Here is a 66943-nt window from a genome sequence, read left to right as displayed (position 1 = left end):
AAGAGGAATGTTGCTTCTATGCGGATCATACTGGGGTGGTAAGAGATAGCATGGCTAAATTGAGAAAACGATTAGAACAGAGACAAAAATTCTTTGAAGAGCAACAGGGATGGTTTGAAGGATGGTTCAGAAGGTCCCCCTGGCTCACCACCCTCATTTCCACCCTTCTGGGACCCCTTCTAATTCTATTACTCCTCCTGACGTTTGGGCCCTGTATCCTAAGTAGACTTGTCCAATTTATCAGGGAACGCGTCTCTATTGTTCAGACTTTGGTATTAACCCAGCAATACCAAAGGCTCAACCAGATGGAACTCGAGTCACGTCACCAATCTTCCCCATGAATGGAGGATTCCATTCCTGAGATAAGAAAATGGGGGAATGAAAGACCCCCAGCCTCCCCGCCTAACATAGCTTAGCTCAGCTGTTTTTGAATAAAGCCTGAGAGGCACTGAGGAGTTCAGTTAACGGACATGGAATAAACAGAACATTTGTGGTTAGCCACCTGGCCCCAGAGCGAGGAACTAAAAGGTCAGAAAAACACCCTGTACCCTAGACAAAAGCTAGGCGTGGCGAGCTCGGGGAGAAACCACGAGCTGACCTGGGTTTGAACCTGGCCTCATTTGAATCATCCAATCAAAACCCTGTAACCAGGCTTCTTGCTTCTGTACCCGAGCTTCGGCTGCCCGACCCTATAAAAACCCTCTGCTCCAGCCCGTGGGCGCGCCAGTCCCTTGAGCTTCTTGAGAGACTGTGTCGCCCCGGGTACCCGTGTTCCCGAATAAAGCCTCTTGCTGTTTGCATCTGATTCGTGGTCTCGGTGTGATCCTTGGGCGAGGGTCTCTCCTGAGGGAAGACTGCCTTCAGGGGGTCTTTCAGTGAGCCACCATGTGGTTGCTGGAAATTGAACTCAGGACCTCTGGAAGAACAGCCAGTGCTCCCAACCACTGAGCCATCTCTCCAGCCCAGGAACAATCCTTTTCTATATCATGAATATGTATTACTCTCATTGGTTAATAAAAAGCTGACAGGCCAGCAGCTGGGCAGGAAGTTAGGCAGGAAAGCCAAACTGAGAATAATGGGAAGAAGGAGGGTGGAGTCAAGGGAGATGTCAGCCAGCTGCCCAGGAAGCAAGACATACTAGAGGACAGGTAAAGCCACGAGCCATGTGGCAATACATAGATTAATAGAAAAGGGTTGATTTAAATGTAGGAGCTAGTTAGTAATAAGCCTGAGCTATTGGTTAAGCATTTAGAATTCATATTCAACCTCTGAGTCGGTTATTTGGGACCAGGTAGTCCATTGGGACAGGAAACGTCCATTTACAAGAAATACCTGAGAGTTCTACATCTAGATCCACAAGAGAGCCACTGGGCCTGGCTTGGGCTTCTGGAACTTCAAAGCCCACCCCCCAGTGACATACTTCCACCAACAAGGCTATACCTACCCCCACAAGTCCATACCTCCTAATCCTTCTAAGTAGTGTCACTCCCTGATGACCAAGCAATATGTGAGCCTATGAGGGCCATTTTTACTCATACCACCACAACCTGACGATATTTGAAAGGGTTAGGAGGTGTGGCCTTCTTGGAGGAAATGTGTCAGTAGGGTTGGGTGAGTTTTGAGGTTTCAGAAGCCCATCCCAAGCCCAGGGTTTCTTCTTACTGCTGCCTGTGGATCTGGATGTAGAACTCTCAGATACCATGTCCACCACATGCTGCTATGCTCCCTGCCATGAGGATAGTGGACCATGTCCACTGCATGCTGCCATGCTCCCCGCCATGAGGATAGTGGACCATGTCCACTGCATTCTGCCATGCTCCCTGCCATCCAGATAGTGGACAAAGTGGCAAAGAATGTGGATTCTTTCTGCCCTTGTCCAAAAAATTTTGCCTGAGGCTAAATTGAAACATTTTGAATTAATAGCATAGGCAGAGAAGATTTCAGAACAGCCTAGCACTGACTCTGTTGTGTAGTTATTAGTAGTCACTCTTAAGCAGATCTATAATGAAAAGGAACAAGCTGAGTAAGGAAAAATAGAAAATGTACAGTTTGAGGAGAAAAGAAGTGTTGGAAGGCCTTGCTGGTCAGAGGTCACAGTCTACCATGGACTGGCAGCTTTTTCCAAAGCTCTGTGACATGGGGACTCCCTTCCCAGAAAAACTTCCTACTCACTACCTGCCCTTATCTGGAGAAGGTCCTCAGGCCCAGAGGACTGACCTTATCTGAAAGCTGTCTCTAAGCCTGGATGCCTGATTTATCTGTAGTGTGACCCTTGGCACAGTCTCATGCTAGCAATCTCCCCTGCTGCACGTATGGTAACTAAGACTTGTGCTAGGAGCTTTGCTATAGGACCCGACTGCCATATAGGAAGCCTTATGATGGGAGCCTGCCACTTAATTCATATTAAGTGATGCCCCAGCCACTGTCCCCAGCCTTTGTATCCCCTTTTCTTTGTGGAATAAAGCTGAGTTGTAACACTTAAACCCGGAGAGCTATCTCTGCCAACTCACAGTCTGGCCCTGTTCACTTGCTTTGGCTCCCTACCCACTCCCGGAAGGCAGCCAGTGATCCTGAAGCAGGAGCAGAGTCACAAAGAAGCACCAGGAAGGTGCTAAGTCCAGTGCTCAAGAATAAAGAAGAGTTGAAGAAAAGCCTGATGCTAAATGGAATAAAGGGAGTGGTGATCTCAGAGCAAGACACTGCCCAGCTAAACTTCCAACTTGTGAAACAAGAATGAAAGGGAAGCTTAAGTAGTGAAGAAGCAATCAACAACAGAAGGCTGAGGCAGATGTCATTGAACAGGGGCCGCGTTCCAGCCCTGGAAAGCAGCAGAACTTGGCAGCTTCGGCCACGTGGTTCTGGTCAAGGACACAAGTAAGAAGTTGTGGAATCTCCCTCTGCAGCTAAGAAAAGCTGTGGAGGCCAGGCATGTGGCAGAGGTGTCCCTGTATCTTCTAACTATATATTACATTTTAAATGAGCTGCATAAATATAATATCCTAAATAAGAGTAGAACCATACATACAGTGTAACAAAATTAACTTTAAATTTGTGTCAATAAACCAAAATCCATACCAATGTAAAATATTTTGAAATTAATAGATTTTTTTTGGATTAAAGTACATTAAATAATCTATCCTTTTATCTCATCATTTTTATATTATATCTTCCTTTTTTTCCTTTAGAAAGAGATTTTTGAATTTAACTCTTTAGCTTAGTCTTTTCTAAGACCAATAACAATAACAACCCCCTTTAAATGATAATAAACATCCATAGCCCATCTTCTCTCTTTCTTCTTCAGACATTTGCCAACACCTGGTTTTGCTTTCCTGGGTATCCTGAGGCTCCTAACTTTTTTCCTAAATTATGCCTACCCTACCCCTCCTGACTCCTTCCATCATGTGACTGCTTACAGACAGCATAACTTTGATGTTTGTTAGGTCCAGAGTCCACCCACCCCCTAAATGACAGAGTTAGTGACATTGTCCTAAACAGGACTTGGGCAGGATAAATAGAAGGATTGTTCCTGGGTAAACACACCTAAAAGCATACTTCTGTTCACTAGAAAAGCAGGCCTCTTGGGTGTTTCTGTTCACCAGGAACCTTCCTTCAAAGGTCAACTAACTCTGGCAATAGCCCCTAGTCCCAGATCCATGCAGAGAGCCTGCATCACCTCCATCCTGCTGACTGTCATAAAATCTGCTTGCTTTTTTGAAATTTTGATCTAGTTCTTGCCCCCTGCCCCAGATGACATGGGCAGTCTGATCCTCAATAAATCTTTTTCTTCCCATGGACAGCTCTAATTTGGTAGTTTCTCTGTGCTATCATTTATGTTCTCCCTCTGTTCCATCCTTCCTTCTCTGGGCAGCTGACAAGATTGAGATTTAACGGTTTGCCCACCCAGGGGTTTTGTTTTGTGTTTTCTTTTAAAATCTAATAACATTGCCCTAGAGTTTTATAAGTTAATGAATTGAAATTAGGTTCTGTCATTGACCATCTTTGCTTAACCATTTTATTTTACCATATATATTTATTTCAGCAAATATATTTCCCAGTGTTCTGATTTCAGTTAACATTACTATGACCAATGAGTTTCCATTCTTCAACCATCTTTGAATATGTATGTTTAAATATCTAACATAAAATGAACCATCTTAACCATTTCCAAATGTACAATTCAGTAGTGTTAATTGTGGCTGCATTCCTGCTGAGCTCCTAGCCTGGCTCTGGAGAGCAGCACCTAGCCCTAATCCTTCCTTTGTTTAACCACACCTTTTGTTCCTCTTACCTTTTGTTTCTCTTATCGCCCTATGTGAATCTTGTCTGAGAGTCAAGGATCAGAGACTCTCCCAAGGATCAAAGGCCTATGCAAAACTTGGTCCAGGAAACCCAGAAAACCATGGTACCTGAGAAATCAAGGAGTTTGCACTTGGCATTTTATCTCTGGGGGCTCCTTTTAGGTTGCTTTGACGGTACGGAAATTAACTGGCTAAACTGTAATTAGAAATAAAAATCCCTAGGCAAAGGGATAGTGCTTCAGTCCTTCGAGGCTGGACGCTCCCCCACCCTCACCCCCCACCCCCTGCAGCCATGAAAGGCTAAATTCATTCTTAAGATGCCTCTGTCTTCTTTCCACGGACCTGTGTGAACCCACACACCCATGTCATGACACACAACTGCAAGTAATGATTTGCATTACTATGTAACCAATCTCCAGAACTTGTTGCTGTTTTGCTTTTTGAGACAAGGCGTGGTGATATATTTGTAACCTAAGAAGTAAAGCTTGCCTGAAGATCAGAGGACAGAGCCAGCCACAGAGTTAGCCACAGAGGTCAGGCAGTGGTGGCACACCCCTTTAATCCTAGCACTCGGGAGGCAGAGATCTGTCTGGATTTCTGTGAGTTCAAGGTCACACTGGGCTACATGAGATTAATCCGGTCTAAAAGCGAAACAGCCAGGCAGTGGAAGGGAAAACTCAGTAGCCATCTTGAGAGATGCTTCCCCCTCCCCTCCTCCAAAGGTATTTGCTGACCAGCAGCTTTAGAAGCGATCAGAAGTTGAATTTAAGGCTGGGACAATAAATCTATGTATCCTGGACTTGGCAAAACAAGATATGGGGAGTAATGGACTCAACTGACCAGAAGTTGACCTTAGAGGAGAGTAGGACTGGAACAATAAACATGAATGTATATATCATTGGTTCAGCAAAAGCAGGACATAGGGAGTAAAAATTTATGTCTCTATAGATACCTTGAATCCTGTGAGTCATCAGTAACCTCATGCTTATAGTTCAGCCAGTAACTCCAAAGAACTACCTCACCCCTAGCCCCCTCGTCCAATCCCAAGCTGCATGTAAACTTTTCCTATATAAACCCCTTAAAGTGAGTGCTCAGGGCCGTTCTCCTCCACCCACTGTGTCGGAGGTTGGATGGTAGACCAAGCTTGTTTTGTTAATAAAAACCTCTATGCGCATCGGATAATGGCTCCGTGGTGGTCTTGCTTGGGGGTCTTGCGACCTGGGCACAACAGCAGTTGTGGCATACACCTCTAATTCCAGCACTTGAGATCACCCACCTTTAATCCCAGCACTAGGAAGGTTGAGACAGGAAGTGATATGGCTGGGCAGAGAAAGGACTATGAGGCAGAAGGAGACAGGAATTCGCGCTCTGTCAGGCTGATGAGTTGGTGAGGTAAGAGTTGGTAGCTGCGGCTAGCACTGCTTTCTGATCTTTCAGCTTCCACCCTGATATCTGGCTCTGGGTTTTATTATAAGACCATTTAGGATTGGTGTAACAACTAAGTCTCTCTACCTAGCCCTAGCTGGCATGGAACTTGGTATGTGGGTCAGGCTGCCCTAGAACTCAGAGATCTTCCTGGCTCTGCCTCCTGAGTGCTGGTATTAAAGGCATGTGCTACCTGCCTGGCTTCTAGAACTTTTCCATGAAACAATTTCCTGTACCCTTTCCTTTAGTGCCAGTGGGTCTCAACCTTCCTAATGCTGCGACCCTTTAATACAGTTCCTCATGTTATGGTGACCCACAACCATAAAATTATTTTGTTGCTACTTCATAACTCATTTTGCCACTGTTATGAATCATACTGTAAATATCTGATTTGCAAACCCAAAGGGGTCATGACCCACTGGTAGAGAACCACTCCTTGAGCCCTGGCAATCACCATTCAACTTTCTGCTTCAAGGATTTTGGTCACCATGGATACGTCACAGAAATGGAGCTACAGATTTGTCTTTTTGTGATTGACTTAATCCATTTAGCATAATGTCAGGGTTCTGTTGTGGTTTTGAGACAGCATCTTAGCTCAGGTTAGCTTCAAAGTTTTGTTTCTGCCTCAATCTCACTACTGCTGAGATTACAGGTGTGCACCACCATACTTGGATTGGTCCTATTTCAAAACGTGTGTGTGTGTGTGTGTGTGTGTGTGTGTGTGTGTGTGTACACATGCACAGCTGAGTGTATGGGCATCACTTGTGTGCCTTTCTGAGGTGATCAAAAAGAGGATGTGACCCTCTGGAACAGAAGTTATAGTCAGTTGTAAGCAATTGTCTGAGTGCTGGGAACCAAACCCAGGTCCTCTCAAGAGCAATTAGAGCTCTTAACCACAGAGCCATCTCTGGAAGAGCTCCTGTTCTACTATTTTTAATGAAATTTTTAGGTTTTCAACATGTCTGTGAACAGTAATAACTTTACTTAGTCCCTTCCAGTTTGGATTAGGTGCATCTTTTTTTTTTTTTTTTTAAATGTATGTATACAGTGTTATGTCTGCATGTACGCCTGCAGGTCAGAAGAGGGCACCAGATCTCATTATAGATGGTTGTGAGCCACCATGTGGTTGCTGGGAATTGAACTCAGGACCTCTGGAAGAGCAGTCAGTGCTCTTAACCTCTGAGCCATCTCTCCAGCCCAGATTAGGTGCATCTTAATCTCTTTTCAACCTACCCATGGCTAACTCACATCTCCAATTAGATATTCTACAAAATCTTTAGATTCTGAACACTTCCAAGGTATTTTGAAATCTTATTTTATTACCTGCATTACGTCCTTTCTCGTCCCCTTGTGGTTTTTCTGGATCTTCTTTCTCTGTGTTATAGATACCCACATATGCATTAGTTTATGACCTGAATGCATATGATGGGCAGCAGTTATGAAGGCTATGAAGCTACAAGTCTTTCTAGTTCTCACTCTGCCATGGATTTTCCTATCCTAGTGCATAAAAATATATTCAATAGTGAAAAGTATAAAATCCAATATGAAGCTCCACAGCTTCTGTTCCAAATCACTACTCTAACTGAGTGGAAACTCACTGTGTAGTCTTTTGATGTGGTTAATTTCTGTATGCATGCTTTTTTTTTTTCTAAATTTATAGCATTTTTTAAATAGTAAAAAAATTGTGTATTGTATGCATGTGTGAGTGTGTACATGTGTTAAAGTACACTTTGCAGAGTTGGTCCTCTGCTATCTTTCTGTGGGGATCCAATTCAGATCACCAGGCCTTTATTCAGTGAGCTATCTTATCAGCCTAGATTCTGAAAATAGTTTAAGTGTCATATTCTATCACCTCTTTCAGGGGGGTTTCCATTACTACCCCCTTTCATTTGACCAGTCTTAGTAATTCATAAAGTTACTGCATTGCAGACCTTGGTGTCTAGTAGTTTCACTCTCAAGCACAGAGGCATTAGTTATTGAGGAAGCACAATCTAGCTCAGTGTGGTGGTGCATAGCTGTAATCTCAACTCTAGAGAGGCTGGGGCTTGAGAATTGTAAATGGAGGCTAGCCTGGTTACTTACTGTGTCTATTTGAAAACAAACAAACAAAAGAACCACTGTGGGACTGGAGAGATGGCTCAGCAGTTAGTTAACAGCACTTGTTGCTCTTGCTGAGGACCTAGATTTGATTCCCAGCATCCACATGGCGGCTTGAAACTGTAACTCCAGTTCCAGAATCTGGGAATCTGAAGTTCTCTTCTGAATTTTGACCTGCACACAGTGCACAAGCATACTACAGACAAAACACTCATACATGTGAAATAAATAAACCTTAAAAGTATTTTTTAAATCCATGTAAAATGATGAATAAATTGCCAAATTTGCAGGCTACAAAAGCAATACACCAAAATCAGTTGCACTTTGCTATGGTTTCAATGTATCCCCCTACAAATGTGTGGTAACTTTAGTTCCCAAAAGCATGTTAAGAATTGGACCATAGCCAGGCATGGTGATGCATGCCTTTTATCCCAGCACTCAGGAGGCAGAGACAGGCAGATCTCTGAGTCTGTGGCCAGCCTGGGTAGTCTACATAGGAAGTTCCAGGTCAGTTCCATACTGAGTCTGTCTGCAGAGAGGGGCGGGGGCTGACACACCCTGAGAGGCCTGCTGCTCTCCGGAGAGGACTAACACTGGCTGAAGAGACTTGAGGTGCAAGCTCCACCCTCCTGTGAGTGCCACATTTGTCTTCAGCTACATTGCAGAGCCGGACATTCTCCCCAGCTGTGGCCCCACCAGGCCAGGGGAGTAGTCTATACCTACACCGGTTTCCTCATGAGTTCACCCAAGGGTCCTGAATGAATGGGAGTGTGGGGTTGACAGCTGGGATGCTGCTCAGTCGGTAGGTATTTAGCTAGCATGCCCAAAGCCCTGGGTTCAATTCCCAGCACATCAGCTGGGTATACTAGTGCATGTTGGAAATCCCAGAACATGGGAAGAGACAGAGGCTCTGAAGTTCAAGGTCATTCCTTGCTATGTAGCAGGTTCAAGAACAGCCTAGGCTACAAAAGACCCTGTCCCCATACTTTTTCCTAAAAGAAGATGTGGGGCAAACATGGTGGCACACATCTTTAATTCCAGCGTTCAGGAAACAGTAGATGAATCTCTGTGAGCTCAAGGCCACCCTGGCCTATATAACAAGTTCCAGGCCAGCTGAGGCTACACAGTGAGACCCTGTCTCAACACAACCATCATGCTCCTCCACAACGAGAGGGAGGGAGGGAGGGAGAAAGAGAGAGAGGGAAATGTGAGAACTGGGCTGGTAGCCTGAATTGTGCAGGAAGAGCCCACTTATTACCCACTTTTCACAGTAGTTCCAATCTCCACTTTCCCATAGAGTAGCCATTAACAACCTTTCTTCTAAGAGTTCAGCTCTCAAAAGTTAGGTATTCAACCTTAGTGTTTTATTTATTTTTCTTTTTTTTAAACTTTTTATTTAAAAGGGTTTTTTTTTTTTTTTCATTTTACATACCAACCACAGTTCCCCCTCCCTCCCCTCCTAACCTTACTGTTTTAGAAACTGGGTAAGGGGATTTTGCACTTGTTCTTCTAGATCAGGTTGTAGTTTCTTTGGATTTTTTTTTCAATCCTAAGGAAAAACACTCATGGAAGTTATTATACAGGGAACGAAATAAAGCATGAGGTCAGTTTAGATCAAAGCTGAAGATATGTTAGCCCTTTTCTTGAGTTGCCACACACCAAAGATGTATGACCAAACGTGAAGTCTAGCATAATGGCTGACATTTGCAATCCAAGGCTGAGGCAGGAGAATTACTATGAATTCTAAGTTTGCCTTGTCTATTTAGTTCCAGGATAGCTGGGCTAAAAAGACCTTGAGGGAAGAGAGATGGGGAAGGACATATAAAGGTCAAAATAAGACAAACTGGAGAATAAAAATTGATATGACATTCCACAAGCTTCCAGTTGTTCCTGCTCCAGTTAGTCATGGTAACTATGGTAACACTCCAACTCACCACCACCTACAGACAGAATCACCAACCTCTTGGCATGGTCTAGAGCACCAAGGAATCCAGACCCAGCAAAAGGACTAAACACCACAAGAAAACAAAAAACAAAAAACAAAAAAAACAACAGATCAGGGCAGGGCTTTTCCAAGTCTTATTAGTCTGGGTCCCATCAATGGACAGACACTAAACGGCAACACTTATTTTACTCAATAACGGCTCCAAAGCCCAGGAATATTGATGGAAAAGTGAAGCTGTAGTTCCTTGGAGACATGAATGTTCTCAATCTTAAGAAGGGGGGAAAAGTCATATACTGAGGTTACTATGCTGTGTAAAAAGGTGCTGTTAGATTCTTGTGGTGCTTATAAACTTCACCACAGGTATATACATACACAGGAAAACCTAACAGAGTTAAGCACTATACAGGACTTCAGATATCCACTAGGGGCCTTGGGATGTATCCCACACATATAATGGGGACTATTATAATAATATGTATCTCTTCCATATCTATCTTTTAAAGAAAAATTGCACAGAATATATGTTGCCACAACAAAGAACTATCAATTTGTTACATTTATTTAAAACCTTTATTTTTAATGAAAAGTAGATATAAAACTGGAGTAGCATTTCATTACCCTGCTTTGTCACATTTCATTTCTATAGAACTTCATTCTTCCTATAACAGCGACAATCACTTTTTGGGAACTGAATACATATCCTCCCAATTCTAGTTTTAGAGAAAAGTGTTTACCATAAGCAATGCTTAGTACCAGAGTTGACAAGTTGGTTTTATTTAAATTTACACAGGAATCATCACAATATATCCATCACTTCAATTTTCTTCATGCCAATTTTTTTCTTTTCCTTTTGCTGTTAACATAGATTTAACCTGTTGTGCTTAGCTGTTAGAGTATTCTACTGTATGACTGTTACATTTTATTCACCTACTTCATAAGCAACAAACACCTGTGCCCGTTTTTTTTGCTACCATAATTCATGCTGCAATTTACAGACTGACTGGTACATAACTCCCTACATAAGCATATCAGTTTCTTGAGAATAAGTATAAATGCTCAAGAGTAACAGCTGAGGATTCTAGAATCTAGAATTTCTGTCCTACTCAAGTCTCAGAACCCATCCTCTTAACAAATTTTTTATACAAAGCTTTGCTTTCTGCAAAGACATTGGAATTCCTATGAAATACTTTAATAAATGAGGACATCAGAGGTCTATTATTTTCCCATACAAAAAGTTAATTATCATGAGATTATTTTTAAGTCATCCATGATTTCCCCATTGATCTGGGATACTGCCAGAATCAATTACCAATCCCCCAGGAATTCATTCATGTTTCTAGATTCAATATTCTGTCCTGACCTCAATTTTATACAATTCTACAACAAAGACTTCTGAGTTGGCATGGTGATGTATATAATTGCAGCATTGGGAGGCTGAGTAAATGGATCATCAGAAACTTGAGGCTAACTTGGGCTACAGAGTGAGTTTAAGGTCTCCCTGGGCTATGTACATAGGGAGACCCTGTCCCAACATGCCTTCTTTGAAAAATGATTTTTTACAAATTATCCATATAGCAAAGCATATATCAAAAATATTTTTGCCTCTTAATGTCAAACATTTATATTGCTCATATTATCTTAATACATTTGATAAGCTTTCTAAGACTATGCTAATCGAAATCATTGGACTCTAAGTTCATTGAGAACGGTCCTAAAATTATAATACTAATAACTTTCATTGTGAGAGTCTAGGAAGTATATAATACTGTGATACATCTTATTAAATATTGTATTTAAGTTTTGAGTTACTACAGAAGGTTTTCCTAGATTTGTATAACTTTAATGTAAGACAAATCTTTTGATATATTACTAATCATAGATTTTCCTCAAGCATTCCTAAATCTAAGGCATTTATAGAGTTTTAATGAATATGAATTCTCTGGTGTCTAATGTGATGTGACTTCTGGCTGAAAGCCTTCCCACATTCACTACATTGATAGGGTTTTTCACCAGTATGGATTCTCATGTGTAACGCAAGAGTTGAGAACTGAGAAAAGGCCTTCCCACATTCATTACAACCATAGGGCTTCTCACCAGTGTGGCTTCTCATATGCACTGTAAGAGATGAACTTTGACAGAAGGCTTTCCCACAGATTTTACATTCATAGGGTTTATCACCTGTATGAATTCTCACATGTACAATAAGTGATGTAATCCGAGAAAAGGCTTTCCCGCATTTATTACATTCATAGGGTTTTTCACCCGTATGAATATTGTGATGTTTGATGAGGTACTGCTTCTGTCTGAAAATTGTTCCACATTCATTACATTTATAGGGTTTCTCTCCGATATGAATTTTCTCATGCTCAGTGAGATTTGATTTACCACTGAAGGCTTTTCCACATTCCTTACATGTATAAGGTTTCTCTCCAGTATGACTTCTCTGATGTCTAATGAGGCTTGATTTCTGAATGAAGGCTTTCCCACACCCTTTACATTCATAAGGTTTCTCTCCAGTATGGATTCTCTGGTGTATAATGAGGTTTTCTTTCTGGCTAAAAGCCTTACCACACTCATTACATTTAAAAGGTTTCTTCCCACTATGGATGTTCTGATGTTTAATGAGGTATTGCTTCTGGCTGAAGGCTCTTCCACACTGATTACATTCAAATTGTTTCTCTCCAGTATGAATTTTCTCATGTTCTTTGAGATATGATTTGCCATTAAAAGCTTTCCCACATTCCTTACATGCAAATGGTTTATTCCCGGTATTTCTCTGATTTCTAATGAGGCTTGTCATCTGAACAGAAGCTTTCTCACAGTCATAGGGTTTCTCTTCAGTATGTTGTTTCTGATGAGAAAGGAAGTTTCCTCTCTGGCTGAAGGCTTTTCCACATTTACTACATTTGAATGATTTCCTCCGTGAATGACTTCTCAAATGTAGAGTAAGTGATGAGACTCGAGAAAACGCTTTGCCACATTCTGTACATTCATGTGATTTCTCTCCACTGTGCATTTTCTTATGTTCTACAAAGTTTTGTTTTAGGCTGAAGGTTTTTCTACATTCATTACATTCATAAAGTTTCTCTCTGGGATCAAGTTCATCATGTAGAAGATCTGACTCAGGATGAAGACTTTCCAACATTCTGTTATGTACAAGAGTTTTCTCCTAGCATCTACTGAGATAGGATGAAAGCTTTTCCACATTCACTAAATACATACAATTTCTTTTCAATATTAATTCACAAGTATCTAATGAAGTTGAATATATAATAAGAGATTTTTTTTATGTGAGTACCCTCAGATGTGGTTACAAGAAGGGACTGAAATACAGCACTACTTTATATTAATGGTTCTTTCTTGCAGTTTCGCTCATTTTCACAAGTAAGTTACGAATGTGGGTAATTACAGTTCAAATTTTCTTCAACTGAGTCCCATATACAATGTCTGTGCCCAGAAGGAGTACTTTGCCTCCTAGGTTTTCCAATTTGATTTAGACTATTTCTATAGAGAAAGATGAGACTTAACTCATGAGTCTTTCATCCTGTGTCCTCTTTGTGTATAAACTCCAGAGGCTGCTTCTAAAAGAGAACAACAAAAAGTTACTAAAAGAATTAACAAGGATAAAAATGTTGGTGTCTAGAAATGTAGTAAGTATCCAATAAATTACCTTCTCGTTAACATCCTCAACAACCTACAAATTCTCCCACTTTTACTAATAAAACTGCAGAAATGTGCAATTAAAGAAAGACTATTTAAGTCACACATGGTAGGTCACATTTATAATCCCAGAACTTGGGATACTGAGGCAGAGGACTGTTATGAGTTTAAGGCCAACATGGGTTAGTGAATTCCAGGGCAGCCTGGCTACAGATGAGACTCTGCCTTAAAAACAAGTCCAACTGCCAGGCAGTGATGGTACATGCCATTAATCCCAGCACTTGGGAGGCAGAGGCAGGCAGATCTCTAAATTTGAGGCCAGCCTGGTCTACAGAGTAAGTTCTAGTATGAGCTAGCGCTACACAGAGTAACCCTGTCTCATAAAAAAAGAAAAAGAAAAAGGACAAACTGTGGTGATATTTTATCTGTGTCTCCCAATAAAATTTATCTGAGGCCCAGAGGAAAAAGCCAGCCACTATATTAGACATAGAAGCCAGGAAATGGTAGCACATGCCTTTAATCACTCAGAAGGCAGGGATCTGTCTGGATCTATGTGAGTTCAAGGCCACACTGGGAACAGAGCCAAGCAAGATGACACAGGCCTTAAATTCCAACACTAGTTAACTATGGAGGTCTGTACAGACAGATAGGAAGTGACAGAGGTGGGCAGGAAGGGGAAGTACTGTAGCTGGACAGGAGAGCAGATGAGATAACAGAACAGAAATGCATATAGGCGTGGGCATAAAGGAAGTAGCTTTCTGGAAGCTGAGGTATCAATGAAGTGAGATTAGCTTGTGGCTTTTCCTATTCTTCTGATCTCTCAGGTTTTCACCTCTATATCTGGTTCAATGTTTTTTATTTCAATAGGACCATTTAGCAATTTGTCACCAATTGGCGCTCCAAAAATTGTGGCAAGAATTCACTAAGAAGCCTGGCGCTCCAAAAATTGTGGCAAGAATTCACTAAGAAGCCGCTTGTGGCCTTACAGCGCCCCCACACTCCCCACCCACCCCCACCCCAGCTCAGGCCCAAGCTGCACAGCTCAGGCCAGAACTGCATGCAACCGGATCTCCACTCCACGTGAGCCAGAGTGGTGGGTGGTGGGCTCTCTCTGGATCCCCATCTCGGACTACTACCACAGTAGGTAGCTGCTTTGATATTCCCTCGGACTTCTACTGTTCTACACAGTTGACAGACTGGGTAAGTCAATTAAGATATCTTAAAGGGAGAAATTAGTTAAAAGGTAATTTTTTTCCACAATAAAAGATGAGAAATATTGGCTGGGTGGTAGGGGTGCACGCCTTTAATTTCAGAACTCGGGAGGCAGAGCCAGGCAGATCTCTGAGTTCGAGGCCAGCCTGGGATACAGAGTGAGTTCCAGGACAGGCACCAAAACTACACAGAGAAACCCTGTCTCAGAAAAAAAAAAAAAAAGAAAGAAATATTTTTTACAATGGAAGGAATTTGGTCTCTGTTTGATAACACATTAGGAAGTCTGAAAATGGAACAATTAAATGAGAGGATAATTAAAGTTGATGGGATGTACATAACATCAATTATGAATATTATTTATTTGATCATTTTTACTTTAACATTAAAAAGGTTGGTCAATTTGAGTGCCAAGATAAAAGCTTTAGAAAAATCTGTTAAAATGAATTATAGAGAAATTCAGACCCAGACAGTAGAACTTAAAAATGAACCTATTTCAGGATTGAATTACACAGTGATAGAGAAATAATCTCAGGTTACCAGACAGTAAACATTAATCTACCCGGTAACTTTACAGGAACTGTCAAATGCTCAAGGGTGTGTAGATCTAACTGGACTCCAGTGGAAATGTTAGATTTGAGATTTAAAGAAGCTATAGTATCATATGGCATGCATTCTCCATTTGTAAAGCAGATGTTAAACTCATGGTCAACTTGTAATAGAATTATCAGTTAGGACTGGAAAAATTAGTTACAGGGGTGATAGAGGCCGATCCACAGTTACAGTGAAGAACATGGTAGAAAACTATAGAACAAATATGTAGGGCCAGAGGTGTGGAAATTTCCCAGGATCAGCTTCTTAGAGAAGGTGATTACAGTGATATACAAAGACAATGTTTATATGATAACCAAAACCCTAATTCTATGCCGCATGGCAGCCATGAATGCGAGGGACAGAATTGAGGAAGCAGGGAAGAAAACTGTATCATTTACGAAAGTTATACAGGATCCCAAAGAATCCTTCATGGATGTCTTACAAAGGCTATCTTCAGCAGTAAATAGAATGATACCAAATTCAGAAGCTAGACAGATAATAATTGAATCTTTGGCTTTTGAGAACAGGAATGCAGCATGCAAGAGGGTAATCAGGTTGTTGAAGTCCAGGACCCTTGGAGGACTGATCAGGGACACAATTAATATTGATTCTCATGACAATGATGATATTTGGATAGGAGGGGTGATATCAGGAGCTTTGAAGAAAAACAATATTGTCAGATGCTTTAATTGCGGTAAACAAGGTCACCTAAAAAGGTAATGCAAAGAGGGCATTCCTAGAAACAATGTTTCTTCAAGGTACAATGGCAACAAAATGCCCCTCCCTTCTGGAGTATGCAGAAAATGTGGTAAGGGTAAACATTGGACCAATGAATGTAGATCAACAAGGGACAAACAAGGTAATCCTTTGCTTCTGTCCTCAGGTAACTCCCAGAGGGGCCTCACACAGGCCCCCATAGCAAATTCAGTTCATTCCTTTCCTGCCATTGTAGAAGAAACTCCTTCTGAGAGCAATTAAATAACCAAATGCCTACTGGAATAAACCAGGCAGCTCAGGTGATAGAACAGCTGTAACAGAGAGAACAGGAAATTCAGGAGAAATTATAAAGTGATTTTTTTGGCAAACTTCTATAAATGAACAAAGACCAATTAAAAATATGAATAAATGACAATCTCTTGGAAGGTCTTGTAGACACAGGTGCAGACTTCACAATAATTGCACCAGAATTTTGGCATCCAAACTGCCTCTTCAGGAGGTAAATGTTCAGCTGTTAGGGATTGAAACATTATCTCAAGTGAAACACAGTGCAAGATGGCTCAAATACATAGCGCCAAAAGGACAGAGAGGAAAATTAAAGCCATATGTGGCTAATACAGCTATAAATTTATGGGCCATGATCTATTACAACAATGGAATACCCAGATTAATATTCCTCCAACTTCAGAAACAAACAATAAGCTAACACATGTTTCTGAGAGAAATATTAGGAGGTATTATTATAAAGAACAGTCACCAGCCATCCAAATTGTACAAAAGCAGGACACAACAACTGATGATCTTCCAAAGACACCAACAGCTCTACCTTTAAAATGGTTAACAGACAAGCCTGTATGGGTTCAGCAATGGCCTTTAACAACAGAGAAACTTCAGGCTTTAGAAGAGCTGGTACAAGAGCAGTTAAATGCTCAGCATACTGAAGAATCAACCAATCCTTGGAATTCTCCTGTATTTGTTATTAAAAAGAAATCTGGTAAATGGAGAATGGTAACAGACTTTAGAGCAATTAACAAGATAATTCAGCCAATGGGCTCTCTACAATCAGGAATTCCAATTCCTTTGCCTACTTTGTAACCTAAAGGATGGTCTCTTATAGTTATTTATTTAAAAGACTGTTTCTTCTCAATACCCTTATAAGAAAAGGACAGAGAAACATTTGCCTTCACAGTGCCTACTTATAATAATTCCCAGCCAGTTAAGAGATATCAATGGAGGGTTCTCCTACCCCTGTGTTAAATAGTCCAACCCTGTTGCAATATTTTGTACAACAGACATTGGAAGTAATACGTAAACAATTTCCTAAATCTATAAATTATCATTATGTGAATGATATTTTACTAGCTGACTCAAATGCAGATACTTTAGAAAGAATGTTTGAAGAAGTAAAGAAAATTTTGCGTTGTTGAGGATTACAAATTATGCCTGAAAAGATACAAAGAGGAGATTCTATTAAATATTAGGATATAAAACAGGTCTACAAAAAAATTAGGCCCCAAAAAGTACAAATTAGGAGAGATCGATTATAGACTTTTAATGACTTTCAAGATTATTCAGAGACATTTCCCATCTACGAACTGTTGTTGGGGTAAAAAATGATGAACTGAGTAGTCTGTTCAAAACCTTAGAAGGTGACAAGGACTTAAATAGTCCAAGAGAATTATGAGCTGAAGTTGAGAGAGAATTGGCCTTGGTGGAAAAAAAAGTACTGGTGGGATATGTGGATTATATGGATGCAAAGCCGATTGCATTTTGGTTATTTTCCCCTCTAGGTATTCTCCTACAGGAATTTTAATGCAGAGGGAAGATATTATACTGGAATGGATATTTCTACCAAATAAACAGTAAAAAATTAAAAACATATGTGAAAAAGATCTCTGACTTGATTTTAAAAGGAAAATTAAGACTTCATCAATTAGCAGGAATAGACCCAGCAGAAATTGTAGTACCTTTAACTAATGATGACATTGACAAATTATGGGCAGAAAGTGAATCTTGGCAAAGAGCTTGCAGTAATTTTTTGGGAAAGATTAACAGCAAATATCCCAAAAGTGATAGAATTCAATTTATAGAGATGATTGGATTCTGCCTTGAATTTTTCAGGAAACACCCATATCTGGAGCTCATACATTTTATACAGATGCAAACAAACAAGGAAAGGCAGGTTACAAATCAAAAAATTTAAGTAAAGTGGTTCAAAGTCCTTATAATTCAGTTCAAAAATCAGAATTGTATGCTATTCTGTTGGTATTAATGGATTTTTCAGAACCTCTCAACATAGTAACTGACTCTCAGTATGGTGAAAGAGTAGTATTACATATTGAGACTGCAGAATTTATCCCTGATGCTTCAGAATTAACTTCACTATTCATTCAATTACAAGATACAATCAGGAAAAGGAGTCATCCTTTATATATAACTCACATCCGATCCCATACTGGTCTGCCAGGCCCTCTAGCACAAGGTAATGATGAGATTGATAAATTATTGACAGGAAATGTGCTGGCCTCAGAATTTCATAAAAACATCATGTCAATAGTAAAGGTTTAAAAAAGGATTTTTCCGGGGCTGGAGAGATGGCTCAGAAGTTAAGAGCACTGACTGCTCTTCCAGAGGTCCTGAGTTCAATTCCCAGCAACCACATGGTGGCTCACAACCATCTGTAATGAGATCTGGTGCCCTCTTCTGGCCTGCAGTCATACATGCTGTATACCTAATAAATAAATAAATCTTTAAAAAAAAAAAAAAAAAAAAAGGATTTTTCCGTAACCTGGCAACAAGCCAAAGAAATAGTAAAGAAATGTCCTACTTGTTCCTTCTACAATCAAACGCCATTACCAGCAGGATGTAACCCAAAGGGTACTCAGAGAAATGAAATCTGGCAGATGGATGTGTTTCACTTTGCAGGATTTGGAAAATTGAAATATGTACACCACACTATTGATACTTATTCAGGATTTCAATAGGCAACTGCTTTGAGTTCTGAAAAGGCTGATTCTGTAATCATGCATTTGCTACAAGTTATGGCCATCATGGGTATACCTGCACAAATTAAAACTGACAATTGCTGTGGGATATTCTCTATGCTGTGAATGTGTTGCTCTGATTGGTTAATAAATAAAGTGCTGACTGGCCAGTAGCCAGGCAGGAAGTATAGGTGGGACAAACAGAGAAGAGAATTCTGGGAACAGGAAGGCTGAGTCAGGAGTTGCCAGCCAAACACAGAGGAAGCGAGATGTAAAAGTACTGGTAAGCCACAAGCCATATGGCAACTTATAGATGAATAGAAATGGGTTAATTTAAGATGTAAGAGCCAATCAATAGTTAGCCTGAGCTAATGGCTGAACAATTTTAATTAATATGAGCTTCTGAGTGATTATTTTATAAATGGGCTGCAGAACTGCGGGGGCCCAAGCAGGACTGGAGAAAACTCCAGCTACAGACAATGCTCCGTCATATGTCTCTGGTAAAAAGAAACAGTTTTTTGCTTATTACAATATAAAGCATATTACAGGTATATCACATAATCCTACAGGCCAAGCAGTTATAGAAAGATCAAATCAAACTCTAAAGGATATGCTAAATAAACAGAAAGGGGTAACAAAACCCCCCATTAATGGATTAAATAATGGTATATTAACTTTGAATTTTCTCAATGCTAATGAGAAAGGAACAACAGTTGTGGAGAGACACCGGATAGTAGAAAAAAAACTACAGAATTAAATCAGCCTATATACTTTAAAGAGGTACTGAACTCAGAATGGAAACCAGGATATGTATTACGTTGGGGACGAGGTTTTGTTTTTGTTTCTACAGAAGAAAAGCTACAGATACCATAAAAATTGATAAAGGTTCAATTTGAACAAGAGACCTCTTAAATTAGAAGAGGTGAGAGTTCATTAACCAGCATGACCATCCAATTTAAATTAAATTATACCACTAACAAATGCTTTTCATTTAGTCAGTATAACTTGCCAAAAGGGAACCTCCCCAAAGTTAGGCTTGGGGAAAGGTTTTTGTTTTTATCTTTCAGGAGAATGAAGGCTAAGGAATCAGAAGAACACTGGACAAATGAGACATCTGAAGAAAAAAAACAAATCATCTAGAAAAAATGTCCCAAGAAAAAGAGTAAATTGGCCTATTGGTATAATACATATAAATTTTCATAAGTCTTCCTAAATGTTTGTTTCTGCTCTTCTCTACAGACATATAACACAAATGGTTTTTATGTGGTCCCAGTTCAATTAAAAATGAAAGCAGCTTTGGAGTTGGAGAATGGCTCTCTCCTTCCCTAAACATTAGCATGCTTGTTAAAAGAAAATGCAAAATCTATGAATCATGTCAGAAGAGCCATCTGATATGGGACAGAAGAAAACCAAAATTAAGAGACTATTCTATTGCCACTAATCTCAATTCTTTGGTTCTATTTTGATTCTTTATACTTTTCTTAAGGTATGATTTTTATATCAAAATTTGTAAGATTTATATATATATTTAAGCTTTTCTTATGATATTAATAGTCATACAGAATACTAATTCTAGAAAAAAGGCTTCATTTAGCTGCCTATACATTTTTTTTTAATGTATGGGCTCTCTTCCTGGACTCTTGGGCATCTGTTCTTTTTTTTTTTTTTTTAAGATTTATTTATTTATTTTGTATACAGTGTTCTGTCTGCACATATCCCTGCAGGCCAGAAGAGGGTACCAGATCTCATTACAGACGGTTGTGAGCCACCATGTGGTTGCTGGGAATTGAACTCAGGACCTTTGAAAGAACAGCCAGTGCTCTTAACCTCTGAGCCATCTCTCCAACCCTACACGTTTTTTGTGCTGGAGTCTCTATCAGTTTTCTGCAGGGAATCATAACCACACCTAACAGCAAATTTGAAGTCTCCAAAAAGATGATGGGGCCCCACAACGATGATTCCACATGGACAATAATAATACCACTAAGCTGACAAACATCACCCAAAGATCAGTTTGGACTCCAAACTGTTCAGGACAATTTCGGGATGGCTAGCTGAGATGATCCAGCCTCACAGACTATTTAAGCCAGGACTTGAGATAAGCCCTGCACTTTTGCATTATGCAGAGACTGGACAACAAATGATACAGCTACCTCTCCCAGGACTTGACAATTAACCCAAAGTTTTCCTTTTCAGAATCCCCTAAGATGCCTTTGCCCACAAATAGCAGGAAGTAATTTTAAGAACATGACGCCCACATTCCCAAGATGTGGGGTGGGTGGTTTTTGGTCTTACAATGGGTTTTGGATACTTGTCATTGTTTAGGATGGTTGGTTACAAGTTGTTATTGTTAATGGTCAGGAAAAGGGCTAAACAAAGGAGATTAGATTTAAGGTTCTTATTTGAAAAAAAGAAAAAGAAGAGGATATAGATAAGAGGTAGATTATTGAATCTACTCCAAAAAAAAGATATAGAAATGATAGAATAAAGGGTAGATTATTGAATCTACTCTGAAAAGAAAAAAGAGAGGATATAGATATGATATAGATAAAAAGGTAGATTACTCAATCTACTTTTAACAGGAAACTTCTAGTTTTAAATATTTTATATTGGATTGGATTTTTGTATACTGTATGCAAATTATGTATATTGATACCAATTTGAGATTGATTTTGTTAGAATATATTGTACATACATTTCTAATCTTCAAAATATTGTATCTATACAGTTCATTTAACAATGTAATGCAATTTGCTAATCCTTGAAAGTTATTATAACCAACTATTAGGATATAAAGAAATGAAAGTTAGTAGTTAGTCATTACAATTGAATTTGTTGTCATACTAGGTATATTTTCAAGGTCAAGCAGAGATATATTTTAGATAGGTCATCTCAAACCCTTCAGAGATCTACAGAATATGGCATTTAAATGTGTTAATAACATAGATTTTTTTTTTAAATGACTATGAGACATGTCTGCTCCTGGCAGAGCTTACCCTATTGACAGGGGTATGGGTGAACTGCCCCAAAAACATAAGCATGGGAGATCTGGCCCCAACTCTTATTTGCCATATGGTGGTGTGGGTGGGAGAGCTGGCCCTGAGGTCATAAGAGTGGGAGAGCTGGCCCTGCCACTGACCAGCTGCAGCACTCAGTAGAGTGGTCCCTGCACCTGGGCAACACAGTAGAGCTGGCCCTGAAGTGTGGGAGAGCCGACCCTAAGGGCGTGAAAGCAGGAGAACTGGCCCTGCCCCTTGCTCATTGCTGCAAAGGTTAAACTAGCTGGGGCTATGCTGGAGCGCTGGCCCTGGTGGTGAGGACAGGGGAGAGCTAATGGGCTGACCAACCCTGCAACTACCCAGGCCCAGAATCAGGGTTATGGGTTGGCCCACTCCAACATCTACCCCATCTATGATCTGCTGGAGTACTTGAAGGGGTCAGTCCTGCAGACCCAAGCTGCAGGATTTCCACAACACAGGGCAACAGCAGGATAACCAAGAGGAGTTCCAGTGAGGGCCCAGCACTGATAGTGTAGTGGAAACCAGAGGCCTCGAACCAGATCAATGACTCTTTACAACGAACACTTGCAAGTAAAGATATATAGATAAAGGGGTTTACTGCATGAGTGTGTCACACTATAGCTTCCATGATGAGGTTTTTTTCCTTTTTTACTCTTAAATTTTATTCTATTAGGCGGTGGGCTGCAAGGGCAGAGGCCAGATATGAAGGGACAGGGAAATAAGCGGGATCTAGATGCATGATGTAAAAGACACAAAGAATTAATAAAAAAGAAAATTAAAAAAAAAAAAAAAAACCTTAGAAAAAGCCCCCTTAAAAATGGACCTCTGTGCCAGACAGTGGTGGCACATGCCTTTAATCCCAGCACTCGGGAGGCAGAGGCAGGCCGATCTCTATGAGTTGGAGGCCAGCCTGGGCTACACAGAGTGAGTTCTAGGAAAGATGCCAAAGCTACACAGAGAAGCCCTGTCTAAAAAAAGAAACAATAAAAAAACAAACCTCTGTTGTGATCTGTTTCTGATAAAAACACAGCAGTAGATGGGAGTGCTCATGGGTTAAAAAAAAAAGTTAAATCCCACAATCCAAGGCATGTCGATATCAGAGGGATAATTAAAAAAAAAAAAAGCTGGGGCTGGAGAGATGGTCAGTAAAGGCACTAGGTCCTGAATCTGCACCCCAGCACATCCAAAGTCACACATGCTGTCACACATCTGCAGATGGAAGAGAGAGCAGAGGGGAGTGGATCCCTGAAGCTCACTGACCAGACAGCCAGCCGAGTCACTGGGTTCCGGGAGAGACCCTGACTCACACAATAAGGTAGAGAGGAAGACACCTGACATCTACCTCTGGCGTACATGCCCCCATACACATGCACATGCACACCAAACCTGCATGAACATGTACACACACACACACACATACACACACACACACACACACACACAAAAAAAAAAAAAACCCGAGCTGTGTCTTGTTATTTTGAAGGACTTTTGCTTTCTTAATTTATCAAAATCGTTGACCCCGGTACTTTTTCACTTTATTGAAAAGCGTGTTAAAGGGCTGGAGAAATGGCTCAACAGTTAAGATTGGCCTTTGGTTGCCAACAGCCACATGGGGCTGCTCACAACTGCTTGTAATGCCAGTTCCAGGTGACCTGATGCCCCCCTCTGGCTTCCACTGGCATTCACACACATGCCCACAAACCCACAAGCACACACATACACATGAATAACTCTTTAAAAATAAAATATTTAATAAATAAAGAAAAGAAAAACACATTTTAAAAATAAGTATGACAGCTGGTAGTGCACACCTTCAACCCTAGCACTCTGGAGGTAGAAGCAGGCGGATCTCTGTGAGTTCGAGGCCAGCCTGGGCTACACAGTAAGTTTCAGGACAGCCAGGGCTACACAGAGAAACCCTGTCTTGAAAAACCAAGTGGGCGGGCAGGGTGGGGGTGGGGGATGGGGGGAGTATGACAAGCCAGGTAGTGGTGGTGCACGCCTTTAATCCCAGCATGTGGAAGCCAGAAGCCAGCAGATCTCTGAGTTCGAGGCCAGACTGATTTACAGAGCTAGTTCCAGGATAGTAAGTCTACACAAAAAAAAAAAAACAGAGCTACACAGAGAAACCCTGTCTCAAAATAAATAAATAAATAAATGGTGGCGCATACCTTTCATCCCAGCACTCAGGAAACAGAGATCAACCTAGTCAACAAAGTGAGTTCCAGGACAGCCAGGGCTATGCAGAAAGACCCTGTTTAAAAAAAAAAAAAAAAAGACAAAATACTTTTTAAAAGAACCTAGTCCTTTGACCAATTTGAGTACTAAAGAGCTTCTTGACCTCTCTGCCAAAGGTGGGACAATTAACTACCTTCCTAATTCTACCCCATCTATATTTGTGAAAAGTACCTTCTAAGGGCTATTCCGTAAATTCAAGGGCTACTCAAAAATAGCTCAACTGAAGTTTCTCCAAGAACTAAGTTAATGCCTACTAGTGTGAAGGCACCCAATAACAAGTTTTTGGAAATCTTCGTTACAAAACAAAGATTTTTCAAAGGAACGTTGGTTTCGTTTTCTACTGACTTGCTTTAATAATAATAATAATAATAATAATAATAATAAATCACTTTTAAATCTACTCACTCAATATTTATCCTTTTTTCTTTCCTGATTACCAGAAAAACACGTTATTTATTTTTAAAATGCGACAAGTATTAGAGAACTATTCGTTTCGTCTCGCAAACTTGAAACCAGTTTCTTGCTAACTGGATACCAACCAAAACACTCCCTCACACGTAAGCTCGTAAGCTCACCCCACCCGCAAACCCACCCGGGTTTCTGGCTCTCCCTGCCCCCATCCACACAAGTTCTCAGCTCCGCTGTCACAGTAGACGATTCTCACCCCTTCGGACATCCTCGCCCGTGCAGGAGCAGCAAACCCTCCCCTACAGCTTCTTTGGCTCGACTGGGCCCAGGAAAACCCCGGTCCTACAGACCCCCAAATCAAACTCACCAGCAGACAAAGGCGACGATGGAGAGCCACAGAGTCTGCGCCTGCGCACTCCTGCTAGCACGCCCAGAGGTCTCTGCCCACCGGGGCTCTGAACTAGCGAATTTTTTTCCATTCGACTCTTTTTTTTTTTTTTGACTGTGGACTACATTTCCCAGAAGTCTTGGTGGTTCTAGTCAATCCCGAACTTTTTCCAGATGGTCTCTCTGGTGGTGGCAGGGGAATAAGAGGCCGGGATTCAGATACTACTGCTTTTACTCTATTACCAAAAAGGACGGTAGTGTGCCAAGGTGTATAATAAGCGCAGTTCAAACTCATTGAATAAGCTTTATGGCCTCCAGGGCGAGATCCCGAGTAACGCGTAACACTCGGTTTTACGGAGGGGGGGGGGTGCGGGGGGGGGAATCTTGGTGACGTGGTGCAGTGAAGAACTACATTTCCCAGAAGACATCGCGCGTTCCATCGCCTCTGGCTTGGACTAGGCACTGGTGTTAAGTCTAGACTGCTCACTACAGTTTCAAAAACCGACACCAGGCAGGAATTGATACTGCAAATTGGATTCAGGCGAAACTGGCAGGAGAATGAGCTGTTGTGAAATTGTGATTTTTTTGTAACCGTATGTCCTATGGTTGTGAATGGGGATTGTGACTGAGTGTGACAATGTAGAAAGCAGTATGCAGGTGTGCTGTGGAATCCTGTTGGGTGTTTGTTGATGTGTAACCTTAGCGTTGAGTCTCAAAACCAGGATAAACGGCTAACTGAGGTACCTGTTACCATGTCAAAGCAGATGATGTCCACCAGTCTTTCAGCATCCCCAGGACCTGGTGTTAAACGGCTCTGAGGGGAGAGATATCTTGACAGTCCCCAGGCAAGGAATACCACAAAATCACACCATACAACAAACCTCACTTGAGATTTACTGGGAAAACACAAAGGAGTGGCTACCTCTGCTCCAGGGAGAAACAGCAAAGAACTGAGCAGAAGAAGGCTTTATATAGGGTTTCATCGAGTGGGTGGGCAGAGCTTTCCAGGGTGGCCTGGGATCGCGAGCTTATTGGCCTAATCTTGGGGCAAATTCAGGGACTGGTGGGATTCTGTTTCTTGCCCTGGTCTTGAGTGTGAGATCAAGTCAGGGTCAAAGTATTCTTTCCTTGGCTGTGGTCTCGGAGTCAAGTCAGGGCCAGGGTGTTTTTCCCTGGCTATTTTGCCCTACGTTTACTCTGGACTCTTCCAGATGTCTCTGCCTGTGCTCTCCCTTATATCTATAATTAAAAACCTCAACCTCGGGGGCTGGAGAAATGGCTCAGTGGTTAAGAGCACTCAGTGGACCCAGGTTCAATTCTCAGCACCCATATGGCAGCTCACAACTGTCTGTAACTCCAGTTCCAGGCGACCCAACACCCACAGCAAAACACCAATGCACATAAAATAAAAATAAATTTAAAAAAACCCCTCAACCTCTTAGGAGCAGTTATGTCCATTTATTTATTTATTTATTTATTTATTTATTTATTTATTTATTTATTTATTTCATCTGGGCAAAAGCCATGCCAGTGACATAAATGAGCTCCCTTCCAAGGGATTTGACTCTCCTAAGGTATGTAGGGAACTTGCTGGCCAGGCTAGCCATAGGTTTAGTCAGAGTCTTTGGTCTCAAATGCAATCTCTTTGTCTCTGTCTCCCTGTCTGTGTGTGTGTGTGTGTGTGTGTGTGTGTGTGTGTGTGTGTGTGTATTACACCCTAGTGCATGCCACCTTGCTTTTCAAGTTATATATATGAGTGTTTACATTTGTGTAGTATATACACTATATCTAGATACCCAGAAGAGGGTATCAGGTCTCTTGAAACTAAAGTTGTGAGCTGCTGTGTGGGTACTCAGAACTGAACCCAGGTTCACTGCAAGATCAGCCAGTGTTCTTAACCACTAAGCCATTTCTGGGACAGGTTCTCTTACCTGAAAAGCACCAATTAGGCAAGACTAGCTGGCCAGTGAGCTCCAGGGACCTCCCTGTCTCCATCTCTTCCATGTGCCACTATGTTCAGCTGTGTGTGTGTGTGTGTGTGTGTGTGTGTGTGTGTGTGTGTGTGCTGGGCATCTGAAGTATACTTCCACGGTAAACACTTTGCCAACTGAGCTGTTCCAGCTCTCTTCTCCATTGGTTTTGAAATGAGCTCATGTAGCCAAACTCCCTCAAACTGGCCTCAAACTCCCATGTAACCTTGAACTGCTGATCCTCCTGCCTCCACCTTATAAATTTTGGGATTATAGCTGTATTTTACTTTTAAATTTTCACTAGCATGAACCTTGGTGTGGATCTCTTTGAATTCCTCTCATTATCCTTATTGGATGTATTTGCCCATCAAATTTGGGGAGTTTTTAGGCATTGTTTCTTGAAGTATGCCTCTCTTTTATCCAGGATCCCAACGTTTATATTGTTTAACTTTTGTGTGTGTCACAGCTTACGTCATGAATTTAGGGACTCAAACACAACCAGAGACTATCCATACATCTCTAACATACATATTTTTTTTAAAGATTTATTTATTTATGATGTATACAGTATTCTGCCTGCATGTTTTGCCTGCAGGCCAGAAGAGGGCACCAGATCTCATTACAGATGGTTGTGAGCCACCATGTGGTTGCTGGGAATTGAACTCAGGACCTTTGGAAGAACAGCCAGTGCTCTTAACCGCTGAGCCATCTCTCCAGCCCTAACATACATATCTTAATATGTGATTCACCATTAAACAGAAAGCCAATTGTTTTATTGAAAATACTTAATATGATGGGCCAGAACAGCAATAAATGGGTTAAATCCAGAACATTATCTTGAATGTGGGGAGAAAGCTATGTAAAATTCAGAAAGGAAGCCGGGCGGTGGTGGCGCACGCCTTTAATCCCAGCACTCGGGAGGCAGAGCCAGGTGGATCTCTGTGAGTTTGAGGCCAGCCTGGGCTACCAAGTGAGTTCCAGGAGAGGCGCAAAGCTACCCAGAGAAACCCTGTCTCGAAAAACCAAAAAAAAAAAAAAAAAAAAAAATTCAGAAAGGAGCCTGGCGGTGGTGGTACACGCCTTTAATCCCAGCACTCGGGAGGCAGAGGCAGGTGGATCTTCGTGAGTTCGAGGCCAGCCTGGTCTGCAGAGCAAGATCCAGGAAAGGCGCAAAGCTACACAGAGAAACCCTGTCTCCAAAAAAAAAAAAAAAAAAAAAAAATTCAGAAAGGAATAAAAACAGACATAGAGTAGAAACAATTGGTGATTTTTTAAAAACAAATTTTTAGCATTAAACTAATAGAAACAAGGACAATACTAAACACAAACAGCAACAAATACATTCATCATTCTAGAATAACACTCTGTGAGATACTATTTACGTATAACAAAGTTCAAAAGAAGATGTTGATGTAATGTGACTGAAATGCAGATGGAATTACAAATAATGAAAACATAGTAAGAATACATAGTATTCACGAATTTGTTACCTATTTATTTAATAATAACTTCAAAAATTAACCACCAAATTGGTCTTACTGTTGCATTGGTTACTACAGTAAGGCTCATGCAGTATGGCCACTCCCAAGATGTCCCAGATGTTCATTCCTGCAGCTTCAGCACCAAGAAGGGACTTTGAGATTTTCAGGGACCATGGCAAGCTGCCCAACTGATTCCACACTAAGGACCTGATGAGTCAGAAAGCAGTGTTCCAGAGGCTTGGCTGGTGGAAGCAGTGTTTAATAAGAACAGAAAGCACATGCATGTTGAGTGTGTGAGCACCTGCTTCACATGAATGGGTGGGATCTTGGAGGCAAAGCTGAGATCTTGATAGTCAGGCAGCCTTACATCCAACAGGATATGCCCAAGATGATTGTGAGCATGACTGACCATTTCCACAAGCACCTCATGAGAAACTCAGAGAAAGCCCAGACCAGGATCCTCCACTGAGTTCTGTGAGGCCACCACTCAGCAGGCTCTATAGAGATCCACATCAAGGTGACCATCAGGGTTTTCCAGGCCTGGTCCTAGATGTTAACTGAGAGTGTTCTTGAGACAGGGACCCAGAGTGTGGTGATACTTTATTTGAGCTTTGATAAATAAAGCTTGCCTGGAGATCAGGGGGGGAAAGGCCAGCCATTTTAAGTAAACAAAGTCAGGCAGCACATGCCCTTAATCCAATCACTTATCGGCAGGGTCTCTGTGTGTTCAAGGCCATACTAGGGAACAGAGCCAAGCATGGTGACACACGCCGTTAATCCCAATACCAACCATAGAGACCTGGAGGTCTGTGCAGACAGACAGTGACAAGGAAGTGAGGTAGCTGGGCTAAGATAGCCAATGAGAGGGCAGAACAGCAAGGCATATAAAGGCGTGGGTAAGACAGGAAGTAGCTCGCATTTGGAAGCTGCCGAGTTGGTGAGGTAAGGTTATCTGTGGCTTTCCATATTTCCCTGATCTAAGACTTTAACCCATATTTCTGGCTCCATGTTTTTTATTTAATAAGACCATTTAGAAATTCATCTATACCAGAGTTCCTTAATGAAGGTCCTGTTCTTGAAACAGGGACCCAGAGTTCCTCAATGAAAGTCCATGAGACTAGAACCCAGTACCCTTTGGACATTTTGTAAATAGAAGTCTTCAGAAAACATTACACAGCCCTGGCCGTCCTGGAACTCACTCTGTAGCCCAGGCTGGCCTCGAACTCACAGAGATCTGCTTGCCTCTGCCTCCCTACTGGCATTATAGGGATGCACAACTATGCCCAGCTCAGATGCCATTCTTATTTCTTCCTTAAAAGTTGGGGAAGAAAGGAGTTTTGTGTTCCCCTTGTGTTAAATGTGATCAAACATGCATTGAAAAGATTCCACTAAAGAATTACATCTCCACCCTCAAAAGAGAAAATTAAGTGCCAACATATTTAATGGCTCTTTTGTTTCTGCTAATATCTCTGTATGTACTTCAGTTTGTGTATTTTCCATAAACTGGGGAAGAAAAACAAGACAGCAAAGGTGTGTATAAATAATCCTGTAGTAGCATGTACACAAGAATAACAGCAAGTAATCAATTGTAACTTAATGATAAGCGGCACTGGTTACCGGCGTTGGTTACCACATGAAAAGGTCACAAGCCATGACAAAACCCAGTATCAGAGCTTTATTGGGGGGGCAGAAGAACCAGGCCTGGGGGAGACACAAGTGCAGAGAGGAGAGAGAGAGAGAGAGAGAGAGAGAGAGAGAGAGAGAGAGAGAGAGAGAGAGAGAGGAGTAGAGAGAACAGAACACAGAGAGGGGAGGGGTCTGTGTCCGGCTTTTTAAGGGTTCCCATGAACATGCGCAGGCGGGCTTATGGAGCTACACCACGCATATGCAGATTGCGTGGCCACGCCCTGCGCATGTAATCTCCAGCACGCACTGATGATGTAAGACGCAAGACCCCTTGCCTAGCTCCTGAACTGCAGGTGTGCAGTCATGCAGTTGGAGCACAGCAGAATCCCAACAGTAACTGGAATAATACTGTGCATAAGGCTGTAGGAGTGAATCACTAGTATCAGTTATATAGTTTCAATAGTGTGTTCTATTGCATTTCAAAGATACAAAAATATAAAATATCCTAATAAAATAAGTAACAATCATCCAGTCTCTGTCTCTGTAGAAGATGAAATTCAATTATAATTGGTGTACTGTAGCACAAATTCTAATTGGTATTAATAAAAACCTGGAGTCAGATATCAGGGTGAAAGCTGAAAGATCAGAGAACCAGAGCAGACAGCCACTAGAGGGACTTTTTACCTCTAGGAATCTTCAGACTCAAGGGGCCAAGCTCCTGTCTCCACCCCACCTTATCACTTCCTCTCTCTGCCCAGCATATCACTTCCTGTTTCCTCCTTCCAAGTGCTGGGATTAAAGGCATGTGCCACCACTGCCTGACCTCTAGTGGCTAGCTCACACTCTGATCTCCAGGCAAGCTTTATTTGTTAGTGTATTATGTACATCAATATATCTGAGGGGAAGATGGCTCTACTGTGATCATGTAAAACTTCAAAGACTATGACATACCAGTTTAAAACTTTAAATCTAGGGGTAGGAGATATGGAACAGCAGTTAAAAGCAATGACTGCTCCTGCAGAGGATCCAGGTTTGGTTCCCAGCACCCACTTTGTGGCTCACAACCACCTCTAACTCCAGTTTTAGGGGACCTATGTGAAACATACGATTTTAAATGCAGGCATTCATACATACAAATAAAAAAATTCTTAAATTTTAAGTCAAAGCCAAGCATATGCTATGTAGTCCATTCTAGCCTCTAACTTGAAATCCTAATTACAGGCATATGCTGCCACTCTATGATTAGAATGATACATTTTTTAAGATCAAATTTTATTTTATATGTGTGCATGTCCTGTGTGAATATATGTCTGTACACATGTCTTAGTTACGATTTCTATTGTTGTGAAGAGATACCATGACAAGGCAACTCTTATAAAGGAAAACATTTAACTGTGGTAACTCATTTGCAGTTCAGAGGTTTAGTCCATTATCATGGTGGGAAGCATGGCAGCGTGCAGGCAGGCACAGTGCTGGGGAAGAGGCTGAGAGTTCTTACCGCGTGACTCACAGGCAGCAGGAAGCGGTGGAGACAATGGACAGTAGTGTAAGCATATATGAGACCTCAAAGCCCGCCTCCACAGTGACACACTTCCTCCAACAAGGCCACACCTACTCCACCAAGGCCACACCTCCTAATAGTGCCTCTCCCTTTGGGGGCTATTTTTTTCAAACCACCACAACACCCCATGAACGCAGTGCCTTAGGAGGCCAGAAGAGGTTGTCGGATCCCCCGGAACTGGGCATTTACACTGGATTCTCTAGAAAAGCAGCCAGTATTCTTCACCATTGAACCATCTTTCCAGCCCCTAGACTAACTGGGTTAAAAATCATCAAATATTTAAATGTCCTTTTCATTTTAATACTGGTTAGTACTGCGTGGAAGTGAAAAACAACCTTAAAGGAATCATTTTATGATTCAGATGTCACAACAAAAGAGAAACTTAAAAAGTCAACTATTTGACGAAAATGGAAAGGAGATCACAACTACAAATAAAACAAAAGCAATAGAACACAAAGAAAAATTACATAAATGTGATACAAGAACATATGATTTTAAAACTATATTATTTCTAACTGGCAGTTCTAACCTTCAGATATGAGGAAGATACATACATCATATGCATATGAAGAAGCAACATATTAGAACACATAAAAGAGCACTTGGGTGATATTACAAGTTTAAAAAATAACAAAAGAGCAAAAACATAAATCCTACCTGTTACTGCCCTAGTTAGGGTTACTATTGCTGCGATGAAACACCATGACGAAAAGCAACTTTGGGAGGACAGGGTTTATTTCATTCATGGTTCTTTGAAAGCAGTGGTGGCAGGAACTCAAACAGAGCAGGCATATGGAGGCAGGAGCTGATGCAGAAGCCATAGAGGGGTGTCACTTACTGCCTTGCTCCTTATGGCTTGTTTAGTCTGCTTTCTTATAGAACCCAGGACCACCAGTCCAGGAGTGAGCCTACTCATGATGTACTAGGTCCTCCCCCATCAAGCAATAATGCTGTGGAATAATATTTTTGTACACTGTGAAGATATGACACTCTGATTGGTTTAATAAAAAACTGAATGGTCAATAACTAAGCAGGGTTTTCAGCGCAGAGAGGATACTAGGAGGAAGAAGGGAGAGGCCGAGAGATGCAGAGCAAGCAAGAAGGGCAATACAGAGATGAGGTTATAAAGCCTTGAGGCAGAAAGTAAATTAATAAAAATGGATTAATTTAAGTTATAAGAACTAGTTAGAACCTAAGCTACTGGCCTAACTTTCATAATTAGTAATAAGTCTCCGTGTCATTATTGGGAAAATAATAAACTGGGGAAAAATAAACTGATATAATAATAATATAAAAATGTGGGGGGCTATCCCACCCCCACTTTTCCCCAGGATACTCTTGAGCAGGAGCCCCAAGAAATATTAGATAGAAATATAGCCAGAGAGACAGAGACAGAAAACACAGGACAGCCTTGGGAGCAAAAGACCCGTCCCCAGGCACAGCCACGTGCAGACACTTTCAACCACCTCACAACCATGCCCATGGTCAAACCATCCCCTTATGCAGCTCTGCTCTGTCAGGCAAACTCAGATCACACAAGGAAAATTCAGTTGGCTCCCATATAAAAATAATAAACTGAAAAAAAGTTCAACTAGAAATGGCATCCAAAATAGGGGCATGTATTTCCACATAAAACATGAGAAAGCTTAAAAAAAAAAAAAAAAAAAAAAGGTTCCAAACACAGAAAAACAGAGCCAAGCTCAGCCTCCTTGTCCCAAAGTCTCTCATGCAGGCTGTAGTACAGAGACACATCTTCTGTATTCTGCTGGCAGACTTGAGCTGCCAGTGTACCATGAGATCAGCCTCATGCTAGTTTAAGGTTTTGCTCTTGTAAACAGAAAAGGTTACAGATACACAGTAAAGCAGGTTCAGATGGGGAAAAAAAAACCTCTAAACAGGTTACAGTATGTTTAACAATGTGTATAGGCTTAAGAAAAAAGATATAGACAGTCATAAAAATACTTTAAAATACAGTCTTTAAAAAGAGAAGTAAAGTAATAAATAAAAAAAAGAAGCTGCATAAGGATGGGGAATGTTATAACACAGGGAGTTTGGACCTTGTATCGTGCTTTGTTAACTTTGCATTTTTTGAATGCTAATGAACAGACAGCAGCTGCTGAGAGACACTGTATTATGAAAGGGACTGCTGAATTACACCAGAACCCCAGACAACAGGAAGCAGTCTAGAGAACACACTGCCCACATTCCCAAGAGTTGGGATGGATGGTTTTGGGTTGTTTGATGGATGTTTGTCATCATTTGAGGAGGGTGGTCACAAGTTGTTATTGGTCAGCGTCAAGGAGGAAACTAAGCAAAGGAAATTAGATTCAGGGATCTCATTCTGAAAAGAAAAAGGGGGTACAGAAATAATAGGATAAAAGGGTAGATCATTGTATCTACTGTCAAGCTAAAAAAAGCAACTACTAGTCTCAAATATTTTACATTGTTGTCGGAGCCAGCCAATGAGTGGAGGCATGGGGATTGTAGAGGCAATGAAGACAGAACAGAGTCAAGAGGACGACCAGTCAATGCCGGACAGCCCCGAGTTTATTTCACAGCCAGCTTATATACAGTCTTGAAGAACAGAGGTAGAACAATGCACAGTACAGGCATTCAGCCACTATCTATCCAGTCCTTGGGTCAAGGAGCAGGGAGTTTCTTTTTCTATCACAACATACCTCCAGCTGGCGTCAGCAGCCTGAATTTAGCTAGATAGGATGTTCTTTCCCATGGGCTAATCAGGACTTTCTCACAGCCCTCAAGGAGACTGGAGCAAGCAAGGTCGAACTCTATTGACTCAGAATAGACTTCAGATTCAAACTGGGAAACTGAGTCACTTATAGGCTCCCATACATTGGAATGGATTTTTGTATATTGATATAATTTTTTTTTTGTTTTGTTTTTTGTTTTTTGTTTTTTGAGACAGGGTTCTCTGTGTAGCTTTGCGCCTTTCCTGGATCTCACTCTGCAGCCCAGGCTGGCCTCGAACTCACAGAGATCCGCCTGGCTCTGCCTCCCGAGTGATGGGACTAAAGGCGTGCGCCACCACTGCCCGACGATATTGATACAAATTTAAGATTATTTTTGTTATACTGTTGTTGTGATGTATTGTGACCCCCAATATACTGTGTCTTCCAATAAAACTTACCTGAGGATCAGAGGGAAAAGCCAGCCACTATATTAACATAAAAGTCAGGCAATGGTAGCACATGCCTTTAATCCTATCATTTGGGAGGCAGGGATCTGTCTGGATCTCTAAGTTCAAGGCCACACTGGGAACACAGCCAGGCATAGCGATACATGTCTTTAATCCCAGCACTAACCATAGAGGTCTGGAGGTCTGTACAGACAGACAGGAAGTGACAGAGCTGGGCAGGAAGAGGAAGTGATGTAGCTGGGCTGAGATAGCAAATGAGAGAACAACAGGAAGGCGTATAGGTGTGGGTAGACAAGAAGTAGCTCGCTTTGGGAGCTGCGGAGTTGGTGAGGTGAGGTTGTCTGTGGCTTTTCCTATTCCTCTGATCTCTCTCAGCCTTTAACCCCAATTTCTGGATCCGAGTTTGTTTGTTTTTTATTAATACGACCATTTAGCGGTGTTTTTCCCGTGGGGCTCTGGGGCGCGGCAGGTTTGTCTTTCGCGGCGGCGTCTTGCCCTCTAGGCTGCTCCTCTACTTGTTGTGTGTGTAACCACCAGGGCACGTGGAGCGAGTCCTCGCTGCCGGGGAAGCGGGCGAGCATGTCGAGCGCGGCGGCGGCGGAGGCGGAGGAGGCCAGGGAGAACCCGCTCGTGTTCCTGTGCTCGCGCTGTAGCCGGCCGCTGGGCGACTCGCTCACCTGGGTCACCAACCGGGAGGACAACAACTGCATCCTCCTGCGCTGTGTTTCCTCTAATGTGTCCGTGGATAAAGAACAGAAACTGTCCAAGTGCGAAGGTGAAGAAGGTTGCGTTCTTGAGACTCTGTATTGTGCAGGCTGTTCCCTCAGCCTTGGCTGTGTGTACAGATGCACTCCCAGGAACCTAGATTACAAGAGGGACTTGTTCTGCCTCAGCGTTGAAGCCATTGAAAGTTACACTTTAGGGTCCGCCGAAAAGCAAATCGAGTCGGAAGACAAGGAGCCTTTCAATCTGGAAAGCAGAGTGGAAATAGAGAAGTCTATAAAGCAGATGGAAGACGTCCTGAAGGCCTTGCAAACGAAGCTGTTGGAGGTTGAGTCGAAACTGCCCTTCGCTGGCGGCAGCCGCTGAGCTGCTCCTACCCCACCTGCCCCACCCTGTTCCTAGTACATGGTCAGACTTTCTGTGTATTTTACGGAAAGAAGTAACTGTTCTCCGTATGTGAATTTTAAAGCCAGTTTATGATACATGCTGGACAGAGATTTTGTGAGCTTTTATTTTATTAAAAAAAGGGGTGATTTTTCTGTCTTTTTTTTTTTTGTTAAGTTCATTGTACGTGTGCATTTTTGTATTTTTTTTTTAAACTTTGTCACTTAATACTTTGGATATTAAAGAGTGAGTAGTAAGGGGGGGAAAGGCCATTTAGCAATTTGTCTACATACTGTATGTATGTTTCTACTCTTGTTTAAGATATTTTTGTATATTGAAACAAATTTAAGGTTATTTTTGTTAGAACATACTGTACATATGTTTCTACTCTTGTTTAAGGTATTGTACCTATGCAAATCATTTAACTATGTAATGTAAATTTCTAGTCTTTAAAAGTTATTATTACAAACTATTTAGGATAATAAGGAAATGTAGGTTAATAGTTGTCACCTATCACAATCAAAGTTATAGTTATGATAGGTATGTTTTCAGGGTCAAACAGATATATTTTAGATACACAGGTGGTCTTTAGACACTTCAGAGATCTAATAAATAAAGTTCTTTTTTATGACAATGCAAATGATGTTGAAGCAGTAACTTAAAATCTCTTGACTAAAAAAAGCTCAGATCCAGATGGATTCAGTGCAGAATTCTACAAGGTCTGCCCAGAACAGCTAACACCAATATTTCTCAAATTATTTCATAAAATAGAAAAATAAGGAATGGTTCCAGAACTCTTTACAAAGCTAGACAAAACAACAAAACTAGTGTGTAAGATACAGACCAATTTCCCTACTGAACATACATAGTAAAATACTTACAAACTGGGTATACAAAAAAGATCAATAGTGGGGGGGGGGGGCGGGAGCCAGGTGGATCTCTGTGAGTTTGAGGCCAGCCTGGGCTACAGAGTGAGTTCCAGGAAAGGCACAAAGCAACACAGAGAAACCCTGTCTCAGAAAAAAAAAAGAAAAAAAAGATCAATAGCATGATCAAGTTAGCTTCTTTCCAGAAATGCAGTTATGGATCAGCAAATGTAAATTATTAAGTATAAATAATCACATAAATGGACTCCAAAGGCAAAGATTACATGCTCATCCCAATTGATGCGGAAAAGGTCTTTGACAAAATCCAACATCCCTTCATGATAAAAGCCCTGGAGAGACCCCACATGGAGGGAACTATTTTAACATAAAGGTTATAACAAATCTAGACCCACCCTCAAGCTCAAGTGAGAAGAATCCGAGGCAGCCGATTTGGATCAGGAACAGGAAAAGTGTGTCCGCTCTACCAACTCCTATTCAATATAGAACTAAGATTCTTAGAGCAAAAGGCAAAGGACAAATAGAAAAGGAAGAAGTCAAAATACCCCTGTTACAGGCAATCTGGTTCAATATCTAACAGACCCTAAAGACTTGTGAGGAAACTCTTAGAGCTGGTAAACACTCTCAGCAATGTGGCAGGCAATCACAAAGTTAACATAACCCAAGTCATTAGCCTTTCTATGACAAATACACTTAGAAAGAAATCAGGGAAACATTCCCATTCCCAATAGCCTAAAGAAATGAAAATACTTGGAAATAAACCAAAACAAGAAAGGGAAGGACCTCTACAATGAAAACTTTAACGACCAGGTAGTGGTGGCACACACCTTTAATCCTAGCTATTGGGAGGCAAAGGCAGGAAGATTTCTGAGTTCGAGGGCAGCCTGGTCTACAGAGTGAGTTCCAGGACAGCCAAGGCTACACACAGAAACTCTGTCTTGAAAAAACAAAACAAACAAAGGGATAACTTCAAAACTTTGAAGAGAGAAATTGAAGACACCAGATAGAAAAACCTCTCATGTGCATGGATTGATGGACTTAATACTGTAAAAATGGCCTTTGAAACTAAAACAATTTACAAATTCAGTGCAAACCCATCAAATGCCAACTCAATTCTTCAAAAAATCAGGGGAAAAAAACCCTTAAAATTCATATGGAAATACAAAATACTCCAGGTAGCAATCCTGAACCCCGAGAACACTGCAGGAGGTATCACCACACTCATTGCATGTTATCCTACAAGGGTCTTAGTAATAAAACCAGCATAGGACTGGCATGAAAAACAGATCTGTAGAACAATAGAACAGGAGACCCAGATAGAAGCCCACTGCAGCCATCTGACTTTTGATGAGCCAAACATACACATTGGAGAAAAGGAAGCATCTGGAACAAAGGATACTGAGAAAAATGGATATCTGCATGTAGAAGAATGAAGCTAGGTCCTTCTCACTAGAAGTGAGAAATTCTAGAAGAATTTCTCAGTCTTCTAGAGATGAAGCAGGAAGACAATTTATGAACTAGGCATAGTGAAGACACTATGCAGTTTGGGCACAGGATTTGGAGCATCTGAGCTGGATCTGACCTGAATGATTTCCCCACTGAGAACTAACCTTCATAGTCCCAGAAGGTGCTGTGCAAGCTGCTAAGGGAGGGAAGCCACAATTAGTTCTGCCCAGCTGTGAAGCCTATGAACCCCAAAACAGCAAGCATATGAAGGCATCATGCCCTAAAAGTGCCTTAGACATATGGCCCACTCAACAAAAGGGAAATCTTGCCTGGTACTGAAAACCCACCTAATTACCAGCGGCTAGTGAGGTCATGGATCTTAAAGAAGGACTTAACTCTTTACTAAACCAGTACAATTAATTCCTGACTGCATTCTAAACACTTATCTTTATTATTTTATTCTCACAGTTAAGTGTAGCTCCCAAGCCTCACGAATGAAAGCTTTTTCAAACGGAGACTATTGCAGTAAACCACAACTGGTCAAAATACAGAGAACAACTGATTGATCATGGCGTACCCAGCTGCAGTAGATACATCTACAATCAAACCCCTGTTCCTCAGGCTCAGAAGACATCATGAAAGAAGGACTAGAAAGTTCATAAGAGCCAAAGGACCAGGAAATCTGCTTTGAGATTGTGTCTCCTAGAAATGACAGGGAAGCCTGTCATGATACTACAACAATATGGCTACTTAAATAAGACCTGAACAAGGACACTACCAACAGAGAAGCTAAGGGGAAGGGGTGAAAAGTCACAGGACCCCACCCCTAAGAAGTACAGGCAACTAAGGGAGGCTGAGAGTGAAGGAGGTGGTCTTCTCCCAGGCAGGAGGCCCCTACTGGTTATCCAATACCAAGTAGCTAGCCCTGAAATCATGTACATGTAGGCACCGCTGAATGGACTCAACGTGCTCTATTTATATTTATATATTTGTGGATATATATATCTATGGCCATGAATTTGAGAGGACATGCAGAAGAGAGACATAGGAGGAGTTGGAAAAAGGAAAGGCAATGGAAGGAAGTGATATAATTAGAATAATTTTTTAAGAAAGGGAGGAAGAGAGAAGGAGTGAGAGAGATGTCTGTTCTCAAAGATCTACTACCATTTTAATGTTCGTAAGTACAGGAAGGTATTTTAAAACATGTGAATGGAGCCAGGCAGTGATGGTGCAGGCATTTAATCCCAGCACTTGGGAGGCAGAGGCAGATGGATCTCAGTGAGTTCAGGGCCAGCCTGGTCTACAGAGAGTTCCAGGACAGCCAAGACTGTTACACAGAGAAATCCTTGCTCAAAAAACCAAACCAAACCAAACCAAAACATGTGAATGGTTTTGGAGTTGATGTGGAGGGGCAGCAAGCACTGCTTATGGTGACTGAAAGACACAGTCGCCAGAACTAAATTGTTCTGACTGTCGAGGCAAACACTTTCCATACGTTAATCAATAAACCATAACTGCCTGTCATAGTTACGGTTTCTATCGCTGGGAAGAGACATCATGACCACAGCAACTCTTATGAAGGAAAACATTTAATTGGGGCTGGCTTATACTTTTGAGGTTTAGTCCATGATCATCATGGCGGGGAGCATGGTGGTAGGCAGGCAGACATGGTGCTAGAGAAAGAGCTGAGAGTTCTACGTTTTGATCTGTAAGGACCAGTAAGTGAATTGTCACACTGGGCATGACCTGACTAATATGAGACCTCAAAACCTGCCCCCACAATGACACACTTCCTTCAACAAGGCCACACCTACTCTAACAAAGCCACACCTCCTAATAGTGCCACTCCCTACAGGCCAAGCATTCAAGCACACGATTCTATGGGAGCCATTCCTATTCAAACCATTCTTCCTAGGAATGAGCCCCTAATTGGTTATCTAATACCAAGGGATGAGTCCTAAAAACGTGTGTGTGTGTGTGTGTGTGTGTGTGTGTGTGTATGTGCGCGTGTGCACGTGCGCACACACAACACTAAACAAACTCGGCAGGTTGAATTTATATATTCATATATCTTTAATAATTAAAGAGGCCATGAATTTAAGAGGAGCAGAGGAGACAAGTGAGGTGTTCAGGGAGGTGTGGGAGGGGAAATGTAATTACATTGAACTAAAAATAAAATAAATTTTTAAAAATAGGCATAGGTAAGAATTTTCTGAGTAAAACTATAGTTGCTCAGGAGATAAAATCAATAGTCAACAAGTGGTACGTCATGAATTGAGAACCTTCTGAACTACAAACGAATGAGGAAATGGAGCATGCCTTGATGCCCATCAATAGATGAATGGGTAATGAAAATGTGGTACATACATGCGACAGGATGCTATTCAGCTGTACAAAGAAATGAAAGTATGAAAATTTCAGGAAAAGGTCATACTGACTGAGGTAGCCCAAGGTCAAAAAGGTAAGTGCTGTATATTCTCCCATATATGGAGATCCTGACTACACATTTTTGGAGTTGTATGTTTGACTTAGAGTTCCACTGAAGGCCAGAAAGATAGAAGGGGCCATTGCAGAGGGAAGGTAGAACACATTGGACATGAAAGTGGGGCTGGAAATATAGCTCAGTGGTAGGGCACGTGCCTACATGTGTGAGCCTCTAGGTTCAGTTGCCTTCACAAAAAAAAAAAAGTGTGGAGGGATTTACTAGAGGTGAAAAGGTCTAAGCAGGGAGGCAGTGGGAGGGTAGAGAAAGGAGTGGGGGGAATGGGGGGATAGTCAAAACCAAGGATATATACAAGAGACATGAGAACCTACTATTTTATAAACTTACTAGAGATTATAATCAAAAAGACAGAGGGTGAGTGTGATGGTTTGAGTAAAAATAGTCCCCATAATGTCATAGGGAGTGGCACTATTAGGAGATGTGGCCTATTGGAGTAGGTGTGGCCTGTTAGAGTAGGTGTGGCCTGTTGAGTAGATGTGGCCTATTGGAGTAGGTGTGGCCTTGATGGAGTTAGTGTGGCCTATTGGAGTAGGTGTGGCCTGTTGGAGTAGGTGTGGCCTTGTTGGAGTAGGTGTGGCCTGTTAGAGTAGGTGTGGCCTGTTAGAGTAGGTGTGGCCTATTGGAGTAGGTGTGGCCTTGATGGAGTAGGTGTGGTCTTATTGGAGTAGGTGTGGCCTGTTGGAGTAGGTGTGGCCTGTTGGAGTAGGTGTGGCCTGTTAGAGTAGGTGTGGCCTGTTGAGTAGATGTGGCCTATTGGAGTAGGTGTGGCCTTGATGGAGTAGGTGTGGCCTATTGGAGTAGGTGTGGCCTGTTAGAGTAGGTGTGGCCTATTGGAGTAGGTGTGGCCTGTTGGAGTAGGTGTGGCCTATTGGAGTAGGTGTGGCCTGTTAGAGTAGGTGTGGCCTGTTGAGTAGATGTGGCCTATTGGAGTAGGTGTGGCCTTGATGGAGTAGGTGTGGCCTATTGGAGTAGGTGTGGCCTGTTGGAGTAGGTGTGGCCTTGTTGGAGTAGGTGTGGCCTGTTAGAGTAGGTGTGGCCTGTTAGAGTAGGTGTGGCCTATTGGAGTAGGTGTGGCCTTGATGGAGTAGGTGTGGTCTTATTGGAGTAGGTGTGGCCTGTTGGAGTAGGTGTGGCCTGTTGGAGTAGGTGTGGCCTGTTAGAGTAGGTGTGGCCTGTTGAGTAGATGTGGCCTATTGGAGTAGGTGTGGCCTTGATGGAGTAGGTGTGGCCTATTGGAGTAGGTGTGGCCTGTTAGAGTAGGTGTGGCCTATTGGAGTAGGTGTGGCCTGTTAGAGTAGGTGTGGCCTATTGGAGTAGGTGTGGCCTGTTGGAGTAGGTGTGGCCTTGATGGAGTAGGTGTGGCCTGTTGGAGTAGGTGTGGCCTGTTGGAGTAGGTGTGGCCTGTTGGAGTAGGTGTGGCCTGTTGGAGTAGGTGTGGCCTTGATGGAGTAGGTGTGGCCTTGATGGAGTAGGTGTGGCCTGTTGGAGTAGGTGTGGCCTGTTGGAGTAGGTGTGGCCTGTTGGAGTAGGTGTGGCCTGTTAGAGTAGGTGTGGCCTTGTTGGAGTAGGTGTGGCCTGTTAGAGTAGGTGTGGCCTGTTGGAGTAGGTGTGGCCTGTTGGAGTAGGTGTGGCCTGTTGGAGTAGGTGTGGCCTGTTGGAGTAGGTGTGGCCTGTTGGAGTAGGTGTGGCCTGTTGGAGTAGGTGTGGCCTGTTAGAGTAGGTGTGGCCTGTTGGAGTAGGTGTGGCCTTGTTGGAGGAGGTGTGGCCTGTTAGAGTAGGTGTGGCCTGTTGGAGTAGGTGTGGCCTTGTTGGAGGAAGTGTGTCACTGGGGATGGGCTTTGAGGTTTCAAATGCTCAAGCCAGGCTCAATGCTTCTTTCTCTTCCTGCTGCCTGCAGATCCAGATGTAGAACTCAGCTCCTTCTCCAGCACCATGTGTGCCTGTGTGCCACCATGATGACAATGGACTGTCTCTTCACAACATGACTAAGACATTGGGATGGAGAGGTTTTGAAGGTATCCTCCATGGGTGAAATTCTCCTCCCAGAAACCATGGGCCATTAAACAAAAATCCCAGTGTCAGCTGTGGGATAACTCCGTATGAGTTGGTCACAGAGGTCCCATGGGTTTCCAAAACAATATAGGCTATCCCATTGTTCTGTTTGCCCACCAGAACTTGATGGAAAGAGCCTATTGCTGAAGATACCACATACTCATCTTACCTAGCTTTCGTAGTGCAGCATGGGCGCCGGGGGTGGGGGGGTGGGAGGGGTGAGGGGTGGGGGGTGGGGGGTGGGGGGGTCGTCAGCAGTCTTTCTCAGCTGTGAATGTGCCTTCTGGGACAAAAGAGGTATGACTCCTATGGGAGTAAACAACTACTTTCTGGTCAGATTTGAGGCCCTTTCAACACAGGAAGGGGCTCCTTTTTCTCAAAAAACTAATCAAGAGCTTGTGGCTAGGGAGATCATAGGCCCTAAGGGAAAACCTACTACTACTGTTTTCCTGAATGGTCATTTTGTCAAACTCTCTTTTAAATATGTGTTTGTATCCATAGAGTGGTATTGTAAATCTCAACCTTCAACAACGTAGGTTTTTATTGCTGAGGGTACTTAATGTGGAAATTGGTCAAAGTGCTGAAATAAGTGATAGTGGAGTGCTTAGCCATAATAAGACAGCTAGATCACTGCCTCCAGGGCTCAGGAAACTCACGCAATATTATAAAGATTAGATTCAAACAATTAGAAGATTCATCAAACAGTGTGGCCATTCAATCTAAACTAACCTATAAAACTAACAAATGCTTTTCATTTGATCAGATACAACTTGCCATAAGGGAACCTCCCCAAAATTAGGGTTGGGGAAGGGTTTTGTTCTTCTCTTTCCAGGAGAATGAAGGCTAAGGAATCTGTAGACCACTGGACAAATGAGACATCTGAGAATAAGGATGAATCATCCAGAAAAAATGTCCCAAGGAAAAAAGTAAATTGGCCTATTGATATATCACATTTCCAACAACATAAAATTTCATAAATCTTCCCAAATGTTTGTTTCTGCTGTTCTCCACAGACACATAATGCAAATTGTCTTTTTGTACTCTCAGTTCAATTGAAAATTAAAGCTGGCTTTGGAGTGTGGCTCTCTCCTTCTCTAAAACCAAGCATGCTTGTTAAAGTAAAATCCAAAATCAATGTTTCATGTCAGAAGATCCACCTGATATGGGACAGAAGAAAAACCGAAATTAGGGAGTATTCTGTTGCTACTAATCTCATGATCCTTTGGTTGTTATTTTGACTCTTTAAAACTTTTCCTAAGCTATGAGTATTATCTCAAATTTATAATATATATATATATATATATGAACTTTTTGTCATGATATTAGTGGTCATATAGACTAATAACTATTTCTAGAAAGAGGCTTCATCTAGCTTCCTGTACGGTTTCAGGTTTGAGTCTCTATCAGGAAAACTAGGAATTAAGTTTTTGTACTCTGAATGTACATAACAAATTATGGTCCTTTAACCTCTTCAAGATTTGCTGAATATGACATCTGAAATGTTTAAGTTTTCTGCAGTGAACCATGACCATGCTTAACAGATAGTTTTGGGTTGGTAATGCAAATTAGGATAGAAGGTGAATTAGGTGCAACCCTTTGGACTCACCAAGACAGGATGGATAATGGAGTATTTTCTCTGAATTTGTCAAATGTTTATGAACTAGACATTGTTGATGTATTTATTGCCTGTATATACTGTATATAGTTATTGTACTTATTGTAGATATTTTTCTTTTTCTTTTTTTCTTTTTTTTTTTTGTTTTTCGAGACAGGGTTTCTCTGTGTTAGCTTTGCGCCTTTCCTGGATCTCACTCTGTAGCCCAGGCTGGCCTCGAACTCACAGAGATCCACCTGGCTCTGCCTCTCGAGTGCTGGGATTAAAGGCATGTGCCACCACCGCCCGGCTGTAGATATTTTTCTCATATTAGTTATAACCTTTTTATTTTAGACAAAAAGGGGGAAATATGGTGATATTTTATTTGTGCTCTAACAAATAAAACTTGACTGAAGATTAGAGGGTGGAGCTAGCCATTAGTTAACCATAGAGGTCTGGGGGTCTGTACAGACAGGAGACAGGAAGTGATATGGCTGGGCAGAGAAAGGAATATAAGGTGTGCAGAGACAGGAGCTTGACCCCTTTTCAGTTTGAGAAGTCATGGAGGTAAGAGGTGACTTTGCTACTTTACTTTTCTGATCTTTCAGCACTTACCCTGATATCTGACTCCAGGTTTTTATTACTAAGATCAATTAGAATTTGCAATACAGAAACAGGGTCTCTCTACATACATAGCCCAGGCTGGCCTCAAACTCTTAGAGCTCCTCCTGTCTCTTCATCCCAAGGGCCCAGCAAGATCTGTTTCTGTTTAAGAAATATAACTGAGGGACCAGTGCCATGACAGGACAAAGAGACCCATATGCAGACCTGGGGTGATTTATCCCGGGCTTTGAGGAGAAAACAAGGGCCCACCTGGCACCTTGCAATGTCAGGGAGATAGGTACTATTATCATGAGCATGGTGTGGAGAGAGAGAAGAATGAGAGAATGGTTCGTGTACTGTGGGCAGAGGCGTATCTGAAGAAGTGGAAGTGGTGAGGAGTAGACTGAGGTTGGTGGTTTGATGGCCACCCAAGGCCATGATGATGACTAGGCCTGGCTGTTGCTGGGACTCATGTCTGGGTTCAGGCTCTGATGCAGCCATGGTCTCTGTAGATGTCCATGACTCCTAATAGCACCAAAGACTGAGAGGATAGGGCTGTACAGAATTGGCCCCGGCCCTCACTGGCTGCAACAGTAGGGAGAACTGGTCCTGCCCTCACTGGCTGAAGCACTCAGGAGCGAGGGTCTTACACCTCACCTGGGCAGCACAATAGAGCTGCCCCTGTTTGCAGGGGCATGGATGAGCTGGCCTCGAGGGTATAAAGATGGGAGAGCAGGGCACACCTCTCACCCGCCATGTAGTGGTGTGGGCGAAGGAAAGATGCCCTCCTCCCCTCCCCCTCACCCCCTGCGACAGGTGAGAGACAGAAGCACAAGGACTTTTTGGAGGATGAGAGCAAGGAGAGGAGGTGAGCTACTTGCTATTCAGCCTCTCTGAGGAGCAGAATTCCACCTCAACCACTGAATCTTGAATTCTTTACAGGGACAGACAGAGATTTAGTTAAGTTCCCTTCGTAGCTTTGCAAGAGTTGGAGCCTGAAGGAACAGAATTCCCTCTGGCTACAGCTCTTGCGGCCTAACTGCTGCTACAACAGTGGAGTTGCAGTTGCTGATTCAGTGTGTTGTAACAAATATTACCTTAAATTTGTATCAATATACAAAAGTCCTTACAAATACAAAATACGTGAGATCAATAGTTGTCCCTTATAGTAGATTCAATATTATTCTATTATTTAAAGTAGATTGAACAATCTACCCTTCCATCCCATCATTTCTATATTCCCCTCTTTTTTTCTTTTTCTAAGAGATCCCTGAATGTAATGTTTTGTCTGCAGGTATACCTCTGTACTATGTGTGTGTCTGGTTCCTGCAGAAACCAAAGAGGGCATCAGAGTCTTTGGAACTGGAGTTACAGACAGTTGTTAGCCACCATGTGGGTGCTGGGAATCAAATCCAGGTCCTTTGGAAGAGCAGCCAGTGCTCTTAACTACTCAGCCATCTCTCCAGCCACTCCCATGATTAAAAGGGTTTTTTTTTTTTTAAGATTTTTCTTGTAGAGGCTGGAGAGATGGCAAAACACCAATGCACATAAATTAGTTAATCAAAAATGTTTTTAAATATTTATTTTATGTGTGTGGATATTTTACCTGCATGTATATCTGTACACCACATCTGTACAAAACCTCTGAGGACAGAAAACGGCTCCAAATCCCTGGAACTGGAATTTCAGGTGGTTGTGAGCTGCCATGTGGTTGCTGGGAACTGAACCCAGGGCCTCTGGAAGAGCAGCCAGTGCCCTGAACCACTGAGCCATCTCTCCAGCCCCAACAATGCTGTTCACACAATGATATCTCCTAAGAAATTTGGTTTGGGGAGATTAATATTACTTGGTGGAAGTCACTTAATCTGTGAAACAACATTTAAAAACATATTTCTGTATATAGAATATACAATTTCATAGAGACAGAAAGATTAGATGTTATCTCAAGATGGAGAAGGAATATAGAGCAATGATTTCCTAAGTACAGAATTTCTGTTTTGTGTGATAGAAAAACCCCACAAACGGACAGTAGTATCAGGACATAATATCATGAATATGTAATAAATCAATACAATTAATATAAGTAATGAATATCATAAATATGGTTATTGAATGAATACTGTGAATGCAATCAATGAATACCACAAATGTAATTAATATCATGAGTGTAATTAATATCTTGAATGTAATTCATGCAAAAAAATAAAAAAATTAAAAAACCGTATTTCTGAGTACTGCTTCACATAACCGTCCTCCTGGTCTCCTAGTAATTATGAATAAATTGATTTATAATTCCCAAAGATGTAAATACTAAAAAGGTTCATTTGAATATCAGAGTATTTCCTTTTTCTTCCTACATGCACTGAAGTAAAATAAAACTAGTTAGTTGATTGAATTCCTTTCACAACTAAGAATTAGAGAGGTATCATTTAAATAACTCACATGAATTTTAGAGGTGGGAGAAACAGAAAATGACAATGTATACCAAATCATTGATAATACATATTCCTGCTAGGTATCATGGCACTTCCCTTTAATCCCTACACTCCACAGGCAGAGGCAGGCAGAGCTCCAGCCAGGACTATGCAGTAAGAACCAATCTCCAAAAATTTTTTTCTCTTAAAAATGTGCCAGGCATAGTGGTGTATGCCTTTAACCCTTCGGCTTGGGAGGCAGGGGCAGGCATATCTCTCTGAGTTCAAGGCCAGCATAGACTACAAATGTTCCTGGCCATCCAGAGCTACACCATGAGCCCTGTGTCAAAACAAAACAAAAGTCTGTCTGTCTGTCTCCTTCTCCTTCCTCTCTCTTCGTGTGTGTGTGTGTGTGTGTGTGTGTGTGTGTGTGTCTGTGAACGCCTGCTGGTGGACACCCTTGAATGCCCCATCTCTGGAGCTGTCCATCTTGATGAGATCTGGGGTTTGCTGACTCAGCTAGGCCGGCTGGTTAGTGAACCCCAAAGGTACTGCTGTCTGCTTCTCCGGCACTGGGATCACAAGCACGTGCCATCCCATGCCAGGTTTTTATGTGGGCGTTAGGCTGGACCTCAGGTCCTCACACTTGTGCAGCAAGCACTTTAGGGCCTAATCATAGTGACAATACTAAAAGTATAAATATGTAGATCAACTTATGTTATGGAATATTTTTCTCAGTGAGACTATTAATTACATCCCCCCCAAAAAAACACAGTAAAACCTATATACATTTAAAGCATTTTTTTCCTAAAGAAATGGGAACGAAATCTCTTATGAATAGTTTGAGGAGATAAGTTGGAAAAAGAGTACAGTACTAAAAACAAATGAAATTTGGCTACAACGTCTTGTGCATTTTAAAAATCTTTTTTCATCAATATAATGACACATTTTTGATAGTAAGATTTGCTTTCCAAAATAAACCATACAATTGAGATTAAATATCCCTTTCAGATTGAATATTGTTTGGTCCAAAGTAGAGAATCAATGCAGCTTTATCATTGACTTTTTCCGTTGAATGACCAATTAATACATCATATTGGATTAAATCATTGGAAAATCATTAATAAATACAGGACTTCTAAAACGGTCATTGGAATCCTATTCTTGGAACCTCAATACTCCGTCTTCTCCTGCACTTTGCTTTGGGAGAAATTCCAAGAGCTCCATACTGAACGCAAGGCTGTGGTATTTAAGTCTGAATCTTCATTCTAAGTTTCAAATGTCAACTTCCCCCTTAACAGCCGCTTCACTACACTGTGTGCAGTGTGGTTATCTGGTGAAATGACAGAGGCGGTGACCGAAATCCCAGTGCACACATTCCGAGAAACGGCGGAACTTCTCATTGGCATCTCTGCACGCCTACTCTCTCCTGCAGAGTAATACTGTGTGTGTACAGACTGAAGTGAGAACCCAACAGAGGCCGCACCACGGTCTCTTCCACAGTCTCAAGAGGATCTCCTGCACATACTTTTAGGTCTAGAACCGTCAAAATGAAATTCTGCCATATTCTGAAAAAAAAAAAAGGGTGGGGGGTGGGGGGTGGGACTACATTGGGCCCATGTTGATCAATGCATAGTGCTGCCACAAGATCAAGTGATCACCCTATGACATTATCGCAAACAGCCCGGTCCGTTCTGCCACCCAAACCTCATCAGGACCAGTCAAGCGCTCCCCACTGGGCACACCCCACACCGAGGCAGCCACGCATTCCCACGCGCGACCACACAGACCCTGGCGAGCAGCTGACAGCCACAGGATCCCAAAGTCCCACATGCCCGCTTCGGGTTCCAGGAACTGGGAAGCGCGGCTTCCACTCGGACCCGGGTCAGCTCAACTCAGTCCACAGGGAAAGGAAAAAGAAAAAAAGATGACCACAACGCCAGAGGAAGGTGACCCCAAGCCGAGCATCTAGGACCGGCCTGGAGGTCTGGGTGGAAGTAATTCAGGGCCGAGCCAAGAGGACATTGGTACCAGCGCAGGGCGAGTGACAGGCGCGCAGCATCTAACGGGCTGCCCCAGAGGCTCCTGGGAATGCGACTCCCCGGGATGTGTGCGCAGGCGCAGATGGCTGAGCCACGGCAGGGGGTGAGGCTGCTGAGAACTGGGGCGTCTGGAGAGGACCGCAGTGGATGCTCCCGATCCCGAGAGCGTCGGAGAGAGCGAATCCAGATGGGGAGGCCCGGGAGGAAACCAGGAGGCCGAGCCGGGCCTGGTAATTTGGGGGGTAAGGAAGCGGGACCCGGACACTCAGCCACAGCACAGGGCCTCGGGCGTGGTCCGTGGGCGTGACCCTGAGGGTGACTGCTGCTGACCCGAGGGCACAGGGGTAGTTTGCTTGTTTCAGCGCAAGAAAGCTCTGTCCCTGGGAACAGGACCCTGGGCTGCAAGAGCGTTGCCTGTGAGGATGTGGGGTGCATGTTGCGGTTTGTCTCCCTTGACTCATCCTGATTATGTTTTTTTTGGGGGTGGTGGTGGTGAGTGTGATCTCCTTGGATGTGTGAAAGATGGATGATGGAGTCTTGCATAGGGTTACTGCGGCATGCGTCTGTTTTTAGATTAAGTGTGACTTGTATTTGAGACAGGAGAATTGAAAGTGATCTGTTAACGTGATTGTGAGGGACTTTGCCTGGAATTGTATCAGGTTCTGTGGTCGTGAATGACATGTGGGGCTATAGTTTGGTGGTTTTCTGAAGGATGTTTGTAAGGTTATCACTAATTGTGCGTTTTCTTCTGTTGTTTCTCATGGTTTTATGTCTGTAGAACCCTTAATATTTAAATGATTGAGGTACGCCGTACGATCACATATGTGTAATTTTTTTTTTTAAAGACAGATGCATTATGTATCCCAACTGCTGGGATTCCATGTGGTGTGTGCACCACCAAGCCTGGAAGTTATGTACTATTTGATTATCAGATTAGTAGCCAACAAGCCTGCTTCACAAATTTCTAAGTAGGAACTTAGAAAATATGATGGCACTAGTGTTGGGGAGGAATAGGTAAGATTTTCATGATTCCCAGCAGCGAGGCCACTTACCTGGAAGCACAATGTTCAATAAAAACAGTGTTGGAAAGAATGGTGTTGCATGGGAGCCTGCAGGAAGTGCAGCACTTTCCACACATTTATGGAAGTGGATTCTTCTGCTCCTGAAAATTATAAAAAAATATTTAGTATGCTTTTACTTCTAAGAACAGCCTCATCTTAGTAATTAAAATAACTTTGCCAACCAGAGTATTCACCGTAGCAGTCAGTCCTTCGGACTTTGCTTAGCCAAATGGGGGCCGGCAAATTGTCAAAGAGTGGGTAATTTCTTTTCTGTGTCTGAATCTGTACTACTAACATGTGTTAATGCAGTACTTACTTCTTGAATTAACTGTTAGTACTGAGTAATGCTTATATGTTATGCTGATATAACTTTTTAAAATTTATTTATTTTCATGTGCACGAGTGTTTTGTCTGCATGTATGTATTGTATCATGTGTGTGCCTGGTGCCCACAGAGGTCATAAGAGGGTATCTCCTGGAACTAGAGTTACCAGTGTCTATGAGCTGCCATGTGGGTGCTTGGAACTGAGTCCTCTGCAAAGCAACAAGTGCTGTTAATCACGAACCATTCTCCAGCCCCAACTATGTTTCTTAAATAGTGTACTACAAGCAAATCAGTAAGGAGATTGAAACAGAAAGTAGAAAATCCAGATTTTTAAGCTTTGGGGAAATGTAACATATGACCAGGTCTTTTGAAGCATATGTAGTATAACAAGTGATAAAGATGACATGTTTATCATGGGTGGTGGTGGCGCACGCCTGTAATTCCAGCATTCGGGAGGCAGAGGCAGGAGGGTCTCTGTGAGTTTGAGGCCAGCCTGGTCCTCAGAGTGAGTTCCAGGAGAGCCAAGGCTACACAGGGAAACTCTGTCTTGAAAATCAAAAAGAAAAAAAAAAAGATGGCATTTACTATTAGTCGAGGAGACATTGATTATACAAAACAATACATAGCTAAACACAGTTTACAGGAGATTTTCACGATGCAAAGCCGAATAAGAGAAACTAAGAAAAGTTATTCGACTCTCAAAATGATTTGCATCTTAAGCAGAAAATAGGATCTGAGAGTGGTTCAGTGATAGAACACTAGAAAAAAAAAATCAGAAAATACCCATGGCAAAGGTATAACAAACCAGATAAGAGTACAAGAAAGGGGAAATGTTAAACGTATTAAAGGAAGTTTATCACAATAAGAAAGATGTACCTTGGACCACAGTACATAACTGATAAAGGCTTCACCAGGGCTGGGAAGGTGATGGCATGTCCTGCTGGTGACGGTACAGGTCAGCAGAGAGAACATGAAGATGCTGTGGTGGGGCAGTGCTGAGCATCGGACACAGAATCTTGCTTATGCTAGCAAGTGCTGGACCCGACTCACAGCCCAGACCTGTTCGGTAAACCTGTGTTCCATGGGAAATTGAAGAGTGCAAAACAAGAAGTTGCATTTGCCAGCTGCAGCAGGTTCTACGGAATCCATCCTGGCTCAGCAAGAGATGGGGTTTCTGGTTTTGGCGAGAAAGCCAGACTTGTTTGCTTCTACACAGACCTCTGTCCTGGGTTTTGGAAGTGCACCCAGAGACGGCATGTGGAAACAGTGGAAATGTATGCAGATGTAATCGAGTTATTCCGAGAGATCTAATTTAAGCCTGGTTTCTTCCTGGCTCCTCACGTCCTTCCATCTTTGCCTTTATAGGACTCCTCCCTTTCCCAAAAGAGGAGCCCAGACGACGAGGTTCATCTCTCACAAGTCTCAAAGCCATGTCTAAGGTGAGATAGTTCCTTTCTTTTCTTTCAGGAAATAGGGACATTTGCTTAGTAATGCTGCTTCAGCTGCCGGGATATTAGGATTTGCTTCCATGAAACAGTTTTTAGACTAGGGCCAGAGTCTCTAGTTAAGGTCCTGATTGGAGAGACAAGTGGCACTGGGCTGTAATATTTAAGGTGGTGTCTTCCCAATTTTCTCCTGTAGATGGTTCACCTGCCTCACTGATTCCAGTGCTGGTACCTAATTCCAACCAGATGACCTTAAGCTTTCCTCAGGTATACCTTCTATTTATGGCCACCGTTCACAGACTGCTCACTGTCTCCTTTGTCCGTCTCCTTACAGAAGTACTGCTGTAATAAAAATGTATTGTCTTGATTTAGAGAGAAGTAAATTATTGTACTTGAATGAATCCATTTTATCTTGACACTGACTTGAGATCTAAATTGTGAGTACTCAAGGAGCAGACAAGGGTAGGAGGTAAAATTGTTGGGTCACGTGATTAGTTTGTGGAAAGATGGCCTGTATGTGAGGGTCTCAGGGTAGACATTTGAATGTGAACTGGTATAGAAAACTGAGGTTGGACCACTGGCCATGGTGATGCACATGTAATCCCAGCATATGGGAGACAGGTAAGAGGATCCTGATTTGACCTGGGGTTCCAAAGTGAGACCTTGTAAAAGACAAAAGTTTTTTAGAACTTTTTTTGCTTGTTTGTTTTATTTTTTTATTTATTTTTTTTTTTTCCAGAGCTGAGGACCGAACCCAGGGCTTTGTGCTTGCTAGGCAAGCGCTCTACCACTGAGCTAAATCACCAACCCCTCGTTTTATTTTTTAAGACAGGGTTTCTCTGAATTAACCTTGGCTGTCCTGGAGCTTGCTCCATAGACCAGACTGCCCCCAAACTCACAGAGATCTGCCTATCTCTGCCTCCCAAGTGCTGGGATTAAAGGCGTGCGCCACCACTGCCCAGCTTAGATTTCTTTACGTGTATGAGTGTTTTGCCTGTGTGTATGTATGTGTACCATGTGTGTGCCTGGTGCTCTTGGAGGTCAGAAGAAGGTGTCCATCCTTTGGATCTGGAGTTGCAAACAGGTATTAGCCACCATGTGGGTGTTGGGAACTGAACCCTGGTCCTGTGTAAGAGCAATAAGTGCTCTTAACTACCGAGCCGTCTCTTTACCCCCTCCTCTCTAATTTTTCTATTGATTCCTGTCTGCCGGGAATTCCTACCAACTGTGACCTGCCAGGGGAAATCTGTTCAGCATTCAGTACTATTACTGGTTTATTATTTTCTTTTATCTGTCTTCTAAAATTTTACATCCACTTGGAGGAGAAGAAAATGCATGGGCTAGTCCACTCTTGGAGTAATCTGTCCTTGAATCAAAGGCAGTACCTTGTACTGTTTTCATACTTTTCTTTCATAAAATTCCTCATCTACCGACCTTTAAAGTATTGGTTTTCCTCCCAGTTTCAATCGGTTCATTTTTTTTTATGTCCTCTTTTTCTGTATACACAGTCAGAATCGCTTTGCAAGACTACACTTAATTTGATGCTGTAACTATGAAATACCTCCGTCCATTCAGACATGAGAACCATATATTCAACATGCAGGGGCTGGGAGTGTAGCCCAGTTGGTAGACTGTTTGCTTAGCATGCATGGAGCTCCTGGTCTACAGAGCAAGCTCCACAGCACCACATTAACTGGGCGTGGAGGCACAGGTCTACAGTCTTGATGTTCTGAAGGGGAAGCGAGGAGGATCAGTAGTTCAAAGTCATCCTCAACTACATAACAGCTTTCAGGCTTTCCTGGAAACAAACAAATAAACAAACTACCCACTGACAGTCACCACCTACCCATTCCATACACACTTCATTTCTTTCATGACCTTCTGTGATCCAGCCTGTTATTTCCTGTTTCCTGTTTTGATTTTCTTTTCTTTCTTTCTTTTTTGTTGTTTATTTTGAGACAGGGCTTCATTGTATGGTCCTAGAAGTATGGAACTCACTGTGTAGCTGAGGCCGGCCTTCTGCATCTGCTTCCTGAGTCCTGGGATTATAGGCATGCACCACTGCATTCGGCTCTTGTTCCACTTGCCCACTCCCGGCTCTCACATACTTACCTTGGCAGTGAGCCCAATAGCTGTCCTCTTCCTTCTCCAGGCTGTTACAACCAGTTGTCTCAAACCTCATCATGTGGGAACCGGTGGTCCTCCGTTAGCCCACTAATCTGCAGCATAATCTCCAGGAGTGGTTACCTAACCGTCTTCCCTACCTAAGGCATTCTCAGCCTTCTCCAGTAGCCTGCACGGTGGCCCACGCCTCCAGTCCAGCTTCATGAGTCAGACTCTGGTTTCATTTGTTTGTTTTTGAGGAATGTTACCATATAACTTGTATTATGTTTCTTCATGTTTAATTTGTATTCGTGTGTGTGTGTGTGTGTGTGTGTGTGTGTGTGTGTGTGTGTATTAATGTGGTTGCATGTGGAAGCCAAAAGAAGAGCTGGGGTTAGAGCTGGTTGTGAGCTTCCAGATGTGGGTGATGGGACCCAAACTCTAGTCTCTGGAAGAGTGGCAAGTGCTTTTAGCTGCTGAGCCATCTCTCCAGCCCACTTCATGGTCAGGCCTGTGTGCATTGCAATAGAATATACAAGATCATATATTGGAAAGGAAAAAAAATACTAATAGCGTGCATTCAAGAATAGTAGTGATCAACTATGTAAGTTGCCACTCATGCCTGTTGATGGTTTATCAATAACAATGAATATGTTGTAAATGTGATCAAGTCAATTTTTTATTATTAAAAATTTTTGTTAGTTTTTTGAAACATGATCTTTCTGTGTAGCCCTGGCTGTCTTGGAACTCGATATATAGACCAGGCTGGCTTGGAATACACAGAGGTCCACCTTCCAGGTGCTGGGATTAAATGTGCCATGATGCCATGTTAAGTCCATTTATTTGTTATTTTAGCCAGGCAGTGGTGATGCATACCTTTAATCCCACACTCAGGAGGCAGAGGCAGGCAGATCTCTGAGTTTGAGGCCAGCCTGCCTGGTCTACAGATTGAGTTCCAGGACATCCAAGACTACACAGAGAAATCCTGTCTCAAAAAAACAAAACAAAAATTGTTATTTTAATTTGAATATGTGTGTGCCTGTGAGTCACACATGTGTGCACCATATGTGTGCAGGTGCTCTTGGAAGGGAGAGAAAGGTATTTGAGTGTCTGGAACTACAGTTAAAGGCAACTGAGAGCAGCCTAATGTGGGTGCTGAGACCCAAACCCAGGTCCTCTGAAAAGCATGGAGTACTCTTAACCACTGAGCCGGCGCTTCATTTGTGAGTTCGTTTTTAAGATCTGTGCCTTGAAGGAAAAGGGTCCAGTATTACTCCTGATGTACTCACTGTCTGCGTCCCTGCAGCTTCTTGCCTTTTTGGTCTCAAAGACTGTTTGCTAACATGCTGTGCCTTTTGCTATTCCTTGAGTTTACTAACTGGCCTCCTTCCATGAATTTTTATTCATTTAAAATTTTACTCTTTTTTTTAAGACAGTCTGACTATGTAACCCTGGCTGGCTTGGAGCTCACTCTGTAGACCAGGCTGACTTTGAACCCACAGAGATCCACCTGCTTCTGCCTCTCAAGTGCTGAGATTAGAGGCGTCCTATGCGTTTTTGAAAACTAATGTCTTTTATTCCTACAATACGGATTTATTCTTAGTTCAAAATTTTGTACGTTCAGTGAAGCTTCAGATTACAGAATGAGATTTTCTTTGCTTTGTGGTGCATTTTCTGTGTGCATTTCCCCTCATTGTGTTTTGATCCTACTGAGTGAGTGTTCCTCATTTGCCTCTCTTTATAACTGCTCATGAGTAGAGCCAAGGTTTTTATCATCCTGGTCCACCAGTAAGTCAGGGGCCACAAAACTGTGGTCGAAGATTATTTATATTTTTAACAGAGATAAAAGCTCAATATTACTGGATGTATTTTTAGAAAGAGTGTGTGTGTGTGTGTGTGTGTGTGTGTGTGTGTGTGTGTATAGCACAAATTGCACAATTAAGGAGCTAGAGAGGTGGCCCAGTGATTGAGAGTACTGGCTGCTGATATCAGGTTGGTGGCACACACCTTTAATCCCAATACTCATCGGCAGAGGCACAGGCAGCCTGGTCTCCATAGTGAGTTCCAAGATAGCCAGAGCTACATAGAGAGAGAGACGAAGTCTTAACTCTCCTCCCCTCAAAAATAGTCACTGGCTGCTCTTGGAGAGGACTTGGATTGGTTCCCAGTACCCACACAGGAGGCTCACAACAGCCTGGAACTCCAGTTCTAGGGACCTGACACCCTCTTCTAGCCTCCTCAGACACTGAAGCCATGTGGCACACATACTGTATCCAGGCAAATACTTATACACATAAAATAAACAAATCTTTTCCAAAGATAAAAATTTAAAACTAGTTCATCCACTGACCATCCCCAGACTAGTCCCCAACATTTAGTTCTAACCCATTTCCAATAACTTCAGGATGAACTGCTACAGTGTGCCCTTACAGGGGTCCCTGTCACTCAAGGATGTGACCGTGGACTTCACCCAGGACGAGTGGCAGCAGCTGGATCCTGCTCAGAAGGCGCTCTACAGGGATGTGATGTTGGAAAACTATGGCCACCTCATCTCCGTGGGTAAGTGTCACTTTCCAGAATTCCAAAATCGGGTCCTCATGCTTGAGCAGCATGCACGTCACCAACGGGGGCGTCTCCTCCCGCCGGTGTGACTCTCCATTGTTAGCAGAATGCATTACTTTGTTTTTGAGACAGCGCCTCTCAGTGTAATCCTCCTGGCTGTTCTGGGGCTTGCTACCTAGATCAGGCTAGCCTTGAACTCACAGAGATCCTCCTGCCTCTGCCTCTTGAGTGCTGGGATTAAAGGTATGCACCACCATGCCTGGCCCAATATACGGTTTTTTAAGGACTTATTTTTATTTAATATATATGAGAGTTTTACCTGGATATGTGTGTGTGTGTGTGTGTGTGTGTGTGTGTGTGTGTGTGTGTGTGAACCGTGTGTGTGTGTGTGAACTGTGTGTGTGTGAACCGTGTGTGTGTGTGTGTGTGTGTGTGTGAACCGTGTGTTTGTGTGTGTGTGAACTGTGTGTGTGTGTGTGTGAACCGTGTGTGTGAACCGTGTGTGTGTGTGTGTGTGTGTGTGTGTGTGTGTGTGTGTGAACCATGTGTGTGCTTGATGCCTGTAGAGGGCAGAGGAGGGATGTCTGATCCCCTGAAACTTAAGGATGGTTGTGAGTGGCCATGTGGGTGCTGGGAATTGAACCTGGGTCCTCTGGAAGAGCAGCCAGTGTTTTTAACTGCTGAACCATCTCTCCAGCCCCAGGATATATGATTATTAACTTTGGGAAGACATTAATTTATAACCCATGTGCCACCATGAAGTTGTGTCTCTCAGTAGTTTAGAGTCCCAGCAGTTGAGCTCAGGTCTCACTCTTCTTCCCCCCACCCCCTCTCTCCCTTCCTTCCTCTCCTTTCTCCATTGTCAGGATTTCACATAACAAAGCCTGATGTGATCCGCAGATTGGAACAAGGAGAAGAGCTGTGGACAGAGAGAATGTTCCCAAGTCAAAGCTATCTAGGTGAGTCATAGATATTAGTGTTTGTGGGACAGATGAAGACGTAGCTCAGTGCTGGAGCACCTAAGACACCCCAGGAGCTGGGTTTGATCTCTAATGCTTCCTAAGAAAACAGAAGTCCAAGGGGGGTGGTTGCCCAGCTGTTAAAGCCCCAAACAGAGAATCCTCTAGTGCTGAATCTCAGGCACTGACAGCTTCGATGGTCTGGGTATCCATTTTAGAACTGCAGTAGAGTGCAGTTCACCATCGTTATCATTTTAAGCACGTAGTTCAGGGGCATGAACTACGTTCGCATGTTTGTTTGTTTGTTTGCAACCATCACCATCTGGAGCTCCAGAAGTGCCGTGTTACAAAACTGGAAAACTGCCAGGCAGTGGTGGCCCACGCCTTTAATCCCAGCCCTCAGAGGCAGAGGCAGACAGATCTCTGTGAGTTCGAGGCCAGCCTGGTCTACAGAGTTCCAGGACAGCCAGGGCTACGCAGAGAAACCCTGTCTCAAAGAACCGTAAAAAAAAAAAAAAAAAAAAAAAAAAAAAAAATGAAAGGAAGGAAGGAAGGAATAAATAAATGTATGTTGGTTCCTGTTATCTTACCGAGAATCCATTATAGGCTTTGTAGGTATGATGTGTAATGATACAGTACACAGGCCTCGGCGGGTGAGAGACAGAGACACCATGCAGACAGCACTCAGTGAAGGGTTTTATTGGGTGGGGAGAAGAAAGGGGGGAGAGAGAAAGAGGGAAAGTGGAGGTGTGCACGCCTCATGTGGGGGAGGAAGAAGGGAGGGGTTTTTCCTTAAAAGAGAATTTACATCAGGACACAGGGTGGGTCCCCAAGGGGTGGGACAGAATGCCAACATGATGTACACAGAGGTCTGGCACATAGTTCTTCCAATTCTGACAAATAGGTAGACCCATGTTCCAAATCCCAGTCAAGATAAAGACTGTTAACTCAGTCATTCCCATTAAGTCTCTTCTGAAACCTTCCTCCCACTAAGTTTTGAATTTTACTAGAATTAGTTTTATCTATTCTACACCATTTTCTTCCACTCAGCTTCATAGGTGAAAGATTCATACACGGTTTTAGATGTTTAAGTCTTTTGTGGTGTTTGTTTGTTTGTCTTACAAAAGGAGATAGAGAGCAATTTGGAAAGACACCAGTATCAACCCCTGGCGCGCGCACACACACGTATGTGCTCACACCCCCACACACACATATACACCCTACCCTACCCCGGGAAAATGCACTTTTGAAGTGAAAACACTTTGCTTGTGCATTTGCAAGCTAGTGTTTCATTTCTTTTTGCGTTTGTGTATATGTGTATGTGCATGTTAATGTGTGAGGATACCGCAGACACGGGCAAGCATGGACATACAGAGACACAACACCATCACCTTACAGCTTTGGTCCTAAAGATGTTAGCCAGGGACCTGTACAGTACAGTGGTGTGCCCACCCTTTCTGTACAGTATCTGCTTTGTTGTGTGAAAAAAAATATGTAAAGTGCTAGGGGTGGAACCAGAGCACTTTACATATGCCAGACAAATGCTTCCACCGAAGTTCCTTCCACTGTGTGATCTTAGCAAGACAAATGTGATCAATTTGAAGAGCCTCCCTGTGGCCATCTCTCTAGAGCCCACCTCTTTTAAAACTGTTTGTTTCCTAAGAGTCTTTTGTTTCTTAGCACAGGTAGTTCTGGTGGTCCCGAGTTCTTTAAGTGTCCCTAGGAGGGGTAGGGAGTTTCCTTAGCAGCTGGAGTAGAGAGGGCAGGTTCTGGCATGGATGAAAAGTGGTTGAAAAGGCAGAGGATTGAAGGGGACATAGCAGGGCTCAAGGGAATTGAAGACAAGACAGAGATGGTAGAGGAGGAAGAAGTAGAAGTGATGGGCTGGCCGAGGTCCTGCAGGGGCTGCCAAGCCTGCAGACCTGAGTTCACTTCCCAGGGCTCCGTGGTGGCAGGAGAGAAGCAGTTCGCACAGATTGTCCTCCCCCTTCCGCCTGCAAATGTGCGCTCAGGTGCATGTGCACATGAAAGTAAATAAATACCGTTTAAACACTGACTTCAAGGGCATCTTTGGTTACCTAGCAAGTTGAGGCTGTGCGGGATAGTTTTATGTCAACTTGACACAAGCTAGAGTCATCAGAGAGGAGGGAGCTTCTATTAAGAACATGTCTCCATAAGATTGGGCTGTACACAAGCCTGTAAGGCATTTTCTTAATTAGTGACTGATGGGGGAGGGTCCAGCCCATTGTGGGTGGTACCATCCCTGGGCTGGTGGTCCTGGGTTCTATAAGAAAGCAGACTGAGCAAGCCATAGGCAGCAAGCCAGTAAGCAACACCCCTCCGTGGCCTCTGCATCAGCTCCTGCCTCCAGGTTCCTGTCCTGACTTCCTTCAGTGACAAACAGTGCTGTGGAAGTGTAAGCCAAATAAGCCCTTTCCTACTCAGGTTGCTTCAGTAATGGTGTTCTGTCACAACAGTAGTGACTCTAGCTAGGACAGAGGCCAGCTTAGGCTGGGAGACCCATCAGCTATTTTGCTTCCAGACCAAGGGAGCCAGGGAGTTACCCCTTCTTGGAACAGAAGCTGGAATGAAGAAGACTAGAATCATTTCTTGTTCTTAGAGGCGTGTGCTGCCATGCCGTTTTGAGAACCCCATCCCATCACTCTTGCACAGGTGTCCTGACGTGTTTGTTTCTAGAGGAACTGTCTTCACTCTTGCTTTGTTCTTTTTCAATGTGTGCGAGTGCTCTATCTGCATGTACACCTGCATGCCAGAAGAGGGCATCAGATCCCACTAGAGATGGTTGGGAGCCACCATGTGGGTGCTGGGAATTGCACTTAGGACCTCTGGAAGAGCAGCCAGTGCTCTTAACCACTGACCCATCTCGACAGCCCCATGGAACTTTCTCCACTCTTAGTTCTTGACTTTGTAAAAGTCCTGTGAATGATAATAGTCTGATCTAGTCTCAAATAGAGATTTCTTTGTTTTACGTGAATAACTTCAAGTAGATGTTTCAGCCCATTTCTCTCACTATAATGGCATATTTTAATTTGTTAGGAAAGCAGCATGATTAAATTAAATATTTCACATAGTATAGCCATGTTAAAATACCAGTTGTTTGGGGCTGGAGACATGGCTCAGAGGTTAAAAGAATGTATTGCTCGTGCAGAGGACCTGAGTTTGAGTTCCAGCACCCATATCAGGCAGCTCATAGCTGCCTGTTGTCACTGTTCTATTTGGCAGTGTGAACCTGGGAGAGTGGAGCCTAAAAATGAGGTGGACTAAATTCCCATGCAATAGCCAACTTTACCCAGGGTATCAGACAATTTATACTCTGAGGGCATTCTGAGGGTTAAAGCCAGGTCATGTGAACAAAGTTCCCTGGAGTTCAAGGGACAGTCACAAGGGCAAGGACACATTAGTTCACACTGTATACAGTCAAGAGGACAGCTCATGCTTGGAAATAACGTTATGAATAATAATGAGTAAAATGATGGGTAATCTGAAGTAAACCTATTTACTACACCTGGGAGGGGCATGAAAGCAGATTCCAAGAACAACCCACGTTATGGAGGAACAGAGGTTACAAGACTCTTGTCTTGTTTTCTTGCAAGCACTCAGAAACCTCACACAGCTTCATCCATGGACCGTGTTCTGACACCTGTACCTCCAGTTCCAGGGGATCTGATGCCTCTGACTTCCTTGATCACTTGCATTCATGTGTGCATAACACACACACACACACACACACACACACACACACACACACACACACACACACGGGGGTGGGGGTGGGAGTGGCTTTGAGAATTTTTTTTTTTTTAAAGATTTAGTTTATTATGTATACAGCATGCATGACTGCAGGCCAGAAGAGGGCAACAGATCTCATTACAGATGGTTGTGAGCCACCATGTGGTTGCTGGGAATTGAACTCAGGGCCTCTGGAAGAGCAGCCAGTGCTGTTAACCTCTGAGCCATCTCTCCAGCCCCGAGAATATTTAAAATAAATAGCAGGACCTAGGCAGTGGCGGTGCACACCTTTGATCCCAGTACTCGGAAGGCAGAAGCAGGCAGATCTCTGTGAGTTTGAGGCCAGTCTGGTCTACAGAGTGAGTTCCAGGACAGACAGGACTGTTACACAGAGAAACCCTGTCTCAAAAAACAAAACAAAACAACAACAATAACAACAACAATAATAATAATAAACAAGTATTTGAGATATTTCTTTTTTTTTTTTTCCTGGAACTCACTTGGTAGCCCAGGCTGGCCTCAAACTCACAGAGATCCGCCTGGCTCTGCCTCCCGAGTGCTGGGATTAAAGGCGTGCGCCACCACCGCCCGGCATTGAGATATTTCTTAAGTGGGCAATAATTTTATTCTAACTTCAGGAAATACTTCTCTGAATTTATTTTCCAATTTTATTCCAGTTTCAGAACAATTAGACTTTGTGGGTAACAGCATGTCCCTGGAGGTGTTTGAGGTTCTTAGGGAGGCAATATAACTCCACTTACTAATATGAACAAATTTTCAGTTTCTTAGAAGTACAGATAAGTGGAATTGTACTTGTGTAAGTTTTACACTCTAAATAATTTGTGAGCTTCACTCCTGCTGTCATTTTGTACTGCAGTTTACCCCCACGTCTACCTTAAAAAAACCCTAGGTACATAGGGAAACCCCGTCTCAACACAACAGAACAAAAAACTACGTACTACCCTTGCTGGGCCCACCTTATCTGTATGACTCTCCCCTTTCCAAAGCCCCCTCTCACCGTCATCTTTCTTTGCTGTTTGCTTGTTTATCTTTGCATGAATTATACTTTTCCTATGCAGCTTATATTTGCAGCAAGAAAATGCAACTTTGTTTTAAAGGTTTTTTCCTCCTTCAGTGGCTTCCCAGGACTGTGTTTGTTTTGTAGGTTTTCCACCTTAGGAGATAACTAAGGGGCAAGAATATAGATCAATTGGTAGAACACTTGCCTACCATGCTGGAAGCCCTGACTTGAATCCCCAGTACTACAAGTGGGGAGTGCTGACGACACACGTCTTTAATCTTAGCAGTGGTGTGTGTGTGTGTGTGTGTGTGTGTGTGTGTGTGTGTGTGTGTGAAGAGAAGGATCAGAAATCAAAGTCACCAACCTTTGGCTACATAGCAGCTTCAAGATCAACATCTACATTAAGACCTTGTCTCAAAAACAAAAAAGATTTATTCTATTCATTTTGTAAACCATAATAACAAGACATCATGGTGTGTGTGTGTGTGTGTGTGTGTGTGTGTGTGTGTGTATTTTAAGAATTGCTAATTAATTATATTCTTTCCTAGAAGATGAAGATGTTTTGATGAAGTTCAAAGACTGCCAAGACAAGCATTCTAAATCCATTGTAATCATCAACCACAAGAAACTAATTAAGGAGAGAACCAATATTTATGGGAAAACTCTTATGCCAGGCAAGAACCATATTATTTCCAAAACACTATTTGAATATAAATCTGATGGGAAAGTTTTGAAAAATATTTCAGAATTCATTAATAGAGATATAAACCCTGTAAGAGAGAAGTTCGGTGATAATGGATGGGAGAAATCAATCCTGAATTCCAAACATGAGAAAACTCATCCTGAAACCACCCTCCATAAACAAATAGAAAGGGGTCTAAAGCTGGCTCAACGCCAGAAGGTGCAGATTCCAGAACAGCCTTTTGAATGTAACGAATATGACAGCTCCTTCCTTATGAGAGGAATGATATTTCCAAATAATAGAGCTCACAGAGGAGACGGAAACTTCAGCTACAATAAAGACGAAATTGCTTTTTTAGAAAAGTCAGACCTTGGTATTCATCCACATAATCTTATGGAAAAGAAATCCTCTACATACAACAAATATGGCAAATTCCTTTGCAGAAAGTCAGTTTTTATTATGCAGCCCAGATCTCAAATGGCGGAGAAGCCCTTCCAGTGTCCTTACTGTGGGAACAGCTTTCGCAGGAAGTCCTACCTCATTGAGCATCAACGGATCCACACAGGCGAGAAGCCCTATGTTTGTAGCCAGTGTGGAAAAGCCTTCCGTCAGAAGACAGCCCTGACTCTCCATGAAAAAACACATGTAGAGGGGAAACCTTATCTTTGTATGGACTGTGGGAAGTCCTTCCGCCAGAAGGCAACCCTCACTAGACATCACAAAACACACACGGGGGAGAAAGCCTATGAGTGCACGCAGTGTGGAAGTGCCTTTAGAAAAAAGTCCTACCTCGTGGACCATCAGAGAACTCACACAGGGGAGAAACCGTATCAGTGCACTGAGTGTGGCAAGGCGTTTATCCAGAAGACAACCCTCACTGTCCACCAGAGGACTCACACAGGAGAAAAGCCCTACATTTGTACTGACTGTGGGAAGTCCTTCTGCCAGAAAACAACTCTTACCCTCCACCAGAGAATCCACACAGGCGAGAAACCCTACATCTGTAATGACTGTGGAAAGTCCTTCCGCCAGAAGGCAATTCTCACTGTTCACTACAGGATACATACAGGAGAAAAGTCCAACGGCTGTCCCCAGTGTGGGAAAGCCTTTAGTAGGAAATCAAACCTCATTCGCCATCAGAAAACTCACACAGGAGAAAAACCCTATGAATGTAAAGAGTGTGGAAAATTCTTCAGTTGCAAGTCAAACCTCATTGCCCACCAGAAAACTCACAGGGCAGAAAACGTGAGAATTCAGTGAATGGTGTGATTTTACTTTTTTATTTATTTGTGTTTTAGGTTTTTGAGACAGAGTCTCACTAGGTAGCCTTGGCTGGCCTGGAACTTGGTACACAGACCAGAATCAGAAAGCCACCTGCTTCTGCCTCCTGAGTACTGGGATTAAAGGCGTGCATCACCAAGCCCTGCGGATTATTTTGTAGTACTGAGTGCTTTCAGGTTCTCTTCCTTACATTTACTACTTGTTAACCTATCACACACACAAATGCTATTGGATAAATTAAATGACAATAAAATAAAAACGCAAGCTTCATTTTTTTATGACTGGACTCAGCAGACTAAACTGACCTCTGATGAATTGCTATAACCATTCAAAGTTGCTTATTTTCAGTCTCATGAGGTACATATATTTCTTGTAAATCAGTAATAAATCATTGGCCAAATGCAACTTGTTTGTATGAAATAAAAATTGTTACCTCCTCAGTGTTAACCACAGTTCTGACTTCTAACGTTGTAAATTGGCTTTTACACACTATAAACCTTTTTATGAAGTTGAATTGTTTACCATATGTTCTTTCATTCACAGCTTGTTTCACTGTCTGAGTCCAGTTATGAATGCATGTGCAGAAGTTCATTTATTTTTATTCTGAATAGAATACCATTACATAAGCATATCACTTTTACCCATTCTCCTATTGATGGACTTTTACAGTGTTTGCTGCTTAGGGTCATAATAAAAATGTACCTGTATGCACTTTTCTGTGTGTATTCATGAGTGGAATTGCTGTGTCTTAGGATCTAATCAGCTTTGGTAGATACTGCCACATAACTCTGACTTTTGATAGCATGAGATCATTTTACTGAGAAGGAAAACAACTACAAATATCCCCCATATGACAGTGGTTCAAATGACATAATTCTGGACTGGAGAGATGGTTCAGCAGTTTAGAGACTCTTTCTGCTCTTGCAGAGGACTCGGGTATAGTTCCCAGCAGCCACTTAGTGGCTCACAACAGGCTGTAATTGCAGTTCCAGAGGATCCAGTACTCTCCTCTGGCTTCTGCAGGTACTAGGCATGTATACAGATGAGCAGGAACAGAAGGTAACTCTAGCAATTTTATGGTGGAAAGTGGAATGTAAATAAAAGCATGTACAAAGGCTTTTAGTCACAGCCAAAATCTTAATATAGTAGTGTAATAAACTTGGGGTTGCCTTTAGCCACAATTAATACCTTATTCGAAATGTACTAGAGAAACAGAAGCATTCAGCATTCCCTTGATCAACACTGGAAAAATCTACAAGACTGTTGAAATTGGAGGTAAGTGGGAAAAATACAGCTTTTATCCAAGGCCTATAGATCATACTGTAGTGATATACTGTGTACCCTAATAAACTTGTCTGGGGATCACAGGACAGGGCCAGCTACCAGATTAGACATAGAGGCAAGACAGTGGTGACACACACCCTTAATCCTATCACTCCATCTGGATCTCTGTGAGTTCAAGGCTACACTGGAAACAGCCAGGCAGTGGTGGCACATGCCTTTAATCCCAGGAAGTGATGTCTGGCAGAGAAAGGTATATAAGGTGTGAGGAAAGAGGAACTCACTCTCTTGAGGCTGGGGATTTCGTAGAAGTAAGAACGTGGCTGGCTTGTTCTGTTTCTCTGATCTTTCAGCTTTCACCCCAATATCTGGCTACAGTTTTTTTTTTTTTTAAGATTCATGTTACATCATACTGTTCATACTCAAATGTTGAAGTGTGTGTGTGTGTGTGTGTGTGTGTGTGTGTGTGTGTGTGTGTGGTGTATTCCAGAGAACAACCTCGGTTCTCAGAAGCTGTCTATCTTGTTTTGTGAAGGGTCTCTCTATAGGTTGGAGTTTCACAAATAGGGTGCCTGGCCAGTGAACCCCACATGTCTCCATCTCCCAAGCACCAGGGTCACAAGCTTGCACCACCACACCTGGTTTTTCACATGGCTTCTGGGATGGAACTCAGGTCCTATGCTTGCATGGCAGGCACTTTGCCAAGTGAACTGTCCCCAGCCCCAGGGGATTGTGGGATTTCAAGTCCAGAGCTTGGAGCAAGCTCAAGGAATGGTGGGGTTTTGAGTCCTGAGCTTGGGGTTTTATTGTGTAGGGCAGGGGACTGGGTCCAGCTGTTTGTGCAGTTAGAGTGTTATGTTGTTTGGAACCTGGTGGTCGGAGGTCCTGGGGGCAGGGCCTGGCCACTCAGTGCCTCAAGGGGCTTACATTCCCCCCTTCAGTGTATTACTGATAAACTAAAGGGTTGGGAAAGAGGGGCAATATCATTAGACTACTTCCTGTGGAATGGGGGCATCGAAATCCTTTGGCCAAACTTGACCTTCGTCATCAGA

The 66943-nt window shown here is 42.5% G+C and overlaps 3 protein-coding genes across 5 annotated transcripts; 2 read left to right on the top strand and 1 right to left on the bottom strand.

Annotated features, from left to right (window-relative positions):
• Window positions 1–11013: 11013 nt before the first annotated feature.
• Window positions 11014–25072, bottom strand: Znf260 (zinc finger protein 260). 2 transcript variants are annotated; one of them, XM_059275785.1, is made up of 3 exons: window positions 24963–25072; window positions 24121–24203; window positions 11014–13346 (listed from the first exon to the last, which is right to left on the bottom strand). In XM_059275785.1, exon 3 carries the CDS (start codon window positions 12908–12910, stop codon window positions 11687–11689), a length of 1224 nt encoding a protein of 407 aa, XP_059131768.1. In that variant the 5' UTR covers window positions 12911–13346; window positions 24121–24203; window positions 24963–25072; the 3' UTR covers window positions 11014–11686. The 2 variants fall into 2 exon arrangements, with proteins under 2 accessions (XP_059131768.1, XP_059131774.1); XM_059275791.1 differs by lacking the exon at window positions 24963–25072 and adding an exon at window positions 24852–24943.
• A 6521-nt stretch (window positions 25073–31593) lies between these two features.
• On the top strand, window positions 31594–36043 carry LOC131923680 (protein Mis18-alpha-like). The gene is made up of 2 exons (XM_059278856.1): window positions 31594–31605; window positions 35114–36043. The coding sequence occupies exons 1-2, from the start codon at window positions 31594–31596 to the stop codon at window positions 35864–35866; spliced, it is 765 nt and encodes a 254-aa protein (XP_059134839.1). The 3' UTR covers window positions 35867–36043.
• Window positions 36044–56369: 20326 nt separating this feature from the next.
• On the top strand, window positions 56370–65321 carry Znf382 (zinc finger protein 382). 2 transcript variants are annotated; one of them, XM_059275596.1, is made up of 3 exons: window positions 56370–56914; window positions 57784–57876; window positions 63199–65321. In XM_059275596.1, the coding sequence occupies exons 1-3, from the start codon at window positions 56761–56763 to the stop codon at window positions 64587–64589; spliced, it is 1638 nt and encodes a 545-aa protein (XP_059131579.1). In that variant the 5' UTR covers window positions 56370–56760; the 3' UTR covers window positions 64590–65321. The 2 variants fall into 2 exon arrangements, with proteins under 2 accessions (XP_059131579.1, XP_059131570.1); XM_059275587.1 differs by having other exon boundaries at window positions 63196–65321.
• Window positions 65322–66943: the final 1622 nt, after the last annotated feature.

This window comes from Peromyscus eremicus, chromosome 1 (assembly GCF_949786415.1).
Source record: "Peromyscus eremicus chromosome 1, PerEre_H2_v1, whole genome shotgun sequence".
Taxonomy (NCBI): domain Eukaryota; kingdom Metazoa; phylum Chordata; class Mammalia; order Rodentia; family Cricetidae; genus Peromyscus; species Peromyscus eremicus.
This window is presented reverse-complemented; position numbering and strand designations above follow the sequence as displayed.

Bases quoted from the DNA above. Each gene is read 5' to 3' on its own strand.
- Znf382 (XM_059275587.1), top strand. From the start codon at position 56,761: ATGAACTGCTACAGTGTGCCCTTACAGGGGTCCCTGTCACTCAAGGAT. The intron at 56,915-57,783 runs GTAAGTGTCACT...CTCCATTGTCAG, and splicing joins TGGCCACCTCATCTCCGTGG to GATTTCACATAACAAAGCCT. The intron at 57,877-63,195 runs GTGAGTCATAGA...ATTCTTTCCTAG, and splicing joins CCCAAGTCAAAGCTATCTAG to AAGATGAAGATGTTTTGATG.
- Znf260 (XM_059275785.1), bottom strand. From the start codon at position 12,910: ATGTTGGAAAGTCTTCATCCTGAGTCAGATCTTCTACATGATGAACTT.